A 60,948-nucleotide genomic window follows, 5' to 3' on the forward strand; every position below is an offset into this window, starting at 1 on the left:
GTGTGGTTATTTCATGCTTATACTGCTTATACAATACTTATATTGTGTATGCATACACAATATGTTGTGTTTGACAATATATATATATATATAAATAAATAAAAATAAACTGTCTGGTTTGGTTCTGTAACCCAGCAAGACAGACACAGACTTCAGAGGATAATTAGAACCGCAGAAAAAAACAATTGCTACTAACCTGCCTTCCACTGAAGACCTGTATACTGCACAAGTCAAAAAGAGTGAAAATATTTACAGACCCCTCGCATCCTGGACATAAACTGTTTCAACTCCTACCCTCAAAACGACACTATAGAGCACTGCACACCAAAATAACTATACGCAAGAACAGTTTTTTCCTGAAAGCTATCACTACTAAACAAATAATTCCCCCAACACTATCAAACTAGTTATTAAGTTTGGATTACTATTAATCTTCTCATCATTCCTATCACCCATCTCTTCCCTTATGACTATAACTATATGACTGCAACCTTGTTGCTGGTATCCTTAAGATTTATATTGACTGTTTCCCTATGACTATCATTAAGTGTTGTACCTTATGATTCTTGATGAATGTATATTTTCTTTTATGTACATCGAGAGCGTATGCACCAAGACAAATTCCTTGTGTGTCAAATCACACTTGGCAAATAAAGAATTCTATTCTATTCTATTCTATTCTATTCTATTCTATTCTATTCTATTCTATTCTATTTTATTCTATTCTCAGTTCAGTTCATAAGGCAACAAAAATAGGATGATGAAAACATTAAATACATTTAAAAAATCCAACCAAATCAAACACAACCAAATTTAGGCTCCTGATCCTGACCCTTTTTGTGAGTTTAAAGGCCAACTATTACCGAGAGAGGTTGCATCCATAACAAAAGCAGAAATGCTTAAGGAGATCTATTGATGCCATAATGCAGATAATACCGAGTTGCGAAGTATACTATGAAAGGTACACTCTGCTATTGGTAGGCAAAGAAGATTGGAATGTTTAATTGGACTTTTTTATATAAGGTGATACTTTCATATACTTTCACTTCTGCTACATTGTCCCATTAATATATTCTTTTAAATATTTTTAACATAACAAATACTGCATCATTTCACAATTGATATTAATGATTAAGTGTGATTTTTGACCAAATTATACATTTCAATATGATTTATCCATGGTAAAATGAGTCTTATCTTTCAAAGTCCACACATTAGGCCTAGATAAAGGTGGGAATGACTCAAATAATGAAAAACCTGCAGACAAGATACAGAATTGAGTTTGGAAAGCTCATTGCTGAGAAGACTTAGGGAGTTTCAAGGGCATGCAATTAATCATGCTTGCCTAGTAGATTCTATCAGTTATACATGTGTATCTTCAAATAAAAAGACTACATCTCCACTCCTTCCAGCTTCAAGCCTCTCTTCTCACGAATAAACAGTTGTTGTACCTGGAAGTTACTACCGGTCGAGAAGGTTTGAGTGGGCTCTCATACTGCTGACAAGCACACAGTTGAAGAGATTTCACATGGCATTACCACCCTCAGTGCTGCTCAGTACTTATGAAGTGAATGAAGAATCAACTCAGGAGTTGAATAGCAAGCTGAGTACATGCTTCCTCTTTGTGGCCCTTTTCTAATCATTCAAAGGAAAATCAGGAGGAAGGTTACTGACAAGGGTGAAAGGTGGTGTCAGGAACTAGATAGTCTGCAAGGTCTATTTGCAGAACTGCACAAGGACAAGAGGTTCAGTCATTTCATCCTGACTTTTGAACTTTACTTGCTTCTGTGCAAATTGTATATGCAATCTGACAGGCTGAAAATCCCAAGCTGGCTTATTGCTTCTTCATTTGAAAAGGCAGGCCATACAAGTGCATGAAAAATCTTTGAGTTGCCAGAATTGTCATTCCATACTTAAAGCATGAGTTAGAAAGTATTTCTATATAGATCTCAATAAACATAGAGTTTAATTGAATAAATAACTAGATGAAAGTTTATATGCACGGGAATAAATAACCTCCAATATTTTCTCCTCAAAGATGGCACTTTTATTTATTTTTTTCAATCTTCAAGGGACACAGAAGTAATGGCCAGTCATACAATGAAATCGAGACAGTAAACCTGCATTTTTAAAATCCCATTTTAATAATGGCTGGTAGTTCCTTTCTCTCCTCCATCTAAAACTATTAAAATTGCTAACCAATAGTAATTTATCACTGAATATTGGCAGCACATTCTGGAGGGTCTGGAGCTACAGAATTTGAGCTTCCAGGTTGCCTGTAAATTTCATATTAAGGAAGATTGAAAATGAGAGTTGAAACAAGCCATTCTAGATGTGATCAATGATGATTCAGTGTTCTGGATTATCCTTGTTAAGTAGCAATGAATGTATCTGTGTTATTTCTATACATTCATCATTATGTTGCATCCAACTATGAAACTCAGAACAATATTGAGTTGCTTCTTAGTCAAAATGTATCTTGTTCAACAGTTGCAGGAGAGATAGCCAGTGATAATATCTGGCTTTTTGCTCTAATCAACTGTAGTGTAGCACAATCTCTTTAACATCTGTTATGTATTGTTTTCTAGTTTGGAAATTAGTGTTCAGAGGTGTCATACTTATTTGTTTTGATCTGAAGGAATGAATATTGCGACCCTTAGTGGCATTTAATTAATGTAGTGCCTCATTCCCTGGGAAATCTGTATATGAAAGAGTGTTTGCATTATTATTATTATATTGTTATTATTTAAATTTAATTTAGCCAATTTGAATTTGAGATATTCATAGTTCTTGAATCACAGCCTCATTCATGCTTCCAAAGTGGGGAGATTACTCATCATCAATAACAATTGTTCATCTGTCTGTGAACTTAATAAAGCTAGTGTGGAATAATCTTATAAACTCATAAAGCTTTTTGTAATAGTTTCAAAAAAAAAAGAGGTTATGCTTGGACTTTAATGCATGCAAAAAACAAGGCTGAAACAAAAAAATAAAATTTAAATAATTACAGTTACCTTGAATTACTGTACATACCCAGTTCTTATAATTAATACACTTGTAATTTAGCCCTTATGTAAATCTTGAATTACAATTTAATAGTAATTGTTAAATTGTAGCAATATCTAAGCTTTTCAGGAATTTCATGCCATATGAGTGATTTATCAAACAAAAATACAGGTTGCATGTAAAAAACGGTGGCTTTGCTATTGTACTATGAAACATGGATATAATCCTGTATCTTGTATAACTTTTCCAGCTTTAATAATTGATTCTAGAATATTAACCAAACAACAAATATAAGAATAAATGTTAGCAATATTCAGACAGGAAATAGGATTTGGGAAATCCATTTGTATCTGCCAACCAAGAAGACGAATAGTGTTGGATAAAACACATTCCTGCTATTCCTTAACCTTCATTCTGACCCCTAAATCTATTCCTGTTGCAAAAGAAAGTTTTGCTTGCTTGCAACGAGCTTCTAGAACCAAGGTAGTTGTATTAAAGTGTGTGGGTATTGTTCACTGGTGCCCACAAAGACTTTTAGTAAGTTGAGCACATGATAAGAATTCAAAGAAATGGGAATTTGGCTTTTGTTGTCCCAATTTTTTTCCTGTATAAATCCATGTATGCTTTGCCACAATTAGTGAAGACAATTGAATGTCTTTATCATTCCATCAAGAATCATTAAGAAGGTGGATTTAACCACTCATTTTTTTAAAAAATTGCTTGCTATACCCAAGATGATATAAGTGGAACATTTTCCTTGATTAAGCAAAGCATTTATCTTTCCAAGAAGCTCAATTTCACGTAACTCTATATTCTATAAAAATGAGTTCAGGACTCAGAATCAGGAAAAGGGAGACAAGGAACAAGAGACCTGGATTATCTGTTTCCAAACATCTACTCTGTAATGGACTTTGAACATGGGTTAAAATTCAAGATTTTATTCAAGGGGATTATATGTTAGCTAGCTTAATTAGGCTGATTGGATTTATTTTATTTGGAATTCCATGTGTACGATTTTTTGTTTTCCTTTGTTATTTTGTTATTTTCCTTTTTCAAAGAAATGCTTGATATCTAGATACATTTTAACTTCTCATTAACGACTTCAAACCTTTCTTTTTAGATCAAGCACTAAATTCAACCCCCTGAATTGCCCAGAAATCTGATTTGAAGATTTGATTCAAATGAGAGATTTGTTCAGATCTCATTTCTTCTCATCATCTTTTGTTACCTTCTTATGTAGGCTTTTCATCTCACTAGAGGAAGCTAGAGTTGCAAGGTGCAAGCAATTCTACAGGGTGCATTCCTAACATAATTTAACAATGGAAACATATTTTTGGAAGCCTATTTCCACTACCACAGAAATTTTTATTCTCTTTTTAAATATGCAGTATACCAGTTTTCCCAATCTGAGGCCTTCTAGATGCATTAAACAAGTATGCCTGATCTAGGCCAACCTTCATTAGATACTTTACAAACACCGAAAACGGGATAAAGTTTTACAGGGTCACAAATGCACGTACACAAATATATCTGTTCATGTGTAACGGTAAGTATATATACATATTTGAATACGTAATGCATATATTATTCATTATTCATAGCAAACTGTTGCCCGTCTCACAAAAATGTGAGTCGTGTGCGTATACAGTTAAAAACTCTAAAGCAATCTAAAAGCAATGAAAAATATATAAAATAGACATAAAAAGTGAATAGATAAAGTAAACAGAAAACATCACAATTTCATACAGCTGGCAGGGTCTCCTTGGGATCCCTAAGGTTGGTAAGAAATCCATGTTTTAAGGATCTTCTGCAAGATTAATCTCACCTTGGGGTGGGTGGGGGAGAATGATAGTTACACCAGAAAAGATACCCTGCTGGGGTTTCACCAGATGGAGCTCCTTTGGAGACAGGACTTCTCTTGCCTACCTGGTGGGATGGGTAGCTGTAATAAAGGTGGTCAAATATATGTGTCTATGTATAATATATGTGTGTACACACACCAAATCCTATTGGATCATCTTTTAAGAGAAAATTATGACATGATCAGAATAACAGGTGTAATGAGTTCTGTTTTTTTTTAATGCATTCATTTAGTTGGAGGATTGAGGTATCTTGATTAAAAATTGTTGTAATATAGTGCACAGGGATTGGGAGTGGCTTTCGATTTCCTGTGGCTTCCCAATTGACTTTGCTATATTTTTTGCTTGTGGGAAGCTGGCAGGAAGCTTTGGAAATCATGATCACGTGACCGCAGGTATAGAGCAACAATCAAAACTTTGTGAATAAAACTGCTATGCACATTCTGGAAATTTCAATTCCACAGAAATAATGGGATGTGAAGTGCCCCCAAAATTTGGGAAAAATTTATTGTGGTATAATGCATGTTTGGACTAGCCAGAGGACAGATAAAAGGACTGATATATGAATGTGTGCATGTGTGTGTGCATATAAACTTTCCTATAGTATTCAAGCATGTATATTTTGGAGCTAGATTTTTACCTCATATGGACTACCTGAACAAGTTCCTGAAATTTTGGTGGCAAGATTTTTCAGAAGTGGTTTGCTTCTGCCTCCTTCCTAGATTGAAAATGACTAATCTAAAGTCAACCAGCTGGCTTCATTCCTAAACTGGGACTAGAACTCATGATTTCTAAGTTTCTAGTCTGATACCTGAATCAGACTGGCTGCATTGTATACTGGGGTCACAAAGCCCAACTTCTTAACTGGCAACAACCCTTTTGGGTAGAATTCTTGAGATTACAGGAACAAGTTATGTCACACAGACATCCTAAATAAGAAACATTTTATAAAAACAGATTGGAAATGGTCAAATACTTGCTGTGATGTTTTCCCATGCATAGAACTGCAAAGCCATACATACAGGTTGCCTGTTATTTTTTTCACTGCATCTCTCAGTGGCTAAAAAGCACCACCTTGTGGCAAGTTCAAAATCTTAATTTGCTTCTAATATGTATAAAATGTTATTTAATGATACTTTATTTAAAATTGCTTCATACTATACTTCATTTTTTTGTAGTCATTTCATATTTACTTTTGTTTCCAGATGTTTGTTTTGTATTTTACTAGTTTGAGGAACTGTTTGAAAATAAATTCTACTTGGTATTTGCTAGAATCATAAAGCTATTTTAAAATATATTGTATAAAATCTTAGCCTTCCTTCTTTTAAAAGAATAATTTTTTACATTTCCTCATATGATTATATATGTAGAACTGCCATTTAATAGAAGGTTGTAACTTGTTTTTCAGAAGTTATGTTTCTTCTCTACAATTAAAAATACCATCATCTTCACTATTTATTTTTTTTAAAATTGAAAATGGAATAATATTCCAATGTTTACAGCTGGTCATGATTGTAAAATTATTTTTTTATCCAATTTCTCCATTCATAGTACTGTTTTGTTTTTGTTTTGTTTTTTAGTAAAAAAGTTTTATTTCCATTTTCCAATAACCTATTCAATATACAGTCTCTTATTCAACATTAGTCATTAACTTTCATTTGTTACTTATTCGGACCTGCCCAGCTACCACTTCCTTCCTTAACAAACCTTTCCTCCTCCCTTCTCTACTTTCTTCTACTTTCTTCATCCTTCCTCTCCTTCACTTTTCTACATCCTCTCCTCCTTCCCTACTCTTCTCTTCCACCCTTTCTAACCCTCTCTCTTTCCCCTTTCTTATTCCTCTCCTTCCCCTTTTCTACCTCTCTCTTCCTACCTACTTTCTTCCTTCACTCTCCTCTCCCTTTCCATTCCTTCTGAAATGGCAGCTGAGCAGCCCGATTTCATTTCAAATTATTTCTATTTCTTAATTACATATCTTCAATCATTCCTTTACATTGATCCTTCATCTCCCCTCTCCCCTTCCCTCCCTCCCCTCCCACCCCCCGAGACTTCCCAGAACAAAGTACAGGGTATAAGATTAACAATCATAAATTAAAATACAATATAAGTCATAATCCATAGTCACTCCTCTCTCTAAGACCTTAACTCCCCTTCCAGAAACAAAAAAGTACATTCTTCTTCCAGTCCATTATATATCAGTCCATTCCACTCCTAAAATCTTCAGAATCTTCCAATTAAATTAGTATTTCCAGTTCATCAATAAAATACATAGTTTTAAATATCCAATCTTCATCAATTAACACCAAATATGTATCAATCCATTCCACTCCTGAAGTCTTCAGAATCTTTTAGTTTTTAATATCCAATCTTCATCGATCAAGACCAAGACGATATTCCATCTTCCAGTATTCATCAGAAATTCTTTTATAATATACCTTTCTTCCTTAAACAGTCTCCCAAATATAATTCATATTTCCAGCTTAAATTCTTAAATTTTTATCCAATCTCCAAAAATAAACAATATTCTATCTTCTCATATCTTTAATATCACTTACATAAATCAAATAACATTGCTAATATTAATATTTCTTCAATTTACCTTACATCTGTCAAATAACATTATTAAAATTATAACTTATATCCAAAATATATCAATTATAACAATTAAATTCTATTTAACCAAATACCAACATTACATCCATAAATTTTTCTATCTGTCCTCCAAAAGTTAAACAATATTCCATCTTCCCATTCCTTTATACCTCACATATATCAAATAGTAACACCTTATACCCAAAATAAGTCAGTTGTAAAAATTAAACCCTATATATATATATATTAAAAAAAAACCATCAAAATCACATCTTAAGCATTCTCCTTCCCCTTGTCTTCTATCTTACATTTTCCACCATCTGTTCACCAATCAGCTTAACATCTAACAATAAAGAATTTCCAATCTTTAATATATTGGTGTAAAAATCTCTTGTTTAAAAACTTATTAAGAAAAGATAAGCCTCCAAAAGTTCCTATAAAAAAATAATTCCATATTTGAAGTGAAGAAGTTTCCAAGATTTTAGTAGTTAGTTCTGTTTGCTTAAGAGCCATTCTTAAACTGTAAAATCTACCAAAAAGAGAAAAAAAAATTCAATAAACTTTTCTTCTTAAACTGATAAAAAAAAGGTAAAAAGAAAAAAAAATCATTAACAGTTCTTATTCATTCCATTTAAAAAGTAGCTTGTTATGTTCTTCTCTTCCTTTGTTCTTTTATAGTTTCACTTTCCTTTGTATATTGCAAACGCCATTTTAAATCCACTCAAGTTGAAAGTTAGTTCAAAGGAAAGCTATTTAAGAGCTGAAGTTAAGATTTATTACTTGCAAATTCTTGCTAGTCCTCCTACTTTGTTCTGTCTGTGTTGAGTTCTCTTTAAAAATAAATCTTGGCACAGAGATGGTCGCGGCTTCTCGTTCTGTATAAACAGAAGCACCCTGGGCATGCAGCTTCGTCAGGCTAAAGGGGAGCTCTTACCCTTCGATCCCCTGGTTAAATTCCAGGGGCTCCCGGGGAGCTCTACCCAAACCTGACCACTCTTCCCTCCCCCTTCTCCCGGGGGAGAGAATTCCAAATCGTTTGACAGCCCATTTACGCTGTCAGGGATGGTTTGACGAAACCCAGGGCAGACGATCCCAAAGGAACGTCCATGAAGCCTGCGTTGCCAGTGGAAGTCTCCATTCATAGTACTGTTGTAAAGCTTAGGTTTCCCACACCGTTTCTTTTCAGCAAAGGATGAAAATTTTAAAGACTAGGCTGAAACCACATGCAAGTTTCTGGGTTCTCATCCCAGCAGAGGTTAATAATGAGAAAAAGAAAAGTCATGCTGGGAGTGTCTATTCCAGCTTCTCTCAACTTCCTGCCTTTCAGGAGGCTACAATAGTTACTAGCTGTATGGCTTTTATGACTTCCAATCATAGCATAGGAGAAAAATAAAAACCAGCTGGCCTTCAGAACACAGGACACACAATCTTACTTAGGCAAAGTAACGAGAGACAAAAAACAAACAAAAAACAAAAACTGCTGCCCCCCCCCCAAATATCTCCAGATATTTTACAGGACTAGGAGCCCTTTTACTTTGTATTCCACTCTTTCATTTTACTTAAGGTAAAGGTTCCCCTTGAACATATGTGCTAGTCATTCCCGACTCTAGAGGGTGGTGCTCATCTCCGTTTCAAAGCTGAAGAGCCAGCGCTGTCTGAAGACATCTCCGTGGTCATGTGGCTGGCACGACTAGACGCCAAAAGCACATAGAACGCTGTTACCTTCCCACTAAAGGTGATCCCTATTTTTCTACTTGCATTTTTTAATGTGCTTTCGAACTGCTAGGTTGGCAGAAGCTGGGACAAGTAACGGGAGCTCACCCCATTATGCGGCACTAGGGATTCGAACCGCTGAATTGCTGACCTTTCGATTGACAAGCTCAGCATCTTAGCCACTGCGTCACTGTATATCATTTTACTTATGGCATAACAAATATGCATAGGAAAGTTCTGATGATACAAATATAGGTTTAATCTTTCATATAAATATAATGTCTCTGCAGTTGAATGGGTATACAAAGATAAATTAGAACAGTTTATGCAGCACTTTGAATAAATTTTGTATTAATATTATAATACAAACATTACCTCACCATGAAAACTGCTAAATCCATTCAGTAATTTATTTTGTGATAGGATGGAATCAGGAATCTACCAGATAGGCAAATGGCTTGTAATTTTTCACTCTGCCTTTCATTAGAAATATTCCAAAAATTAAATATCTCTGTACCTAATTTTATATTAGGAAAAAAGCAAACATAGTAGAAAGATAGATGATATCTATTTTCCTTTTCTCAGAAACATTTTCTGATGCTTTACAGTTTTAAGAATTTATAAATATTATTTATAAATATTCACTTATAGATAGAGCTCTGTGACTAAAAAATATTAAAATCTCTAGGGTAGAGGCATGATTTCATTTTTTCTCTCCTGCATCCCTCAAATAAATTGTCATATACATAAGACATTCATTATTTCATGTCATAGCATGAGAATTTTTGATTTACAGTACAGTATTTAAACAAACAAATATTTTACACTCATTTGCACAACTTCATGTATAGCCACTGAACATTTTCCAAACATTTCTAGGTGCACTTTGACCCCCCCCCCATTTTTTTCAGTTTTTTTTTTCAGTTCAACAATTTTGAGAAATCTAGTTATGCTTAAAATTTATAAGTCTTCAGGTATTCTTGGGAAATATTTTTTTGAGTAATTTTTGTAATATTGACCTCAGTAAGGAAAAACCATATTAAGGATGGGAGAAAATAGAATCAAGCAAAAGTTTTATTTCTCTGACTTTCAACTTAGACACACGTATAGGATGGCTTATTCACTATTACTCCTTTGGGAGTTCTATATGCTTTGTTTTAGGGAAACCCTTTTCTTATTGCAAATATCATTTGCAAAGTCTCAAGAAAAACATTGCATATTTCTTCAGACATGGTGCCATCAAGTGGCAATTGCCAGCAATTTTTCAGCTTCAAATATATTTTCTAGAGCTCCTCAAATTAAGTTTTAATTTACGGGCAAGCCTGACAAAATTGGAGGGTCCACATTTTAAGAATAGGGTCCAGAAAAATATCTGCACAAGTCAGAACCCCTGAAAAACGTAATGTTCAGATCAGCTTGACTTATTCAAGCCAGAGGACACCTCATTCCATAACTTTCCATGAATGGAGATTTGTCAAAATAGCAAAAAGTCCAAAGTCAGTAGAGGATCATTTGTTTGCTTGTTGAATAGTAAGATTAGCATCTTTTTGGGATGAGGGAGAAGGCAGGGAACAACCAATTACATTGCAACAATTGCCCAGGAATGATTATAATAAGACAAGATGACATAAACCTCCCAGTGTCTTCCCTGAGATAATAAGAGGCTTCTGCAGATATTCCAGCTCTTATCTTCATTCATTTCACATCAGAGAGAATTTATACATCATTGGAAACCAATGTAATTGTATGTCAATTCCTATTAGTAGTGGTTTAGGAGAACAATACTTAAGAAAGGTGGTTCATACTTCTTTTGCTTGAAAAAGCATACTGCATTTCTGTATGTTTATAAAACATATATAAAATTTAATTTTTAACATGCATATGGCTGTTCATCTTAAATGGATAATCCTGTATACCTCACAACAAACCCCAGAACATATTTTTTTAAAAAAAATCTATAAACAACCATAATACATCAATCAAGGTATCAAAAGAACTGCACCTACAGCATATTGGGTGCAACAAACATCTCAGCCGGTTTCTGGTGGAAGAGCTAGATCTTCAGAGCATTTAGAAGGCTAAGAAAGTTGGAACTTTCTGAATCAGGGCATAGTTGTTCCCAATGGAAGATTCTAGAACAGAGAAGGCACATCGTCTAGGGCCCAGGGTGATTTGGATTGCGCTCACCTTGTCAGATCTGGTGGGATGGGCAATTCTTGGAAATTTGTGATCCTACAAATAACCTTTCCCTGTACCATGCAAGACTTTAAAGATGAAAAAACCTGTAAAAATATGGCTAGGCAATGAAATTTGGGCACACCTTGGTACACTGAAAATACTATGTATTGCTGCATTCTGGGCATATTAAAGCTTGAGTGTTTTTTAAGGGCAGCCCTATGTAGAGTGCATGGCATTAATCCAACTGGGAAATAACTATGGAATAATATATCATATCCTACTTTTCCTCCTAATGCTAAAGATAGCAATCATATCTTTATTTATATTCACAACAACCATCTTGTGTGTTAGATTGGATTTAAGAGCCAGGGTGGCCTGAAGTCACTGTAAGCTCTCATGACTGAGAATGGACCTGAATCTGAATCTCTCCAGTCCTAGTCCAACTGGTTAACTATTATTCTTAGGTGGTTATCATTAAGTTCCAAATTTTAAGTTGTGATTCATGAATCAAGGTTCATGATATTGTCAACCCTTCATGATAGGAAAGTTTTGAAACAAGAGCAATATGGATTCCAAGAATGCTCAATATTGTTGTAGGGTAGAATAACAGAATCTTGAAAGGCACTCAGATTTTTTTCTCTCTGTCGCACCTTGTGCCAAAAAAAATTGAGGGAGGGGGATATTTTGAGTTTTCATTTTTTGAAAAGTTTTTTCTTCTCCTTTAAGGATTTATTATACTCTTCCCCCCCACCCTGTCCCAAGGTCAGATATATATTATTTCACAGATATACTTATTTATTTCTGAAATACTTTTAGCATTTTCAATGTGATTCTACATACATATAATAGAAAAAATACTTTGAGTATTTCAGGATTAAATAGAGCTGATGTAGTTCTCATCTTCAAAAAAGGAGAAAAATAGATCCAGGAAACTACAGACCTATCTGCCTCACCTCAATCTATCTAACAAAATGAAATTCAATGGTGAAAAAAGCAAGGTTCTACATTTAGGCAAGAAAAACAAAATGCACAGGTACCGTATATGTGGTAACTTGCTCAACAGTAGTAATTGTGAGAGGGATCTTGGAGTCCTAATGGACAATCATTTAAATATGAGCCAGCAGTGTGCAGCAGCTGCCAAAAAAGCCAACACAGTTCTAGGCTGCATAAACAAAGGGATAGAATCAAGATCACGTGAAGTGTTAATACCACTTTATAATGCCTTGGTAAGGCCGCACTTGGAATACTGCATCCAGTTTTGGTCATCATGATGTAAAAAAGATGTGGAGACTCTAGAAAGAGTGCAGAGAAGATCAGCAAATATGATTAGGGGACTCAAGAGTAAAACATATAAAGAATGGTTGCAGGAACTGGGTATGTCTGTTTAATGAAAAGAAAGACCAGGGGTGACATGATAGCAGTGTTCCAATATCTCAGGGGCTGAGATAGGGAGTCAAGCTATTCTCCAAAGCACCTGAGGCAGGACAAGAAGCAATGGGTAGAAACTAATCAAGGAGAGAAGCAACTTAGAACTAAGGATAAATTTCCTGACAGTTAGAACAATTAATCAGTGGAACAACTTGCCTCCTGAAGTTGTGAATGCTTCAACACTGGAAGTTCTTAAGAAGATATTGGATAACCATTTGTCTGAAGTGGTGTAGGGTTTCCTGCCTAAGCAGAGGGTTGGACTAGAAGATCTCCAAGGTCCCTTTCAACTCTGTTATTCTGTTCAAATAAGTAGTCTGCATTTCAGAATTACTGTACATTGAAGTGCAAACAAGCTAAAAATGAAACTGAAGGTTGACGGGATACAAAATGTTTGAAGCCTTTCCATTTGATTTACTTTTATGGCTATTCACAAACTTATCAAAAATAGAAGAAAGCTGCACCCATCACAGTATTAGAAAGGAAAATTGCGTAATTGCATAAACAATTCAGGATTTTTTCAGAAACATTTTTTCCAAAGTAGATTATGTATCACAGCACAATGTAGCAAAAGCCTTTTTTTCCATTATGTAGACCCCAAGAATTATACCTCTTTCCTTCTTGTAGTCACTTAAATTCACTTAGAGCATCAGTGAAAGGTATACTGTAAACTTCATTACAGCCCACAAATGAGGCTATGATGCCATGGCTGCTTTTTGAGTCAGCCTTACATTTATTGCTGCATTTATATACTGTGCTAAGATATGTTTTGTTTTAATAATATAATGCTAAATCATATCCTATGGTACATGAAGACTGGGTCACATACTACACTAAATCAGACCCAAGTGCACAACATTATAGCTTTGCATGATATAAGAATCAGGCTTGTGTCTTCTGGACAAAATTTAATTTATAATGTCATGTCAAGATTGACTTTCAACAAAAGAACAAATCAGTCTAGTAGCACTAGAAGAACTCATGTTACTTAAATGTTTGCTTTGAAACTATGTACAGAACCTTGAACATGATACTTTTGGTGTTTGGTGTCTTTGTTCTTTCTTTGTGATTATCAAATTGAATCTGATTTCTCTGTTATGGAATGTTCTTTTATCTCAACTGGGTTCTGTACTCATCTAACCATGGGAATCACCAGGCCCCAGGCTTTGTGCGGCTGGAAGTCCAGATACTGGTGCCCTGCAATCCAGTGGAGCTCCCAGTAACTTTTGCCCCTTGTGGCTTCTTTATCTTAGTTTCAGGTTCCAGGTGCTGGCTGATTTCCTCCAAGGAAGAAATCTCCAAATCACTGTCCTCCTCATAGGCAAACTACATCAGGAAGAAAAGAGAAGACAAAGAGAGAACAAGTGATGAAAACGTGTAAAGATTGGATGCATTAAGAAATGCATGAATGATTTGATACATGTGAATAAAAATATTTGATTTGCAATTACTCTTCAGATTTTATGTTTCACTGAATTTTATAAAACATAGATTTAGAAACAAATGCATTTAAACAGAACATTTTCTCTAAGTTGAGCGTTTGTAAAAACTTCTTAAAATATATTTTAATATTTATTTCTAAATACTATTTCTAAGGATTTTTTATGCTGTTAGACATTGCACATGAATGTCTAAATAAGAATGAATTATCAATGAATTAATACAACATTCACCAATTTGGGCAGGCTTTCATACAGGGGTGGACAACTTTTAGCTCCAAGTCCCTTTCTTGTAGCCCCTTGAAGCACTTCAAAATTTACCAAGCTTCCCATGATGCTGAGGTGGGAAATAAATGAAACTGCATTGTAAGCCTACAGGCCTAACACAATATAAAAAAAAAGTCCTTTCCCCAGTCCCTGGATGAAAACTACTGATCAACTTTAATGGCTGCTGTGGCCCTAGCATTTCCCTGCGTCATGTTGTTACTAGCCCTTCAGGTGAAAACTGTTGTCTCTAGCTATGAAAAGTTATCTACTTTTGATTAATCGATTACATGCCATTAACTCATTGCTAACTTTTAACAACCACATGGCTAGATCTTCTCCATGTCTACTTTGCTTTGCATATTCGCAAATTATTTACAGCAGTCTTTCTCTTTCTGATGCTCTCTATCTATGCCAGCAATCTAAGGAGTCTTAGCTCCTAGAAATCCATAAGCTGTATTTCCAGTGTTATGGAGGGCACTAGATGTTTGGTATTTAGTGTATGTGTGTTTATAAATAATAATGTCACAGAAAAAAAATACGGATTCTCGAAACATATTAAGTTCAGGTATACCAACCACATTAAGCTCAGTATTATACTCAAAGCTTTAATACCTAAGAGTTTATAAAGTAGGGCTACCAGATCCAGGCTGCAGAAGTCTAGACAATTACTACATGGTATCCAAATATCTTCTGTATTTCTTTCTTGCCATGTGTTGGCCATCTGATTTTTTGCTGCTGAGATGTGGTAGATCTCATAATCTTTAGGCAATTTAACTAAAATTATGGATTAACCCAATGAACAATCAAACAAGTCAAAACAAACATTGACAACTATTGACTACTTTTGAAGTATTCATTATCTTGATCTTTTTCCTTTTTGTAAATAATCTTAAACCCATTTACTACTATGGCCTACAGCAGGGGTCTCCAAACTTGGCAACTTTAAATCTTGTGGACTTCAGCTCCCAGAATTCCCCAAAACGAAGCTGGCTGGGAAATTCTGGGAGTTGAAGTCCACAAGTCTTAAAGTTGCCAAGGTTGGATCCCCTGGACTACAGAATACAATGTAACTATCTTAAAAATGTGCAGATCATGTTACTAGTGAATCAGTTATGAACAAGATCTGTACAAGATCTGAAGCAAAATGAAAAGACTATTACCTACTACCTTCTTGGATTTTTAAAATAGCACCAATACCTGAAGCTTTTTTGTGGGATGATTGGTTTTAGCATCTTCTTTGCTTTGGATGGCAAAGAGCTTCACACCACCTGGAGGCTTCTTTCCAGGTATGTTCAGTTTCTTCTCCAGATTTTTAGCCATTGACTGCACTAGTGTTTCTAAATGAAACAAGGAATCAGTTAGGCTCAGAATTAGTGGTGACATGATCATACTAGCCTTTCAGCATATTGCTAGCCCTCACAGGAGACAGTTATTTATTTGAAAAGTTATTTAGCCTAAACAACTATTAATTTTAAAAAAAACCTATTAATTCGTGTCTTCTTACTGAATTTTATAAAAATAACCATGTATGTTTTACAGCTTGTAGTATAGCCACACACCCTGGCAAATCCCCATAGTAGTATTTAATTCCCTTAGTATTCATTTACTAAACATTGGTATTAAAATAGCAACTACCAAAATTCAGTTGTCTTTCATTTAAGCCCATAAAAATGTATAACAAGATAACTGTTGTCCCAGTTCATAGTAATCATTTGATTACTGAAGTAGTTGATACATATCTTAGCATTTGGATGTACTATTTTTTTACTTCTTTGACACTGACATTTGTATACATTATGACAATAATAAACCCAATTAAATGATAGTCACCTGAATGAGTTCCTGCTGCAACTGAAGAACTCTTTCCTGAACTAAGTTTCTCTTTAGAAAAGTCTGTGTCAGATGAATCCCACTCACTCTCTTCCACCTGTGCTGCTCTGGGGACAGGATTGCTCTGCTTTGCTTCTGTCTTGAGGGATGTGTGTTTTGAAGAGCTCATGTTTGTTTCTTCCTCTGACTCTTCAGTCTCAGAGCTGAAAGGTGAAGTACTAAAGGAAAGGAACACAACAGAAAGAAAAATGGGAAAAGAATAAATATTATGAAGCATTTTAAATTGTATCTTATTGTATTTTATCTTGCTTCATTATGTTGTGAGCTGCCCAGAATCAATCTAGAGTCAGGAAGTGTCCAAATGAATAAAATCAATAAACAATTATTATAGAGACCTTGCTTTGTGAGATTCTAAGAAAGTTTACAACTTTTCTAATAGAATCTGAAGTACTTTCAGAGTAGCCAAGCTAGGGAATAACATATCAATTACCTATTTGTAAAAATATGTCCTACATTTCTTTCAAAGGTAAACTTAAACAGTTTACAAACGAGCAGCAAAATACCTCAAAAAAAATATATCAGTGTAGCAGACTGACTGAGCTTGTAGGGGAGAAGGCAGGTGGTCTCAATCCTACTGGGAAGAGGTAGCTTGGTAATTCTTGCTAAAACATTTATCTGTCAAAGAATGCCATGTCTGACATTCTTCTCATAAGTGTGTGAAAGAAAAGGCCATTACAATTTGTGCAGTTTCTGGTAATTACATGCCAAAAATGCAACTATGTGATTACTTAGCATTGAGGCATTTGATTAGATAATTCACCCTCTTCCCCTTCTTGGTAGATAGACCAATCCAACCATGGATAAAAAAAACTATTTTAAAAGAAAAGAGATATGCAAAGATATAATTACTGAATTTAAATATTTAAATGCAAAATAGTTGATGAAAAAGGATAAATTACAAAAGCTATACTGAAAAGGAAAGCACAGTGCTTCAGGCAGACCACAAGAATGCTACAAAACAGAAGAAAAATAGACCGTTTTGAGGAGATGCTGCAGGAGTTTTTTCTCTTACAGATGACAAAAACAACTAATACTGTGATACTCTACACGAAGAAGGGCTAAAGATTGGAATTACCCAGAATTCCCTAACTTGCACTGAGAAATACAGAATTTTAACTTGAGTAGGTAGCACACAGAAAAAAAAGAAACAAGTTAAGCAAATCTAAATTTTTCCCAAACTACTAATTTTTCATAGCAAAAATTCCTCTGCTTTGTTTTGTGAGACTTTCTCCAGGGCTTTGTAGATATTCTATTTTAACTAGAGGCTGTTAAAGAGCTATGTTAAATTATTCTCTTTTCCAGCCTCCATCTAGAAACTTACTTCATTTTTAAAAAGAAATTTTAAACTTTTGTTATTTCTACGAGAGAAGAGAAATGCAGCATCCTCAATCTGTACACAAGAAAGAGTCATATTGCATTCCTGAATGTGGAATTTATGTCTGCACTTGTCTGTCAAATGAGCTGAGTCCGTGACTATCAAAGTTTTTATAAGCTTTTTCATTGACTATTTTTCACATTCACAATTATTACAGTAGGTAAGCTTCCTAAGTCTCATGCAAATGAATGGGTGACTTTATAAATTCAATAAATAAATAATTCACATTAATTATAAGATCGAGCACAGGTTAAAACATCAAATCAGGGAAATACAATTATAATCCAGAACTTACCTGAGGAAGTGGACAGCAGATTGTTGAAGAGAAGGTGAACTGCTTCTAATTAGATTTGGAGATGGTATCTTTGGAATCTCTACTGAACTAGTCATGGAACTAACTTTGTTCCGAGGAGCTGGCTTGGGTGTCTCCAGGGCATAATATGGTACTTCCACTGGGTGTGTTCCAATCTTCAAAGGGGTAACCTGGAGTGGAGAATGCTGGTCTTTTTCTGAAGGAAAAGATTGAAAAAGTTCAATAAAAAACCCCAATCTGACTGGGATTTAATCTGGGTCTCAAAGATTCACTGTTAAAGAGTTCCACATCAAAACCATTACAACTGAACCACTGAGCATTTCACAGCATTTTTAAAATGCAAGGTTTGTATCTCCTTTGCTTTGTGAATAACCTCTAATAGCATTAATGCAAGTACAAAAGCAGGATTTGCAGTTCTAACATGACAAAAGTTTTATGTTTGCCCCAGAAACCAAATGAAGCAAGAAGCCTAAGTAAAAATCCTCTTAGTGACTTGGCTTCAATTATCCAGCTGACTCAAACATTACACAGAAATTGTTTTGATCTATTTGCCTCTTATTTAGTCATACCTGAGTCACTGATGGATCCTGAATACAGCAAGTAATCTCACAATAAGTATCTCCCCACTAATAAAAATAAATTATCTGTTCTGGCCTTTTCATACACTTGATCCACAGATTTAATACTAAAGCCAGAATCTCAGGTTCTGCAACTGCAGACACATGTATATATACACAAACCTTTTGTGACTGCATATGGCTCACTCCTGTTCTGGAAAAGTATCCTGGAAGAAGCCCACCATCAAGGAACTGAATGACTACAGACCGGTTGCTCTAACATCTGTAGTTATGAAAACCTTTGAAGGGCTAGTGCTGTCCCACTTGAAAACTATCATGGATCTGCTGTTAGACCCCTTGCAATTTGCATACTGAGCAAATAGATTGACAGATGATGCTGTTAATATGGCTCTGCACTACATCCTACAACATCTTGAAATTCCAAAAACCAACAAGGGCGCCCCTTGTAGACTTTAGTTCAGCAGTCAATACCATCATTCCAGACATTCTTCTAACTAAGCTAAACCAGCTAGCGGTACCTGAACACACTTGTAAGTGGATCATAACAACAGTGGGTTTCAATGTAATTTGCTACCGGTTCGCTTGTGCGCGCATGCTCGGGCGCATGCATGACGCTTCTGTGCATGAACAGAAGTGTCCGGATGGACGCTAGAGGGGGTGGTGGGAGCAACCCATCACTGGATCATAAACTTTCTAACAGACAGGAAGCAGCAAATGAAGCTAAGCAGAATCACATCAGATACCTGTACAATTAGTACAGGGGGCCCACAAGGCTGTGTGCTCTCTCCATTTCTCTCTATATACCAATGACTGCATCTCAAATAATCTATCTGTTAAACTATTGAAGTTCGCAGATGACACAATAGTGGATGGGAGGCTGAACAACTAGCCTCATGGTGCGACCAATCAAATGCAATCTGGAACTGAACACACTCAAAACCGTAGAAATGGTGGTGGACTTTAGGAGAAACCCTCCCATACTACCACCTCTTACAATACTAAACAACACAGTATCAACAGTAGAGACCTTCAAATTTCTAGGTTCTACCATATCTTGAGATCTAAAATGGACACCTAACATCAAAAACATCATCAAAAAAGCACAACAATGTTCTTTCTGTACCAACTGAGGAAGCTCAAACTGCCTAAGGAGCTGCTGATACAGTTCTACAGAGGAATTATTGAGTCTGTCATCTGCACCTTTATAACTGTCTGATTTGGTTCTGCAACCCAACAAGACAGACACAGACTTCAGAGGATAATTAGAACTGCAGAAAAAAACAATTACTACCAACCTGCCTTCCATCGTGGATCTGTATACTGCACGAGTCATGATTGCTTATTTGTACCCTATGACTATCATTAAGTGTTGTATCTTATGATTCTTGATGAATGTATCTTTTCTTTGATGTACACTGAGAGCATATGCATTAGACAAATTCCTTGTGTGTCCAATCACACTTGGCCAATAAAGAATTCTATTCTATTCTGTTCTGTTCTATTCTGTTCTGTTGTTCTATTCGTATTCTATTCGTATTCTATTCTCCAAATTTAAATGCTTATCTCCCAATCTTCATGAAAGACTGCAAGATTTTTAAGCAAGATTTTTATAACAGACATAAGAATATTTACTCTAGTAAAAAAATTGCACTCACTACTATGTTTACCAAATGCATAAATACATTGAAGTATGCCTTTTCCTGGATTATTAATATTTAGAAGGGTGGAAAACAGCATAGACCAAACAATTACCATAACAAGAACTTTGAAAAAGTCTTTAGTGAAGGATTTATTCTCATCTAGTTCTTTATAATAATTTGTACTTTTGTACAATTAGTATCTTTATAGTATTTTGTTTGTATTATATACATGTTTTGTATAGTTTTATCATTTTTAACATTTAAACTGCCCAGACTTATTCTGCGGTAAGACAGGTGCAAAAAAATTTAACAAAATTTTTAAAAATAGGTAATTTCTTATCCATTACTTTTATTAATACAAATAACCTTTTGTATAGAATACTAAATATACTTAAAATTTAGGATATCTCAATATTATAAATGTTCTTTTATATATATATATATATATCTCAATTATTACTCTGTGTAATTTTTTATTTTGTTTTTTTCCTTAATTATTAGGACAGAATAATAGGAGAAAAGGAGAAAAACATTTTTGGAGTGCGACAGTGTCTTACATAGCACCAATCTACAACTTGTGTTAGAAGTTGAATATTTCCTTTCCTCGTTCTGCTTTTAGGAATTTTATTCACACTATTTGGTTTATACTTATGGTTTTACATCTCAGCAAGTGGCAACATATGGCATCCGGCTTATGGAAACTAATCAGGGTCAGGTTAATCAGTACTTGGATAAGAGAATTTGAGGGAATGGCTAGCCTAAAAGCTAGATTCAAAAATCAAAAACATCATGGAAGAAGGCCATGGGAATCCACTTCCACATTCCTGTCAAGAAAATCAGGCAAAGTACATCTATGAAGTCACTGGAATTTATGTTGGAGATTGTACTGAAACCTTTAATACCTGTATACATGTATGTGCTATGTATACTACATATACATGTAGTAGCATGCATATGCTATGCTAATAAACTTTGCTGCTTTCATAATCTGAATGATTAAGGTCTATACAAAAAATACCTATGGGAACATATAGTCCATCTGTTTTAAAAATAGCCATGTATTTTTTTTATTATGAGCAGAGTCCATATATAAACTCAAATTTAAAAATTAGCTTTTAGATTAATTTCATCTTATCTTGAAAAAAATTGTAAAAACAAAAATATATAACGTTAGAGTCAGGGAGCACAGCATCATTTAAGCATTAAATTTGTTAGTCTTTTAAGTTATTTTGTTGTTTTTACAAAAAATGATAAAATATTAGTCAAATCAAATAAATGTTATGTTTCTAAATAATATAACTGAGCATCTTACCAAAGATTGAAGAAAATGGCAAGGACATAGTCTCTTCATCCTTCTGAACCACTTTCTTCTGAACTTCTTTTTCAAGTTTATCTCTCAAAGTTAGCAGACCTGGAAATGTTTTAGCCTTCTGCTGCTGCTGTTTCTTAATCAAAGCTCTCAAATGTTTGTAAGTTTGAGCTGGGATACCTTTTGTACCCTACAAAACAGAACAAATGTTTCTAATCAACATAAATACGTGTGTGAGCCCTGCTTTCATCATTCATGCAGCAAATAAGTTCCTGACATCTGAATGTTTTCAAATTAAACAGGGGATTCCTCATATTAGGCTGAATGTAAATAATGGGAGCCTCTATTCAGGTAGAAAACTTTTTTCAACTCCTTTGAAGAGTTGCTGCTGAATTAAAAAGGATGGAAAGAAGGTCGATTAAACTGCTGTACAACTCAGTGTTCCAATCTTAAATTCATTACAAAAGGAACATAATTATCATCTGGTCTCCCAGGAAGATGAGCTGTGTCTGGATTCGATAAACTAAGTGTGAGAAAATAGCTGGGAATGAAACAGAAAGAGGGACACTCATGGAGAGTGGAAAGAAAATTGAAATAGACTAAGTGGCTCATAGAAAAGGACTTGTAGATGTACTCATGGGGAGGAAAAGAAGAAAGCCAGCAAGTCAATGGATTCAGGCAGTTTTGGCTGCCAAAAATATGCCAGTTCCAGATGTACTGAGGACTACTGAAGAAGCACCCTGGTTAGGGGGAAGATTACTGAAGATTAACAAGGATTATGTTTCGAGAAATCAGATTCTAACCTGAACAGAATTTTGGAGAAAAAAGAGGATCTGGCTATGAGGATTTTACTAGCTATGAGAGGATGCCAGCTAAGTTACTGTAAAGCCATCTATTAATCCTAAAAGGAACTTGATATAGCTATGCAATTTAAGACCACTGATTTTTTAAAAAAAACATTATTTTGCAATAGGGAAATAATTAATTACTGACAGCAGACCACTAAAGTCATAAAATGTTTTATTACTTTTACTGCAGTCTAGCTTTTCTATGGCCATTAAGTCAAAGGAAAATTGAGGGATTTGAAGACACATTATTTGCTTTAGAAAGAAAAAATTTGAGGGAATCCATAAGTTTGTTTTAAATTTTGCAATATTATAGTTAAAGAGAAATAATAAATTAGTTCATGATATAGTTATTGTCTATTGTGAATATGACTGCTTGATCCTAAGTATTTCCACACTCCCCCTGCAACAGCTACGTTGCATAAACAAGAATGCATTTCTTCCAAATATACTTGTCTCATGGTTTCTTCTTTCCTTGTCTTTTATTGGTTTGTTGCAATATACCGAGACAAAGAAGTCAAGAATGAATCTTAAAAGAATGTTCTTTAATTAGCACTTCCTGATTTTTGGAGGCAAAAGAAAAAGCAGTTCCTTGGGCAAGCCATTTTCCTGAAAAAAGGTTCAGAAGAGGAGGAGGAAGAGAGGAAGAATTTTCTGTCAAGCATGTGAATGTGTTGAACAGGTGTTCAAAGATGAGTATAATTTTATGTCACTTTTCTGCCAAATTAATATATATATCACAATCCTCAAAATCGCATCCAGCTGAAATTCAAAGTAAGTCTAGTAAATAAAAAGATGAAAACTGTTCCTTTTTACTTTTTTCTTCTCATAGCACTTACTCGTTTCACTCCCATGGTCTCCAGTTTATCTTCAAGTGTCTCTTCCAGAATTGGACGGAATTGCTTCAACAAATTGGGATCCTTCCGCAATGTTTCCAGAACTCTCTTCTTCCTGTCCAAAGTATCATCTAGTTCTACAGAAACCAATGAGCAGGATGGTTATAAATCCCAATTCTGGAATGTTTAACTGCCACTTACGCATCTATTTCAGGCAAACAAACAAACAAACTTCTTCATTTGACTTCAATTTAATCTGCTATTGAAGGAGATAGCTTGTGTAAAATTCAAGAAAATAGTCCTAAATCCTTCATTCATTCCAGGACAGCAGAGACAACCCAATTAAAATAAAGTGATCTCATGTAGTGCTTGATTTAATATAGTCCTAATCAGGATTTAATATAGTCCCAATCTATGACTAGAATTCTAACTCCATTACTATCAATTTCTACATTGCCAACTTCTGGAATTAATTATGAAATTCTTCTAAAACCCAAAAAATGACTAGCCACTGTCTTTTCCTGAATTACAAGAATTTCTCAACATCTCAGAAAGTATCTCTGAGTGATCAGTCTCTCTCTCAGTAATAGTAATATTTAGCATATAAAAAATGGCAGGTGAAATTTACAAAATATACCTTCTTCGCTGGATTCTTCCAGCTTTTCTGTCTTGGGTACTTGTTGGATTTCTGGAAATTAAAAGCAATTTTTAAAAAAAGGCCTATATTCATATTCCAAAACACAATCACATCTTTGATATTGTCATGGCATTAACACGATGATTTAGCCATTATTTTAATGGGAACTAAGTTTAACTTAATTTGGCTCCAGCCAAGTTCTTTTAAATGGAAAGAGAAAGCAATCTGAAGCAAATAGCACCGTGAAACTATTCCATTAAGAAAACTGATAGGAAAACATGGGTCAAATGAAACATATTATGACTTGGATTCCCTGCAAAGCCCATGAAGCAGCACTTTATATTATGATAAATATCTCATCTGGATGTATAAAGTGAAGAGGGGGGGGGAGAGAAATAATAGCATGACAATGAACCTTAGGTTTTTGTACAGGTTTAAAAACATTACCATATTCCATTGCAAATTGTTCAGCAAATCTAAGCGTGGCAATGAAATATCTGTATATTGTTTTTTTGTTTCTCTCTTTGTCTTGCCTTCACTTGTCATCATGTGGAATATTTTACTAGACAACCTGCAATCCATTGGGTCAGTTCAGAAATATTTCCTTATCTAAACAGAGAAACAGAATGACTATGGGTGGGCAAAAAATCAACAGAAGCAGGAGTGATTTCTGCCTTCCTGCTGGCTTCTCCACTGACTTCTCTTATGGGATGCTGACAGGGAGCACTGGAATTATGATTATGTGATTGCAGTGCTGTAGCACCCACAACTTTGCCAAAATTCAATCCCATGGGAGTAATGGGACTAGATTTTGGATGCATTCTTTAAGTTAGCCTATTTCAAGTATGTTGATTCATAAATTATTGCCTCATGAAGCACCATTTCACCCAATTTAAGGTTACAAACAGGAGAATTTTACTAATATATAGATGTTCTTTCTGGATGTAGAAGCATGACTATTAAAGAATTTTACAGTTTTGTCAAAAGAGAAAAAAAATCTACTGTAACTATGGACAGTTATTCAATATAGGAATTGGTCATTACCTCTGGGTTTGCTGGAAGTCAGAAGTTTAATCTGAAAGGTAACATGTAAAATAAATCAGTTGTTATTTATAAGGTCTAATAAGTATTTAAGTGATATATGACAGGTACATAATAATGTAAATCAGTTCACAAAGTTACTAGTCACATTCCAAAACAAAATGTGTTTCATATGTCCCTCCTACTATATGCAGACAGGAGTGACACAGCAAGAGGAAATCCTTACCTGGTACTTTACATTGGCCAGAAAAGGAAAAGTTACAGAGAATTTTCTTTGATCTCTCCCAGGTATGAGTTACTGCTTTGATGAAGAATAAAGGAAAGCCACATTTTGGTCTCTTTCCCTCAATCCAGGGATCAAAAATCATGAAATATTATTCAGGCAGAAACACAATTAAGGGAGGATTAACATGACCCCAAATGGATATTAATATCACCTTAAAGTTCAACATTTTATTCTGCCATTGCCTAGTAATTTATTTTTTATCCTTATCTTTTAACCTATATGCCTGAGTGCAGAACCGGTCATTTATTTCTAATATATCAAGTCACTTTAGCGGTGTAAAGTAAGTAAAGCAAAACTACATTTTGGTGTAAACCATATATATTGTAGGGTCAACGTTTCTCACCAAAGCAATTAGATTATCTGGATTACAGGGCTGTGCAACAAATTGGATTCAAAAATAAATTGTGATTTGGAACATATGTAGTATACAGGTAGCATCTGCAGGTATTACCTTAAAATAGCTATATCTTTTTCAAGATTTATTTGGTTACCTCCACAACTAATGTATCATCCAGGGACAATGCACTTTAAGGTATTCTCAACTCCACACATCTTCCAAATCACATTTTGCCCTTTAATTTTGCATCATACTTAGCCCAACTGATTGTTTGGAATAAGGGGAACATTAAGACATGCAATTTCCATATAAAATATGAAATGGTGATATAGTCCCAGAAAAGCTGCCTTATGGGAGCCTACTAACAGTATAGTTTGATTCTTAGAACGCAGGAGCATCCTCATTTGAAAATAAACACAAGCTCTTCTCTAAATTGAAGAATATAAAGAACTTCTCAGAAGAACTGTATTCAGCTTACTGTATTCTCCTGAGATTGGATGACACCAGCTTGCTCTCTGAGTTGTGTGGTAAGGGAGGCAAGTTGTTTCTTGTTATATTCAGCCATTTTAGATTGGTCAGAAGACAAGGAAGCCCTCAGTTTTTCATTCTCATTCTTCAGCTGAGACAGAAAAATAACATTTGGGTGTAAAGACTACTCCACTTAATTAAGCACTTCATTAATAGAGACAAATGGTTAGAAATGCAATTATGTAGGCTGCAACTAAATGGGCTTAGCTGTCTATCGTCTAATGTCTTTAGAACCTGATTTCACAATAAAGACATACAGTCTAGATCGATCCACCCACCTATCTATGGCAAAATAAGAACAGTTTTTAAGTGTGAGCTGCATTATTCTGAATTTTATTGCTTAGTCATACCATAAAACAATAAAGCATTGCACTGAAATATAATTCAGATACAAGTGTGGAGGGAATGGGATTATATCTGTAGTTTTTGCTGTCCTTCATGAACATGCAATGTAATATATGTGCACCACCTATATTTAAAGTATCTACACACACTATAGCAAGCATAGATAGAGGAAAGTAGACCCTTCAGACTTGCTTTGGCTACTAGAATCCTCTTTATACCATGGTGGAGGGTGTACCATCAGTTAATCTCCTTGTCTATAATGGATGATAAATATATTTTATTTCCTCTCTATGAAGGTTACTCCTGCTCCCTCTGCCCTAAATGAATAGTCATGGCTGGCATTAATTATAGAATACAATGTCCTCATTTTTCTATTAGCAGAAATACTGCAAAAATATTGAGTGTACTTACTTTTTCTTTTTCTTTCTCATTCTCCTTCTGAAGTTTCCTAAGTTTCCACTCCCATTCGGTTTTCTGATAAATATTGGAAAAAGTACTCAGCCTTATTGACAGTTACCTTGCCAGTTATCTATCACAAGTTATTTGAGTGTTAGCAAAAATGTCAGTCTTCATATTTTCTGATGCACCTGATTCAGATTGCTAACGAATGGGGAATTGCATGCAGTTCTATAATGACTTATTTCACTGAGGAATCTGTAAACCCATTTTAGTACATACCAATATTTCTCAACCTGATGCTCTCTTGGTGAATATTCCCAGATACAGCCTTTGGGAATGTAGGATAAGGTTAGGAATGTTGGAAGTCATGGTCAAGATACCTAGAGAAAGGTCTGATATAGGATGATCCTATCATATTGTTAAAAAAATGAATTTTGCAGGATTCATCAATAGATACATTTTTCTTTGTAACTATCTATTTGTGCATGTGTGTGTTTGTGAATGTATGTATGTATGTGTGTATGTATGTATGTATCTCTCTCTGTGTATTGTTTTAAATTGCAGATTGTATAACTTTACTGATTAAAAATTGTCTTAAAAACATCAATATAAATAAGTTCAGAACAATCTGTTCACTGTGGTTCTGATAATGTTTTCAATGGTATAGAGGTAAAACTATTGAATCCAAAGAACTACAAACAAAAGATATTAGTTTTAAGTGGTAAGTGGATCTATTGTTATACAATATTTCAAAATTATAATTTCCAAAAGTATGAGTCAGTATGGTTATGGCTGAGTTGATTGGGAACTCTTGGAGCTGTGGTTTCAATATGACTGAAGGACAGTAGACTGGCTGCATTATTCCTTTAAGTTCCCCTACCTGTTGTTCAATCCTTGCCTTCATCCCTTGTAATTCTTTCTGAGTCTTAGTCCACTGTTGTTTCTCAAAAGAATCATCGTCTTGCAATGTTCCAAGATGTGAGGCTACCGCATTCTTGACTTGCAATTCCTGAAGTTTCTGCAGAAGGAATATGTGATCTATGACAAAGTGCCACAGTCTGCAGCTGCCAAAAAAATCAAAAATATTTCTCTAGGTCACATGTAATATCTTCCATTTGACACATATACTTGTATACAGCACTCTAATTGAGGCATGGCTATATGTCAGGAGGGTCAGAATTCCCAATTGCATCTTGCTTTAAATCTCTGATCAAGGTTTTACCTTGATTGGGAAGATACTGATCTAAATATTATTACAATCACTCATATGGTAACCAATTGTCTGCTATAGGAAGAACCCTGGAGAATAATAGAGAAAATAGGTTTGTAAGACTTCTTATTGTTGCTTTACTCTTTCTCATAGGTCATAAAGTCGCTAATCCTTCCTTGGATCTATCAATAACTCATCCACATATGATAGGAAGAACAGAGGAAAGAATGTTCTTCAATGGCAGTTAATAATGGAAGAAAATGAAACACAATCTTCGATATCATATTCTTATTGCCTAGAACAGAGATGTAAAACTCAAGGCCCGCGGGCCAGATCTGGCCCATGAGGTGCTCAGATATGGCCCACGGGGTTGCCTTAGAAACAGTGGACCAGCCTGCAGTGCCTCTGTCCATGAAAACAGAACTCAGGAGGGCCACATGCAGCCCTCCCAGGCCCTGTTTTCAGCTGGGAAGGCCTCCTGCAGCCCTCTGCCAATGAAAATGGAGCACAGGGAGGCCATCCTGGCCAAAAATGGGGTCCCAGGAGAGCATGCATCCCCCCTCGAGCTGCATTTTCGCTGGCAGAGGCCACACCCACCTCAGCCTGGCCATGCCCCCTGGCCCCTCCGAGGTCAAACACAGCCCTGATGCAGCCCTCAATGAAATTGAGTTTAACATACCTGGCCTAGAACATCTTTATCACATCAAGGAGCTGCTTCCTATTATTCTTGTAATATTGATAATGTTTTCATTAAGCTTCAAATATTTGGGGCAAGTTCCTCTCAGTCAGAACAACTGTTTTCCTAGTCCTAGCCAGGTTTGGACCTATCCATTTTGCTATTTGCAGCAAAGGACAAGAATGCACCTTCTTATCATTTTATGTTAAACAAAAAATGATGGGATTAGTAATTGGTGGATAGCATCCTGCATCCCTAGTCAGCAGCTTAGTTTAAGGCATCTGGAAGTAAATCATAAGATGTAAACTGCTGTTTTCAAACATTTTTCTAGGAATTAGATTTTATCCCTTTGATGCATAAATAAGGCAGTGATACTTATTATCAATATATCACATAGCTTCACTTCAAGAATAGAGATGTTTCCATGCTGAATTAATGATGGCAAACATGTTGAATATTCAAGAAAATAGGAAAATTGCAAGCCATATCTTTTCCTTACTCCTTCCAAGACAGAATTTTTGTTGGAAAAGTCCTTGATTTCTGTGATGAAAAGTTGCCTAAGCTCTTCCATTTCTGTGTGAAACTTTGCTCTCTCCTCTTCCTTCCATCTTTCAAATTTCCTTCTTTCATCATCTTCCCTTTGGCGAAGACGCTCTGTCTCCTATAAGAAAAGAATTATCCCCAAGTGGAAGATAAAGTAGTTATGGGGCTAAGACTAGATTCAGGGAATTGAAACATTTTTAGAAGTTTTAGCAGGCAATCAAACTAAAAAAATATTCTGAACGAAAAACTGAATGAGGATTCTGGTCCAGACCTTGAGATCCTGATTTGAGCTGAATGCAGTATTTTATTACTTTATAAAAATTACTTTTATTACTTCATTGGTTGCATTTTTTACATGATAGGTTCTTTATTTCTGCCTTAAGTACTATCCAACTTACTGTGCTTACTGGTATATTATGGGTGAATTAGCATGGTTAGAAAATAAGCCTCCGATTGTATTAGCTATGAAGGAAAATGTAGGGTCATGAATCAATATTGTTCAGGAAAAAACACTGAACTAAAAAGGCTAGGATGTTATAGCTAGAAAAGCCTCACATTTAGTCACTGTTTTCAAATAGCAACTGGAGAGGAAACAGAGACTCTGGTAATGATCATTCTGAAAGAATAAACTTATCCGAGTTATTTGATTTTGTTTTACCTGTGAAATCAACGGCCCCACCACTGTAGAGGACAGGACACCCTCTTCAAGCTGAACTCAATTCCTGGTAAATTCATGGATGCCTCTAGGTAGTTGATGGACAGTAACTCAGAAGCCTTTTGCTGCTATTTCTTTCAAATTTTCTTTAAATTATTAGTCAAGAATGGAGATGCATTTTACCAATTTAATCTACAGTCCTAATATTCCCAGAGGGCATCTATTAAAATACTAATTAAGAATCATCCTATTTAACTTCTGGGCTCAGAGAAGATTGGCCGGTTGCTGTATCATTGCTGACATTTTTGACAGAGCATGAATTATTCCCGTTTTGTCTACCTATAATTGGTTTTCACCTTGACAAAAGGCATTTGATTTTTGCTTTCCTTTTTATTCATATTCTTACCAATTCATACCTGAGCCCTTTGCTGACTCTCAGCCTCCAGCTGGACATGGGTCTCCTTCAACTTGACCTTCAGTTCTTCGATCTCATTTTCCATTTGCTGCACCTGTTTCTTCTTCGAATTTTCTTCAAGTCGATTAAAAAAGAGACAATGTTAGTGAGGGCCTCAACTAGAAATTGAAGCTGTATAAAGAAGCTGAAATAGGAATTCAACTTCTTACTAGATTTATAAGCTAAATTATTTCCCAAGAATGAAGATGCATTTTCTAAAAAAGGTTGCAAACTTTTAGCCAGATTGGTTAGTGATTAGGGCACCAGGATAAAAAACAGGACACCATGAATTCTAGTTCCATCTTAGCCATGAAAGCCAGCTGGGTGATCTTAGGCAAGTCATGTTCTCTCAGTCCAACCACCTCACAGGATTGCTGCTGTGGGGTAAATAGGAGGAGAAACATTTGTTGGGTATGTTTGCCACCATGAGTTATTTATAAAAATAATAAAGGCAGGATACAAACTGATTAGATAGATAGATAGATAGATAGATAGATAGATAGATAGATAGATAGGTGATAGATAGATTCAAAATGCAGGGAAAATCAAGATAAATTTTAATTTTGAACAATTTTCACTTTTTCAAAAATGAATTGGCATTTTCTATTTCAAGACAAAAGAAGTTAGGTATATAACCACTGAAATAAAAAAAGTAAAAAAATATTCATGGCATTTATTAACTGTAGGTCTCCAAAATTTGACAAGATGCTGCAAACAGGGCCGGAATAGCTCAGGCTGTTAGAGCCTGTTATTAGAACACAGTAGCCTGCAATTACTGCAGGTTCAAGCCCGGCCCAAGGTTGACTCAGCCTTCCATCCTTTATAAGGTAGGTAAAATGAGGACCCAGATTGTTGGGGGGGCAATAAGTTGACTTTGTAAAAATATACAAATAGAATGAGACTATTGCCTTATACACTGTAAGCCGCCCTGAGTCTTCGGAGAAGGGCGGGATATAAGTGTAAACCAAAAAAAAACAGTTAACAGTCTAAACCTTAACCCACTAAACGTTTATTTATATTTTAAATTACAACTAAAAATTGTGATGAGGATTTAGTGATTCAGAAAGTTTACAGATATTTTCAACTTCAGGTCCATTTAACTTTTATGTAAAAGATAGCTACACAGTGGTTTGGGCATTATGGCAGTATCAGATTCGTGGCAAATGCTTTGTTAAATTAAAATCTACCCGAATTCATACACAATGTATCTCCTCTCTTTACTCTGAAAGTTGGATATAAACAAGCCTCAGAATGCCAGAATTAATAAGTTAATAAGTGAACTTCCTCTCTCTCTCCCACCCCCCATCTAAACCTAAACCGAATTCCCTCCATAGAAGAAATATTCAGGCAAATTCAGTGCTTACCAAGTGCAGTGGCTTCAGCATGTCTACGCTCCATGTGGCCTTGTAGAAAGGAATAATTCATGAAGGTCTTGTCACAGAGCTGGCACTAAGAACCAAGCAGAAGGACAAAAAGTCATCTAAGGACAGATTAATCATGTAATCCGATGGTAGGAGAATTTCTCCAAGTAGTTCTCATTTTCTGCTCATTTATTACCTCTCCTAATGCTATAAGACACATGTGGGACAAGAATATAGGTAGTCCTTGATTTACAACCATTCATTTAGTGATTTTTCAAAGTTACAACAGCACTGAAAAAAGAGACTTATGACCATTTTTCACCCTTACGACTGTTGCCGCCTTCTAATGGTCATATTATCAAAATTTGGATGCTTGGCAAATGGTTCATATTTATATGATCATCTTTTGTGATGTCCATGGAGAAGCGAAATTCACTTAACAATGTTACTAACTTAACAACTGCATTCATTCACTTAACAACTTTAGGAAGGAAGGTTCTAAAATGGGGCAAAACTGACTTAACAAATGTCTTCCTTAGCAACATAAATTTAGGGGTCAATTGTGATCGTAGGTTGAGGACTACCTGTTTTTAGTTCAACTCCAACCTTAATATAGGATCATATTTTCTATAAACTTAAAATAGTTTATTTATAAATTTATTAGGGTTAATAGGGTAATTTGAAGCCTTTTATCTAAACTGATATTTCCAATCTTTGAAGCAGTGTAAGAAAAACAAAGATTTTTTTTAAAAAATTTCTTGGAATGTTGCATTTACATTTGTGTCAGATGTCATTGTTATTTAGGGCAGTTCCTATTTTTCAGATGTCAATCTCTAATAAATTATTATTAGGGATTTTAATCAATTTTATCTGTTATGGAATTTTAAATATATTTCTTTTATCAATAACTGCTCAAAATGTAATTCTGTCCTATGTATTCAAAGACTGCATGCTTCCAGCACTGTGTAATTCTGGTCAGAAACATGTGCAATACAATCTTTAATGTGAAAACAGGATGCTAAATGGGTTTAAATGTGACTTTATTTACTGTATGTATGTGAGCTTCTGAAAGTGCAAATAAATGCAATCGGATAGGCTGAAAAAATAATATTGAAATGAGAGCAGAAAAGTAAGAACTGATCCACATGAAGGATAAGGTTAGAAAGGTTATGCAAAGAAAATTGTATACACATTCGAAACATTTGGGTACTTCATAAAGCTGTTCTGTTCTGTGACATTCAGAAGGCAACCAGGGGTTCCCTTGTTTCTAGGGCAAAGTTGTTCCAAAAGAGGAAATTCCACAGAGAATGTTTGCTTCATGACTCTTTCATGACACAACGGAACCACACAACAGTGAGCAGACACTCTATTGGCTTTGATCAGACAGGCAGAATCTTTCTGAGAAAGGCAATCTCACAGATATTCAATCCCAAAACACAGAGGCCTTTCTAGGTAACAAAAGCTTTTCAATTTCAGTTGGAAATGCACTGTTAAGTAAGGGAGTTCCTGCAAGAATTGTAATAGGCCTCTCCCTAAGAATATGGGCATAGCATTTTCTACTAGTTGAAGTTACTGGGCAACCTGCAAGAGAAATTTCATATAAAGTGAACTACAGTAACCCGTGCACAAGATGATAAGTGTATGAATGACCTTCAGTGCTTCCTGTTGTAGATAATGTTACCCACTCTTTCAGAGGAGCCATAAGTTCATAAATATCCCTAAGTTGTTACCTTGCCCTCTGTGGGATAGCACTATTCCACTCAGAAGCAAAGTTGGTACTTTTCTAGAAATAAGAGGCTTTTGTATGAACAGCCACTCTCTTTTGTTTGGTTAAGCCTGAGCATCTTCAACATATTGATGACACTTCACTCTAAACTGGCAAATGACCTCTCCCAGCAGTTTCATGTAGAGATTAAATAGGATAGAGGAAAGAACCAACCTCTGTGGTTCTCCACAGTGAACTGCATTTTCAATGATGTGTGCATTTTTCTATGGCTTTTTTCCCTCCACTGGAAAAATTGACAACTTAAAATTGCCAAATTTCAATGCGTCTCTGAAAAATTAGGCACATTTTGTGTTAAAATGCAGACCAAATAAATTTATCATGCATTTCCTCTACCTCAATCTCACCTTGTGGTAGTTGTTGGCCCCAGCTTGCAAGAGTAGCTGTTGGGTGGCAATCATTTTTTTCCGTCTCCTGCTCTCTTCCTTCACCCCCTTTAATTCTTCTGCTTGTTTATCCAGGTCATACTTGATACGCTTGCAGTCTTCAAGGACCGCCTGGTGCTGCTCCTCCTGGAGTGCCAAGTTTATACTTAAGTACTCCTGAGAGTGCAACAAATATTCGATGGTCAGCTGGGCCATCTTCAGAACCTTAAGGAGAACAGGATCTACTGGCTGCTGACAATAGGGGCACTTCTCTGCATCAAGGTTACAAAAGGTGATGCTATTGATATTTTCCTGAAGAGTGCCAAGATCCAGCTCACGAGCTACGCGTTCCACATCAATGGCACTGAATCGCCTCCAGTCAATGGTTTCTCGCCGCAATTGGAATTTAAAGGCTGGAATTATGGAGGGGCTGGGTAGCATGTTGCCCGAAAAATCACTGGTGCGCTGGAAGTTCACAGGAAATGTGGAACCTGGCATATTTATCCAATAATGTCGAGAAGTAGGCAGCGGAAAGGGGTAATAAATATTCGATACAAAAGGCTAGGAAAAACAAGAAGATACAGCTGAATCAGAATGGAAAGAAAGTTAACAGTAACATATTTACTTGAAGATATACAAGTGGTTCTTGTTTAATGACCACTCATTCAGTGACTGAATTGTGTGCTGAACGAATGGTTGATATGACTGGTCCTCAAACTTCTGGCCAGTGCAGTACTCCCATGGTAACAAAATTACAATCTGGGCACTTGTCAACTGGCCCAGATTTCCACTCAGTATGTGACAAACACATGAACACATATTATGCTTTTCTTACCAGCTTCTCACAAGCAAAGTCAGAAAAATTGGCAGAAAGTTTAAAGTCATGGTCATTTGAAATCCTCACTTAATGACAATAACTGGGTAGTGCTAGAACCATCATTAATAATAAGCACAGTAACGTGACTGCCAGAATTGCCTTGCTATGAAGCAGTCAAGCTTTATGACTGCATCACTCAGCAATGGAAACTGTGATCCCGATTATCATTAAGGACTAGCTGTACTTGACATGTCTATATTGAACTGGACTTTACAAAATTGGCTTATTTTTACTTTTATTCCATACCAATACTCAAACACTGAGCGTATTAGCATTTGCATGTTAACTTACATGATCACACAATTTATATACTCAAAAGTCAACTGTAACTCAATTAATATAAAAGTAAGATAAGTAAGTTAATATACGTAATTCATTTTCTAATTAATTTACTAACCATTTAAGTTTAACTCCAGTTATCAATAGAAATGTTTCAGATTTCAGACTGAGAACATACCATATCTACAGTATATGCTGAAAGGCATAGATATCATTCAGAATTTATACACAGCTCTCAGACATTCAAAGGGCTACAAAAGTGACTTGTGACTACAGATAGAAAATAAAAGCGCTACCGAACTCTCTACAGTGAAAAATCAATCTAAGTACAGACATGTATTTGCAGACCCATAAGCTTGAGGATAAAAATTTCAGCAATATCCAGCTGTATTGACCACATAGGCACGTAAACACTTCAGAACTGAGAATGTGATTTAGAAAGGAATATTTCACAGACACTGCCTTAGTGGAAAACAGTACTACTTAATATTACATGAAAAGTTTACATTGAAAAGAGCATGTTCCCTTAATATATGTGAGAGTAATAGTTTGTTAGAACATAAACATAATTTAACCCTAGCAATATATTGAGTTCTCTGTTTACCATAGTATAAAATATGGAGGCTTTTTATTATTTTACAGATATTACAATATCAAAAATTATTTTATGTTTACAGTATATATTTTTCTGTATATATTTAGCCAAGGATCAAGCTAGATGTTTTGAGATCTGCTTATGAAAACCTACATAATTTCAAGTAATGGTTATTATTCAATAAAGTTTGAGATATTATTAGCATATTATTAAAAACACTCCATAAAATCTAAAAATATTTTAAACAAGGGCATGCAAAATTGTTTGTAAACATTAAACTATCTTTTGCAGCACAATTAAAAGTATTTCCGTCCATAAATTCAATGGAAGTAGTGTCCACATAAGTCTACACAGGACTCAATTCCTCTAGTGCTAACAGAAAAATGATTTTTGCTATACTGCATTCACGACACTTTCTCTAGGAATGGTTTGCAAAAATATACATACCATGATTTCAATACAGAGAAACTGCTCAAATCAACTTGGTTTTGATACTTATCTGCAACAGGACAGTGTGTTGAGCAACAGTGAGTTACCAGGTGTGTCTTGTGTAATGGTAACAAGATTCCAACATTCTGCCAATAGCAGTGCAAATAAACTGTGGTTCAATGGAATGTTCTCTCAATGGTAAAAGAACAATTCTTTACATTTTAAAATAACTTTTATTGTCATTTTTTACTGTGAGGACACTGGCACCCATTAAAAATGAAATTCTGTTGCCATACACATACATAACACACATATACACATGCTCAGGAGTGGTATTCACTTACTTTCCCTACTGTTTTGCAAATGTGAGCATGCACGTCCATGCATGTACCTGGCCTCAAAAACATGCCTAAATAGGATGGCATAGAGCCAAGATGGGTGGGTAGGCGAACCGGTCCAAACTGGCTGAATACCACCTCTGCACATGCTATCTATCTATCTATCTATCTATCTATCTATCTATCTATCTATCTATCTATCTATCTATCTATCTATCTATCTATCTATCTTTGTTTTCTGAGGTTTTCGCGGGTGCTTGTATGTAGGTCTTCGGTTATTCGGGTTTTCTCCTGCGTAAAATTGGAAGTGTCTTGGCGACGTTTCGACGAAATCCCATTCGTCATCATCAGGCTAGGTGCTTACAGCTTTGTAGAAATACAAAGAAATACGAAATACGGTGCTGTAAGCACCTAGCCTGATGATGACGAATGGGGTTTCATTGAAACGTCGACAAGGCACTTCCAATTTTACGCGGCAGAAAACCCGAATAACTGAAGACAGACAGACAGACAGACAAAAATACAGACACACACACACACACACACATATATTTTCTGAGGTCTTTGCAGGTGTTTGTATGTAGGTCTTTGGTTATTCGGGTTTTCTCCCGCGTAAAATTGGAAGTGTCTTGGCGACGTTTCGGCGAAATCCCATTCGTCATCATCAGGCTAGGTGCTTACAGCTTTGTAGAAATACAAAGAAATACGAAATACGGTGCTGTAAGCACCTAGCCTGATGATGATGAATGGGATTTCATTGGAACGTCGACAAGGCACTTCCAATTTCTGTGCAGAAACCCCAAATAACCGAAGACAGACAGACAGACAGACAAAAATACAGACACACACACACACACACATATATTTTCTGAGGTCTTCGCAGGTGTTTGTATGTAGGTCTTTGGTTATTCGGGTTTTCTCCCGCGTAAAATTGGAAGTGTCTTGGCGACGTTTCGACGAAGTCTCATTCGTCATCTTCAGGCTTCAGCTTTGTGCTTCTGGGAGCAATGTGTGATTGCAGCTGTTTCTTCCTTTTTAACTGCTAGTGGGGGTTTGAACTGATTGGGTGGGAGCTTGGCTGTGCTCTGATTGGATGGGGTTTTTTTGTGTTCTGATTGGCTGGGGGTGTGTCCTGTTTGGGTGGGGGCTTGGTTGTGCTCAGATTAGTCTGAGTTGAAGGGAGATTTGAGCTGGTGAGCTTCATTGCTGTTGTTTGGCTTCGTGGTCGTGGTCGTGCTACATCTTCATAGTGGGTGTCAGTCTGCTGCATGTATGGATTGGAGGAGTTTGAAATGGCTAATGTTGCAGCTGCGGTGTGGCTTCTGGTCCTTGGTCGTGCTTCATGATCAATATGGGTTTGGGTCTGCTTTCTGGGTGGATGTGTGGTGGTGACATCCTGTGTGGATCTCGTGAGTGTGGTTCTGGTGTCATTCCTCGTGTTAGGGACTCGTTTGTCAATAAGGGCGGGTTTCCAAATGGCTGGTAGGCGGGAGGTATCATCTCGTTTGTTCACGCTGTGTGGGCGTTTTTCTATCTCGATGGCTTCTCTGATTATTCTGTTGTTAAAGTGTTCAGTTTTGGCGATAGTTCTGGTCTTTTTAAAGTCAATATCGTGTCCTGTGGCTTTAAGGTGTTGGACCAGGGAAGAAGTTTCTCTTTTTTGAATGAGTTCTTGTGTTCTTCAATGCGTGCACTTATTCTTCTGTTGGTTTGTCCAATGTATGTAGTGTGGCAGGCGGTGCATGGGATTTCATATACTCCTTGATTTTCTAACTCAATTTTGTCTGACACCAGACCCACACTCACGAGGTCCACACAGGATGTCACCACCACACATCCACCCAGAAAGCAGACCCAAACCCATATTGATCATGAAGCACGACCAAGGACCAGAAGCCAGACCGCAGCTACAACATTAGCCATTTCAAACCCCTCCAATCCATACATGCAGCACTGACACCCACTATGAAGATGTAGCACAACCACGAACACGAAGCCAAACAACAGCAATGCAGCTCACCAGCTCAAATCCCCCTGCAACTCAGACTAATCTGACCACAACCAAGCCCTCACCCAAACAGGACACACCCCCAGCCAATCAGAGCACAAAAAAACCCCATCCAATCAGAGCACAGCCAAGCTCCCACCCAATCAGTTCAAACCCCCACTAGCAGTTAAAAAGGAAGAAACAGCTGCAATCACATATTGCTCCCAGAAGCACGAAGCTGAAGCCTGAAGATGACGAATGAGACTTCGACGAAATGTCACCAAGACACTTCCAATTTTACACGGGAGAAAACCCGAATAACCAAAGACCTACATACACACACACACACACACACACACACACACACACACACACAAATACATAATATATTAATCATTATCCATTTTGAATACATAGCAGAAAGAGGAAGCTTGAGAATTCACAAGGTTGATGCTACATGGGAAAAAAACCTGACTGAATCTGGATGTGCTGCTTCAGATACCACAAAGCCTCTTACCAAAAAGTAATAAGGAAAACAGGTTGTGAAAAACAAGGAAAAGAAAAACAAGGACTGTTTTTGAAGTGTTTTTGGTAAAAACATTTAATTCAAATACTGTTCAAGAATAGAACCACAAAGGAAAAGATGCTAAATTGTTTAACAATGGAAAAATGTTCAGTAGAAGGCCTGAAAGTAGCACTTTTCTGTTAGGAATCCACTAGTATGTCTATGTACTTGACTTATCCAAGTTATAGGATGTTTGTCTGTGAATTATAAAGTTCAATTCCATTTTTTAACGCAACAGCAACACCATGAACATTCAAAATCATTACCTGGAAATCCTAAAATAATCCATTTTTTTTATCCTTGCATAAAGTGAAATTGTTAAATCTGTTTTTTATTGCTTCAGGTAAAAAAAAAAAGCTAATTTGAGAAGTCAGGCCTACCATGACTTGAGTATGTATCACAAAGAAAAAAAATGTTTTTCCCCATTATCTTTAATATTGGAGAAATAGCACAAATAAGCAGAAAATTTTAGATCTATTTTCACATCTTTAACCTGGACAACTAAAAATCAAACCTTCTGTACCTAAACACATTACTTCCTCCTAGCTAGATGTCTGTGAATTAAATTCTTTCATAGGTTAAGCGTGTGAGCATGGATACTAATTTTAACTGAAAGAAAAATAATAACACAAACCACAATATATTAACAAAACAAACAAACAAACAAACAAAATGATGGACAAGTTGGGTAAATTTAGCATCTATGCATTGAAGGGTCTCCTGGTAGTGTGACATGTTCTGAGTTCCGCTACCTTGCACACCTTCACTAATAAGAACTGAGCTGTGTCAAACCGAAGTGAAGAGATCATATCCTTTTTATAGTGATAGGTATAGTGCTTTACTATAGCCACTTATTGGAAGTTATATTTTAGGCAGTTAGCCAGAAGACATTGTCATATAAAAAATTTAGCTGGTAATTCATGTCATTCAGATCAGGGGTCTCCAACCTTGGCAACTTTAAGACTTGTGGACTTCAATCCCAGAGTTCCTCAGCCAGCTTTGCTGGCTGTGAAATTCTGGGAGTTGAAGTCCAGAAGTCTTAAAGTTGCCAAGGTTGGAAACTCCTGATTCAGATCACCCAACGGTCATCCAAAATCCCACATTTGGGACAGGAAAGTTATTTTGGGGGTTGGGAAAAAAAATATTTGTACTTCTGGCAAAACCATGTGCAACCATCACAAAGCCTACATATGTTACTTATGTTTTATAAATAATTATTTTAAGCAAGAAGTTGCATTTTGGGTCATGCCCACTTTGTATGGTTAACTTATAAAATCTGGTTTCAATGTATGAGATACATCCACATCACAAATTTATTTATGTATTTATTTGCTGCCCATCTAGTAGCAAATGACTCCAGGTGGCTAAAATAATGTTGAATCCTCATTTGTTGATTGATGGATAAGACATGTCCAATACAATTGTTACTTCTCTCATTTTAAGAGGACTATATCCATATAGAGGGAAGTATGCAGTGGAATACCCCAAGGCTCTGTTTTAGGCCCAGTACTCTTCAACATCTTCATCAATGACTTGGACGAGGGGATAGATGGGGAACTCATCAAATTTGCAGATGACATCAAGCTGGCAGGAATAGCCAACACTCCAGAAGATAGGCTCAAGTTACAGAAAGATCTTGACAGACTTGAACATTGGGCACTATGTAACAAAATGAAATTCAACAGTGAAAAAATTACATTTCTACATTTAGGCAAAAAAATCAAAATGCACAGGTACCGTATATGTGGTACCTTGCTCAATAGTTGTACCTGTGAGAGGGATCTTGGAGTCCTAGTGGATAACCATTTAGATATGAGCCAGCAGTGTGCAGCAGCTGCTAAAACAGCCAACACAGTTCTGGGCTGCATAAACAGAGGGATAGAATCAAGATCACGTGAAGTGTTAGTGCCACTTTATAATGCCTTGGTAAGGCCACACTTGGAATACTGCATTCAGTTTTGGTCACCGCAATGTAAAAAAGATGCTGAGACTCTAGAAAGAGTGCAGAGAAGAGCAAAAAAGATGATTGGGGACTGGAGGCTAAAACATATGAAGAACAGTTGTAGGAACTGGGTATGTCTAGTTTAATAAAAAGAAGGACTAGGGGAGACATGATAGCAGTGTTCCAATATCTCAGGGGTTGCCACAAAGAAGAGGGAGTCAGGCTGTTCTCCAAAGCACCTGAGGGTAGAACAAGAAGCAATGGGTGGAAACTGATCAAGGAAAGAAGCAACTTAGAACTAAGGAGAAATTTCCTGACAGTTAAAACAATTAATAAGTGGAACAACTTGCCTGCAGAAGTTGTGACACTGGAAATTTTTAAGAAAATGTTGGATAACCATCTGACTGAGATGGTGTAGGGTTTCCTGCTTGGGCAGGGGGTTGGACTAGAAGGTCTCCAAGGTCCCTTCCAACTCTGTTGTTATATATTATATTATACCAGCATTTCTAGGTTCTAGGTTCTATCATATCGCAAGATCTAAAATGGACAGCTAACATCAAAAACATCATTAAAAAAGGACAGGAAAGAATGTTCTTTCTACGCCAACTCAGTAAGCTCAAACTGCCCAAGGAACTGCTGATCCAATTCTACAGAGGAATTATTGAGTCTGTCATTTGCACCTCTATAACTGTCTGGTTCGGTTCTGCAACCCAACAAGAAAAACACAGACTTCAGAGGATAATTAGAACTGCAGAAAAAATAATTGCTACCAACCTGCCTTCCATTGAGGACCTGTATACTGCACGAATCAAGAAGAGGACCGTGAAAATATTTACAGACCCCTCGCATCCTGAACATAAACTGTTTCAACTCCTACCCTCAAAAAGACGCTATAGAGCACTGCACAACAGAACAACTAGACACAAGAACAGTTTTTTTCCGAAGGCCATCACTCTGCTAAACAAATAATTCCATCAACACTGTCAAACTATTTACTGAATCTGCACTACTATTAATCTTGTAATAGTTCCCATCACCAATCTCTTTCCATTTATGACTGTATGACTATAACTTGTTGCTGGCAATCCTTATGATTTATATTGATATATTGACCATCAATTGTGTTGTAAATGTTGTACCTTGATGAACGTATCTTTTCTTTTATGTACACTGAGAGCATATGCACCAAGACAAATTCCTTGTGTGTCCAATCACACTTGGCCAATAAAAAAAAATTCTATTCTATTCTATTCTCAATCTTAGCAACTTTAAAATGAGAAAATGTGTGAACTTCAACTCTCAGAATTCCATTCTGGAGAGGGAATTTGGGAAACTCTTAAAGTTTCCCAAATTCCCTCTTGGCAACTTTAAGAAACATCTTAAAGTTGCCAAGGTTGAAAAACACTGAACCAAGTTGAGGGATTCTCTCCTTTGGTTAACCCAAACTTTCTAATCCCTGGTCTTTGTTAAATATACATCCAATAGAAAGAGAGGTATTCAGGGCATATTATATGCAATTAACATTTTTCATTCATTAAGTGCTATACTGTTTACAAGGATCCCTTTCTGATACAATTCAGAGGTGCAAAAGAATATTCAGTAGAGCTATGCACCTCAACGAGCAAAACTGAAAAGGGAGGAGGGGTTGTTGGAAATGTAGCAACACTTTAGATCAGGACAGACTCTTTATAGGATTCCACAATGGTTGTGTAGCCAAAAAGAAAGCATCACTTTTGAAATGATGCAGGCAGGCAGACAGACAGACAGACATTAAGATTCACTCCTGTGTATTCCAAAACTGGTCTATGGAAATTGAACCTAAAGTCCTACATAGCTCAACTATTAACACAAACAAATAAGATATAGATGCGAGGGCTAGGCATGCTTTGACAATGATTCAGAGTTGCTTAGGACATCATATGAGGAGGACATCTCTCTACTGCAGCTAGTCCTCGAATTACGATGGCAATTGAGCCCAAAATCTATGTTGCTAAGTAAAACATGTTCAGTGAGTTTGCCCATTTTATGGCTTTTCTTGTCACAAGTGAATCATTGCATTTGTTAAGCTAGCAACATAGTTGTTAAGTGTATCTGGATTCCCCACTGACTTTGCTTTTCAAAAGTTGGCAAAAACTGATCACATGACCCCAGGACACTGCAGCCATCATAAATATGAGTCGGTTACCAAGCATCTCAATCTTTATCATGTAGCCGTAGGAATGCTGCAATGGCCATAAGGGTGAAAAATGGTCTTAAGTCACTTTTTTCAGTGTTGTTGTAACTTTGGACGGATACTAAATGAACTGTTGTAAGTCAGGACTATCTGTACTCATTAAAGGGTCCTCTCTTTATTCAGGCTTCCTCATTAAAGTTAATGCCATTTTTAAAGTATCCATGCTCTTGCAGGTCTGAAACACTTCTGAATCAAACTTACTGAAAACTCTACTTTTCCCAGGCTTTCAGCTGGCATTTTCATTAAACAACCCTGCAATTCTAACATTCAGTGGTGAAATCCAATTTTTTTTACTACCGGTTCTGTGGGTGTGGTTTGGTGGGCGTGCTATGGTTTGGTGGACGTGGCTTGGTGGGCATGGCAGGGGAAAGATACTGCAATATCCCCATTCCCTCCCCACTCCTGGGGCCAGCCAGAGGTGGTATTTGCCGGTTCTCTGAACTGCTCAAAATTTCTGCTACAGTTTCTCCAGAACCTGTCAGAATCTGCTGGATTTCACCCCTGCTAGCACTCCATTTGATCAGACTGGCTTATACCAATTCTACCTGGTTTGAAAAGGATTGATTTTTTCAAGTTTAAATTGACAGGACTTCCAGCACAATGAAAACAGATCACTGATGAGATATGATAGCTACTGTTTTGACCTACTTGGGTTAATCTGAAATACAGATTTTTTATTTATTTTATTTATTTTATTTATTTTGTCACAACAACATATAAAAGATTATATAGTATATAAACACATATATGAGTAAAAAAATTAGGAGGTATAAGCATATATATATATAGGAAGAAGAAAAGAAAAAAACAATAGGACAGGAACGGTAGTCCTAGACTTACAACAGTTCATTTAGTGTCCATTCAAATTTACACCACCACTGAAAAAGTGACTTATGACCATTTTTTAGTTACAACCTTTGTAGCATCCCCATGATCACGTCATCCAAATTCAGATGCTTGGCAACTGGTTCATACTTAGGACCACTGCTGTGTCCCAAGGTCATATGATCCCTTTTTGCAACCTTCTGACAAGCAAAGTCAATGGGGAAGCCACGTTTACTTAAAAGCCGGGTTTCTAACTTATCAACTGCAGTAATTCACTTAACGACCATGGCAAGAAAGGCCATAAAATGGGACAAAACTCACGTAACAAATGTCTCACTTAACAACAGAAATGTTAGAGAAATTTCAATTGTCATCATAAGAGGACTACCTATACCAGTAGTATATACAACCCATGAGGATTAAGTATTTAGTTCACAAGATGCTTGGATGTGTGCATCTCCACCTCTGGATGGAGGCCACAATCTGTCCAACTCTCCGGGAATCTCTTGTCCTCATAAAAAAAGAACCAGCTGATGATCAACCTTTCCTTTCCAAAAAAGGGAACGCGAACCCCTATTTTCGAGACTTTCAGAAATGCTAAAGCCTCAACGAAGAGGGCTACAGACAGGCAATGGGCCCCGATTGACTGTCCAATCATCTTCCAAGTCACGGAACTTCTCGAGGCCAGCAGCCTCCCACACGCGGCTTCAGACTGAGTAAGAAGCGCCATTCGAGAATCCGGAAAGCCGCTTTGTTACTAAACCGTATCCGATACACTGCCTCGGTTTCCCTTCAAGTTCCCCCCCCCACCCGGTTATAAGCCACGTATTCTCCAGGGACTCGCATTCTCCGGGCCTAAGGAAACGGTTGCAAAGGAAACGGCTTTCGAAGAAAAGTTGGGCTGGTGAAAACTGATCGCAGAGGGAGATCATTTCGTTCCCTGTTCAGTAGCCAATATTATTATTCAGATATGCTAGAGGTTTAGCAATGAACAAACTTGCAATGGTTAACCGAGCAAGAGATGCAAATCTGTAAGGAGAAGGAACTGGCTGGAACAAGGCGTAGTCCCACCTCCTCTTCTCCCTCCCCTTCTCCAGCTTTTTTGGTATTAAAGCACGGGAACTACATTTCCAACAAAGCAAATCCTTACCTGCCCGCAGGAAGCATATTTTGTGAAGCAGGGTGGTTATGCGTGTGTGTGATTGTGTGCCTGCACTCGCGCTTCAAAAGGCCCCGGTACAAACAGCGCGGGGTTGGAGACAAAACTCGGCGCTGAAATCCTCCGTCTCTCCCCTCCCACCCAGGAAATTCAACACCATCCAGGCAAAGATCCCAGCGCCGGTTCCCCACAGCAACGAAGCGCTTTCTCGGCCCGAAACTTGCAACGTCAGAGGTGAAGCCTGAAAGCAATTCCGAGGCTCCTTGCTGCGCCTCCGGAGCTTCTCCCAGGAGGGCTGGAAACAGCTGGTAAACCGTCCCCCAAGCCAAGCTGTTGCTGTAGTAATTTATGAAAACACGGCATCTGATTGCTTTCTCTTGCTTGTTTAAGCTTCATTCCGGCTGTAATCTATCCACAATGTACAACGAGGGAGGATCGGGCAATCACGGTCTGTTAAAATATTGGTCCTCAGAGGTCTATTAAGGCTTCGCTTGTTGAATAACAAAGCTGCCTCGCCGTTTCTGGTTTGGTGTCTCATCACTACCAGCAGAGAGGACGCAAATCCAGCAGAGAGGACGTTCTATTGAGAGCTTCATTGGTATCCCTGTGTGCCGCGTTGAACGAACAAAATGTCCCTGAATGGGAGAAAGAGACCCTTTAATTTGCAGCTGGGACCTCCAAGGAAAGCCGAAGTAGCAGCCCAGATATTCTACATTTCAAAAGGAGGCATCACTTAATAAACCTCAGAGAAGAAGTGAAGCCTTTCAAAATTATCAGGCACTGATGAGAGAAAGTGGGAAAGTTCCTTTCTGTTTGCATTTTTTAAAGTTTGCTTAACTAAATGGTGAAAGAGGCAAGGGAGGAAGGTCCCTTTCTGGGTGTAGAACATACCAAACAATTTTTGTCAGGTTCCAAAAAAGAAAAATACAGAACCTTTTATGACACATAGGTCTTAAAATACAAACACAAAGTACAGAATACAAAAAACAGCTTGCTACAGTGTGAGGACTAACCTTATATTAAGTGGGAGTTGTTTCATCATCAGGCCCAGCCACACAATAAACCTTCGCACAGCTCCGGTGTCCTTACTGTACATTATTGAGGGCCCATAGATTAGCCTGAGAGTCTTTCCTATTGAAGTGTGCTAACATACTGTAATTAAATTATAACCAATTCTAATTAACACCTATCCATAAATTAGCATATATCTCTTCCCTGAATTTCATTCTTTTATTTCTCTTAAAATAAACTTGTAATTGGTTTTTCTAAACCTAAAGGAGAAATGTAACAGTCTACTTCCATCCTTGCTGTCAGAAGAGGCCGGTACTAAATTGTACTAGATCAGTGTTTCTCAGTCTTGGCAACTTTAAGGTGTGTGGATTTCAACTCCCAGAAATGCTGGCTGGGAAATTCTTGGCGTTGAAATCTACACAGAGAAAAGTTTCCAAGGTTGAGAAACACTGCAGTAGATTCTTTTAATCTTTCTTAGCTTTATCATTAAGCAATCTTAATACATGTCAAAAACTAACATTTTTACATACATTTAATAGAGTGGTACCTTGGTACTCAATTGCTTTGAAAGTCATCAAATTTGGTACTCAATGCATTTTGACTCAAAATTTTTGTCTGGTTCTCATTGTTTGGCACTTAACAGAGAAGAACTTTTTAGTGTTGAAAGCCTTGTGGCTCACTACATCATTCTTTATGGGAAAAATTCGTTTGGTACTCATAGTTTTTGGTAGTCATTGCACCTCCCAGAACCAATTAACAATGAGTACAGAGATACCACTGTAGTTTGTTTCTGTATGTATCTATTTGGAGTAATACACTGGGGAGTATTCCATGGTTAGTAAGAATAAAATCACAGCTTTACACAAATACGTTACATCTTTGAGGCATTTAACTGGTCACTGAAAAATGAATAAGAAATGTATACACAACAATGAGAAAGCCATGTATACTTTAGTGATGTGTACTTCAATAATTGTAAATGACATCCTTATACAGCAAATGATTTTTTTAAAAAAGCTAGCTTCATTTCACATTATCATTACATTTATTGTTCATCTATTCATTTCATTATTTATGCAGTTGTTCTGATATTACAGATGATATTGCTACCAAAATGTTACATTCCAAAACTACCAGTTTCTGGTAGTTTTGGAATGTAACATTTCAAAATTCTCAACTTCTTAAAGACCCCCCCCCCCCCGCCACTTTCTGATCATTATCACAACTGCAATATGGCTGGTTATAAAGTTTCCAGCAGACATAGATGAAAAAAGTCAGAGAGTATCTGCTGACAATTTTTCCATTTCTTCTCCCTTCTTTCCTTTCTCTATTGCTAACTCTGCATCGGAAGAGGCTGTTGTATGACCACTTTGCTAATTCTTGGGTTTGGCTTTGCCCTGAGAGAGAATTACATGGTGCCTGAGAATTTAAGCTTATTTTGCCAAACATTAGAAATAGTTTCCAGCATAATTTATTATAAAAAACACATCTTAAATTTCAGAAGATACAAGAATAATCTGAAGGAGTAGTGAGGAGCTGGCAGAGAAAACCCACCAGCTAAGCCGGAGAGCTCGGTTCCAAGAGATGTGTGCATGTGTATATTGCACAGTCTTACTTGAAATTGGAAACTGGCTGAACAAATGTTGCAAAATAGATTGTATGGGATATTCTTCCTAGTAAGTATGATCCTGTTCATGGAGAGACTTAGAGCAGCAGGTTGGCTATTAGGAATGTAGTGCTCTATTAAGTGGCAACTAGAATAGTTCCAAGAGAAAGAGCATGTCTCAACAATGTTTAACTGCCCTGCTGGAGAAAATATTGAGGTTACAGATAAGAAATAAACCTGCTTTGGATAATATATATCCCATTCCTAGTCTTTTTCTAAACATATGTTAGACATATATTCATTTGATGTGAAGCTATCTCAAGTTACTGGCGTCTATGTTTCTTCATTGTTACACTAAAAACAATATGAAATATGAAATTATTCTTTCCATAGCCAGAGATAATATCGCAATATGAAATATGGTTGTAAAAGTGCAATGGGCATCTCCTGAAGATACAATTCTTATCAGTAATGATAATTTTATAAACTTACATCAAAGAGAATTGATAAAAGAAACATTCCATAGGTTGGTGTTAAAAGGAATAGAAATAAATTACATGTAAGTTCATAGTTGGTGCTCCAAGCACAAATCTGTTTTTAAGGAGTCCCCATATTTTGTCCTCATTGCTACCTAAAAATCATGAGTGGTTTTACAGAGGTACTAGAAACTACAATAAAAAGTTATGTTATCTCTGATTTGCAACTTATTCTCCCTGTTCAAAGACAAGTTCCCATAAAAATATTTGTTAACAATAAAACAACAATAACATACAAGTAAAATTATTGGTTTTATTTTGTTTTAAAAATAACAAACCTCAGTTCTTAGCAATTGCATGTGACTGCTTCCCATATAACATTGAGGTCTGCTATCACTACCACATAGGCTTTAGTTTTCTAGTGTGAAATGAAAATGGTGAAAAGATTTACATTTGGAAAATCCTAAAAAGAAGCTGTATTTTTCCTGGCTCAAATAGAGGTTCTAAGTATATTGCTCATTCATTTCCTGTATTCTGAAAGTGTTAAATATTATCTTTGAAGATTGCTAAATTAATATTTGAAGGATTACTGAGTTTCAAATCACAGTTGCGATATGCTGGAATTATAGAAAAAACTCAAGTCAAGATTAGAACTCTCCTGTTCCATATAGGAAAGAAAAGTTTCCCTCTTATTTCATATGTTTCTGAGCAGTCCAGTGGCTGTCAAAACTCCCACAGAATGGTAGTAGCATGATGGATGGAGCGGGTGGAGGGGAAAAGGGAACCTTAACTTGCTTTTATTTCTTCTGTCTCCTCCCACCAGAATTTACTATGTTCTATTATGGGTTTTGGAGGCCTTGATTTCCTGGCCTTTCAGATATCCAGCATCAGAGGCTGACATGCCCATAAAAAGAAAGGAAGGGATTCCCAAGTTTTTGGAGTACTCACAAAAACAAGAAGTTTGCAACCTTAACTAGTTTTATTTTGAGGCAACTGTTTCTTGTGCAGCTCAAATCTATATGTACTAGGACAATGGGTTCTGACCAGGTTTTCCACAAGTGTGTTGCTTCCAATGGTCATATTTTTTCTGTCTTTCTGGTTCATGAAGTTCCATAAGTGCAAAGCATAGGAATGATTGAACTCTGGCTTTGTGAACCATACTTCATAATACTTTGTCCATGTTTTATAAGGAATGGGATAGAAACGTTGAGGGTGCAAAAAGGAAATGTTGTAGCATATGTGGTCTTCCACATTCTCAAAGTTTGTAAGATTGCATTGCTTTTTTAGTATTCTTGTAAATAAGTAAGGTCCTTGGTTTCCCCAGATGTCTCCATTGTATTTATGAACAAAATCATTCATGCAATCCCAGATGAACCAATGATGATGCTGAAAACCAAAGACCCCATTGCTGGAGAATTGGGAAGACTGAGCTGCCAAAAAATTAACCACTGGGATAGGTTTGATGGAAATAACATCTGTGTCCATATAAATGCCACCATATTTCCACACTACTGCAAGTCTGATTGCATCAGAAATAATATAGGCCCAATATTTCTCCTTTGTTGTATTGACCTGAAAAAAAATCAAAGTCGATACATAAGCAAGGAATAACAACTATCTAAGATAAAGCAATATTTCTGGTACTTGCAGTGAAAAAATCATATCCATATAGTACAACTTGCCTAAGATGTTACAGATTTCAAGTTCTGGATGTGATACATTAAACTGTATATATAAGCTTTATCCCTGAGATTCTGATTTAAGCAAGATGTTGCACAATATGTGAGTGTGTGTGTATTTGTGCTAACCAAAGTATGTTTTTTTAAAAAAATATAATGAATCCACTAATATAAATTATACTGATTGTTTCTGTATTTTCTTAATATTCTCTGAAAGCTTTAAGCAACAAAACATTGTGATCAGTAGATAAATGGGCCTCTGTGGCTCAGACTGCTAATGCAGTCTGTTATTAACAGCAGCTGCCTGCAATTACTGCAGGTTCTAGTCCCACCAGGCCCAAGGTTGACTCAGCCTTCCATCCTTTATAAGGTAGGTAAAATGACGACCCAGATTGTTGGGGGCAATAAGTTGACTTTGTATATAAATATGCAAATAGAATGAAGACTATTGCTAACATAGTGTAAGCTGCCCTGAGTCTTCGGAGAAGGGTGGGATATAAATGCAAATAAAAAAAAAATACTGCTGTAACTTGTTCAGAATAGAAGTCTTACTAACTTAAAGGCAATATTCTACATAGGGTGAAAACCATGCCCAAATACAGATATATTAATCAAAAGTTTAAAGGCTTCAGAAAAAAATGCTCATATTGTTCTTTTAATGTCCATAGTAAGATATACTGTAGTATAATGTTTTATTACGTCATCCTTAGTGTGGATAGCTTTTTCCAATCACATGTAAAATATCTTAAATCCAATTGTTATCTCCTTATAAATGAGTCAGAAATTAGATCATGCTTAAGCCTCTTTCCTAAAAACCTGCAGAGCTGCTGCTGTTTAGATTAATAGCCTGACCTGGTGATGGGCTTTGTTCTTTAGAAAATAATTTTTCAAAGGATGGACAGCCAATGTGGTTATTTCCTGATGTGTTTTATTAATTTTGCAGAGTTATTTCTTTACTTTTAAATAGAGCAGTGAAGATCAAGTAAAATCCTTTCCATATAACTTTTATGTTTGGGAAAGTATTCTGAATCAAGATTGACTTTTTTTTTAAAGAGAGTAGTCTCACGGTCATTCCTGGAAGTGCTGTGGATAAACTACAGTCTTAAAGAATAATCCTGCCACACTGTACAAGGTACACTTAATGTTAAAGAAAATAAAACAGAAAATTTCTTGTAGCACATCATATAGTATATTGTGAGTAATATTTCTTTTACACTAGGGGAGAAACTTCCATATGGATTTTGTATTTGATTTATATATTTTGTATTTTCTCTTCTGGTGAGTACTTAAGATTGCTAACAAAATGTATAATATAGAATACAAAGAATTAAAGGCTTGGAATAAAATTAATACCCCATAAGTAGTAAAATCATATGACAGTTAAAAACTAAGGAAGAGGTTTCACAGATCTCTAAGTACTGAGTGAATGGGGATAGAGTCAAACAAAAGTCCCAAAAGAGAGTGTTTCTTCCGATAAATGCAAGGGCCATAATGGAGTCAACAGAACAGGTCAGTAGGAATTAATGTTGCTCTTTTCTCTGACTATCCAGAAAAACATTCCCACTTCCCATCTTACCTGAAGATACCATGATAATAGAGGTGTGTCCTTGAATAAAATGTCCTCCTGAAGTGGAAAAAGGAAAACATTTTTCATAGTTGATAAGAAGAAAAGTGAGGGGTAAGAAGACTTTATATCCGGCAATGTGTGGTTGTCCAGTCCTTTCATAAAGAAAATGATGGGCCTGTCTGGATAAATCCTGGCAGCAGATTCTACAGAACACAAAACAAGTGGAGAAGATTGCAGATGATCCGTTGTCTCCAGAAAGATGATACTTCTTCCCTGGGACATGACATCTTTGGGCCTCAGGAAAGGTTTGGAAATTGGATTGCAGAAAAAGAAGCAATCTGGTTCTTGGGACAGTTCATAAACTATTCCAAATGCAAATAGAAAGGTGACACACAAGCACATCTGGATTTCTTTCATCTTGTTGACTGCTTCTTAGGCTTTTGATATGAGTGAAAACAACATGTATTAGTCATACATTTTCTACTACCATGATAACTATACTACAAAAATCTACTTTCCTGTTGCTACTAAAATTCTTCAGCTACTCTTCTCCTAGGCTGAAAGGTATAACTCTTTATAGGTGTTACACAGTGATATAAGAATCTCTGTTAAGAACACTTTTGAGTAGAACTGACCTGATTTCTTCTCAAAAACATTTCCCTGGGGAAAACTCTGATCATTCCTTTATTGGCTTTCTACAAATGGAAGATAAATATATATTCTCCACCTCAAAATGCATTAAGAATTATGTAATGTAAGCTATTAACCAGCCCATCAACCAGCCCGCTACTATCCTTTCGGAAACAATGCTATAATACAAGCATACCAACCTCTTAATAGTAGAAGATCCAATACCTATTTATATTTACTTAGGAAAAAAAATCTACTTTTTTTTTGATCTGGGTTTATTTCCAGATAAATATGTATTGCACAGCAGCCTGAATCTTGAGAATGCTTATTTTTTCTCAGTGACATCACCATTGAATACCTCCACCCATGCCAAAGTGTGTGAAAAATCCATAAAATCCAGAAATAATTCTGTTAATTTGAGAAAGAGTGTAACAGATATGTTCCAGAATGCAGTAGCTTTATATACAACATGCAGAAATAAAAATAAAATCCCACGCTTTGCCAGAAAAATATGGAGATTTCTTTCCCTCAGCCACCTTGTGGCTATTTGTCTTATAATTGCTGTAGATGCACTATTGCTGATGAAGATACAGTTTTTCTGTTAAATATCAACAGATATTTTAAATTCAGTTCTCTAAACAGATCTCCTCTGTCAACAAACCTCATGTCAGATTACAACTCTGTTAGAGCTGTGTTGCTTCTGAGCTTCTCTATTGGAATATCGACGGAGATTTGAAGGGATGGGAATGACTGAGCTACTCTAGTGGAGCAACACTAGAGGTGGATGAAAGATCCATGACGTTTCTTCATAAAGACCCCAAGACTGAATATATTTAAACTTTTTTACTTAGGAAATCCTGTGGGTTTTTTTTGGGGGGGGGGAGATGAACATCTCAATTTTCCAAACAATAAGATAATGTTTGTCAGATTACCTGATTTTGTGGCTATATTCTGATGAAATCAGTAGATGCCTGAAAAGTTTTAATTCAGATGTCTCAACAGTAGGTTCCGGGAAGATGCAGTAGCTGGATATCTTCTCAGTATTCATGTTGTTGCTTAATATTAGTTTCCATGTGACTGATAGAAATTAAAAATTGGAATCCTCTGACTTCTGGTACCTTGGATCTTCAACTGGTTTTGAACAGGTAATTCTGTCTTTCCCACAGCTTTCATATTTTACATTAGGAAGATTATCATGATAGAGCTGGTAGTTTTCTTCCAAATTTCTTTAGGAATACATTTTTTTAAAAAAAACCTTCCTCCTGCAGACTTTCCTGAGTGAAATATTGGTTCCAGTGATGGCTGCTTAATAAGTACTATCTGTCTGTCTTTCCGTTTTCCTTTTGAAATGAGAACCTGGACTTGCAATGCTTTACTGAAAAGCATTGGAGTCATCTCAATGCTGCACTTTTGCAAAAAGGCTGCAAACACTTAAGTGAAATGAATAATTAAATATTTTAGCAAGCGTGTTCTTTTTTTCCACCATGGCTTAGCTCTGGAAAAGGTGAAGAATGTATTATAAACATCCCTGAGGACTAACTTCACAGATTAATCACCTGTCTGTTTTATCCACAACTGAAGGAACTGAAAAGAAATTTTGATTGTCCATTGTATAAATAGAGGGGTTTGCTTATTTATTTAAACAATGTTGGGGTTTATAAATATAATATCTAAATTTCCTAATTCTTTGGAAAGGCAAAGAACATAAATTTGTATCTGAAGGCAAAGGAAGACAAACAAGTTACTGTTGGATGGGATCTCACTGAGAAACAAAAAGATACTGGCAGTTAAATTAAAGAAGGAAGATATTAAAATACTTATTAAACACAAGATGGCTAGGAGAAAGGGGATGTAATTAATTTCCAAGAAGATATGTTAATGAAAAGGGCCAAAGAAGTAAAGACATCAAGCATTATTGAGGGTGCTAGATTTCTTGTTCAGTAGCAATGACAAAAGGTGCCATCTAGATTTATTTAAATATACGGTTAAGTAAAAAATGAGGGCAATAAATTTGTGATGATGTGGTTGAATCATTGAACTGACTTTCTGAATTTAATGAAAAAGTCAAAGTAAAACATTGAATTTAATGCTTCTCATTCTTTTCTGATCATTTTGATGCTTCTGTATAAAATTTAAATTTGCCCCCAAAAACTAGTAGGAAACACACTTAACAATTTATTTTGAACTGGACTGGATTAACTTTCAGATTTGATTCAATTTTTCTGAATTAAATTAATGATTCAAATAAATTTTGCGTGATAGCTCAGGCATGTTACTTAATACACTTGTTTTTATTTTGTTCAACTTCAGAAAGTTCAAGTGAAAAACAAAGCCACATGCATTATTAGATTATATTTATATACCTATATTCATATCAACTAAACTGTAATCTGATGGATTTTTTTCTTGGGAGATAGTCCAACTGGAGAGTCATTGTCATTTATAGTATGTGTGTGTGTGTGTGTGTGTGTGTGTGTAAACACACAAAGCAAGCAAGCAAGACTTGCCTTCAGAAGTTGTGAATGCTCCAACACTGGAAATTTTTAAGAAAATGTTGGATAACCATCTGACTGAGATGGTGTAGGGTTTCCTGCCTGGGCAGGGGGTTGGACTAGAAGGCCTCCAAGGTCCCTTCCAACTCTGATGTTATGTTATATATATATATCTTGCTTGCTTTGCACTTTTATTCTCTGCTGAACATTTAAACATTGTTTCCTGTTTCATGTATAAAAACATGCAGTTTCAAACTGTGAGTTTGAAGGTGCTATGCTAATTGTCCCAATGCACTAAATTAATGCACAGAAAACTCTAGAGGTTTTTAGAAATATTTTTAATTTATGGAATGGATGCCTCGTGATTTATTGGTTTAAACATCTATTGGAATGAACGCAACTGATCTAACATCTACCTTGCTATGCTTAAAAGAATATACATTCCCATATAAAGACTTACCTGTTTTGAAGAGTACAGCAGAGAGTGCTAGCCTGACAGTAAAACAGCCCCATACACTGAAAATTCTTTATAAAGCTTACGTTAGATTTCAGTGAACGTAAGATTGAGCGTCAATTTACTGGACCTTTTATATCTTCGATATCACTCCAACTCCTAACTTTTAGAAGTGATGTTTGAACAGTACTTGCCATGAGATAAAAAGAGAAAACAAAAGACTTCTTAAAATTACTAGTTGAGAGGCAATACAACAGCTAATACATCTGTACCAGGTAATAAGAATTTGCTAGTAAAAAAGAATAGGTAAAACTTCAGAGTGTGAATGAGACAGTACTAGAAGAAAAGGTGTGTGTCCAAAATAGAAAAGATATAATATAATGCAATCCCCCCCCCCTCATAGTTTAAAATGATTGCTTAAAACCACCAAGAAGAGACCAATTTCTTGTACCCAATCCTCTTTTGGATTATTTTTCTTGAGCAGATATTCTTTAATGTTCTAAAGAACAATATTGGGCTCAGAAAAAGATGCAGGAGATGATCCAATCCTGGTGCCTACCAGATTTGTTAAGACTGCAACTTCAGTCATAGTTTTGGGAGGAAAAAAAAACCCAAAGGGAGACTAATAAAATGGTGTCCTGAATTTGAATGATGTATTTAGGCTTGCATGCCTAACTCCTAACTTTCCTAGGTTAAGGAAAACAATTTCAAGACCGGTCACAATTACTTTCCCTCTGTATTTCTGTAGAATAGGCATTCTAAAATTTTATTAGCCAAGTGTAATTGCCCATGTGGATTTTGAGAGATAGAAGCCATTCTCAAGTGCTACTATAGTGTAATTTTAATATATAGGGATATTCATAATAATTACATGTTATCAATATGCAATACCCAAAAAGAATGAATAATTATTATATGAACCTCCTGCACTCAAATATGAGTTTATCTGTAACCTGAATACTTAACAAAATATTGTGTTGTGATAGTGAAAATGAGGCAACAGTCTAAGTCTAAGCAAGGTAGTTTTACTTTTTTAAAATTATGCTTTAATGCAAATTTCTGATCATTGATCAAAATTAATTGAAACCAGATAAGGATGTTATGCAAACATTACCAGAGAACTGGAACAGAGAGTCCAAGCCTTCCCCCTTGTGAGAATCAAATAGGGAGAGGTAGAAAATGTATCCTGTCTCAGAATTCCTACAACTGTAAAATGTGTGATTGCATCAAGTAATTTCAACTTGGTTAGTCAAAAGCAGCTTTGTAAAAAGAAGATTGAGATATCAACTGACACAGTCAGCTAAAGCATTGGTTCTACAGTAATTGATAAAATTGCTTCAGTTCACAGTGTACCAAAGCTCTTTATATTTTATCATTGCTTTGATGCCAATAAAATAATCAAGTACCTATATTTATAGAACTTTATTATCTTCAACCATTATTTTTAACAAACAGAACAATATAAATAGGAAGTTATTATTATCAAATAGTTCCTGTAAGAAAATGTTGTAGTCCTGGGGAGGAAAGCTGTGGCAAATCTAGACAGCGTACTAAAAAGCAGAGACATCACCATGCCAACAAAAGTGCATATAGTCAAGGCGATGGTTTTCCCAGTTGCAATGTATGGCTGTGAAAGTTGGACCATAAGAAAGACTGAGCACCAAAGAATTGAGGCCTTTAAACTCTGGTGCTGGAGAAAACTCCTGCAAGTCCCTTGGAGTACAAAGCGATCAAACTGGTCAGCCTTAGAGGAGATCAACCCTGACTGTTCTTTAGAAGACCAGATCCTGAAGAGGAAACTCAAATACTTTGGCCACCTAATGAGAAGGAAGGACTCACTGGAGAAGAGCTTAATGCTGGGAACGATTGAGAACAAAAGAAGAGGAGGACGGCAGAGAACGAGGTGGCTGGATGGAGTCACTGAAGCAGTAGGCATGAGCTTAAATGAACTCCAGAGGATGGTAGAGGACTGGAAGGCCTGGAGGAATGTTGTCCATGGGGTCGTGATGAGTCAAACACAACTAACACAAAGAATGTTTCTATTCAGGAACCTGAGCAGCCAGATGTGTCCTCTTCCCAATCATATTATGTTAACATTATTTTTCTTAACAAAACTCCAGATACTACGACCATTAAATATGTCCAGCTTTTGTTCGTTTTTTCAGCCCATAGATCCATCCATTACAGATTTTAATAGTTTTAATGTACAAAAATGTAGATTTTCATCAGCCTGTTAATGTCCTCTATTTTAGCTACGTAAGGACATTATGTTGGCATTTGAAAAAGGGCTTCCTTTTAATGCCCAGAATAAGTCACCCCAAACATGAATTATTTAATATAAATATATGAAAGGGTTTTAAATGGATATTTTGTAGAGAAAAGTTTCAGGTAACCCATTCATTCATGAGTTCCATGTTTAGCAGCAGATATATGCTGGTATGTAAATAAGTCTATTAAAAATAATATAGTTGATTAAGATTCAAAAACAGAAGGTAGTTGCCCTTGTCCTTTTATTAAGGAAAGGCCGGCATCTCTGAATTTTGTTTTCAGGTAGAGCAGAGAAGAAAAAAAGGAAATAAGGAAGAGAGGTAAGGCCCATTTCCCAATCTGTGCCTAACCACTTGCATGGTTTGCCTATGCCTGTCCCTTGTCTTCCTCTCATCTCCAGCCCATAGGAAGGTAGACTTTATTGTAATGTTTTCCACTTATTGTCTCAGGGCAGTCTCAAGTTATCTAAAATATGTCAAGCTTTTTTTGTGCCTTCCAATCAATGACAGGTCATTGATGTTTCCTTTGCAAGATTTCAGAGAAAATGGCAACTGGTTTGCCATTGACTTCTTTCTCGTGCTGAGAGATAATGACTGGTTTAGGTCACTGAGCTGGCTTTGTGCATAAGATGGCTCTAGAACTCATTTTTTTCTGGTTTCTAAGCTGGTGCCTTAACAGGAAATAAGACTTTTCTCAACCTTGTCAGTTGTTACCTTAAATAGAAGTGTGAGTGCAGTAACTGAAAACAGAGAAAACAGAGATAGGCTAAGGACCAACAAAAGGGGACCCACATCATGCTAGAATATTTTTCTGCTAAATCAGGCAGTGAAGAAAGGAAAAAAAGAGAACAATAAAATCAGTTTTTTTTCTTTTATTTATACTCGTAACACTACTAGTGGTTAGCAACATGAAAAGTGCAAATAATAGACTACTTCAACATATTTAATATAAAGGAAAACAGCTAATAAAGAACAATATTTTTTTTTTTTACATTTATACCCCGCCCTTCTCCGAAGACTCAGGGCGGCTTACAATGTATAAGGCAATAGTCTCATTCTATTTGTATATTTTATACAAAGTCAACTTATTGCCCCCCCAACAATCTGGGTCCTCATTTTACCTACCTTATAAAGGGTGGAAGGCTGAGTCAACCTTGGGCCGGGCTCGAACCTGCAGTAATTGCAGGCTTTGTGTTCTAATAACAGGCTTCTCTATTGCCTGAGCTATCCTGGCAATATTCCCGTCTGAAATATTCTTTCAGACATCCAAGTGCTAAATGACATTTGTCAGTGGTTCATATCACAAAAAGGCAGAGAATCAGGAGTGAACTCCAACAGGTTCTGACAAGTTCTGGAGAACCGGTAGTGGAAATTTTGAGTACTTCGGAGAACCGGCAAATACCACCTCTGGCTGGCCCCAGAGTGGGATGGGAATGGAGATTTTGCAATATCCTTCCCCTGGTGTGGGGTGGGAATGGAGATTTTGCACTATCCTTCCCCTGCCATGCCCACCAAGCCACACCCACAGAACCAGTAGTAAAGAATTTGACGGCCGTCTCAGGAGAGCGTTTACCAGGTTCGCCTGGTGCGCCAGTTGCGCCTTTCTGGACGGGATGCCCTGTGCACAGTCACCCACGCACTCGTGACGTCTCGCCTGGATTACTGCAATGCTCTCTACATGGGGCTCCCTTGAAGGGCATCCGGAGGCTGCAGTTAGTCAGAATGCGGCTGCGCGGGTGATAGAGGAGCCCTCGTGGCTCCGTATAACACCATCCTGCGCAGACTGCACTGGCTGCCTGTGGCCTTCGGGTGCGCTTCAAGGTTTTGGTGACCACCTTTAAAGCGCTCCATGGCATAGGGCCGGGTTATCTGGGACCGCCTGCTGCTACCGAATACCTCTCACCGACCGTGCGCTCTCACAGAGGGACTCCTCAGGGTGCCGTCAGCGAGGCAATGTCGTCTGGCGGCGCCCAGGAAGGGCCTTCTCTGTGGGGCTCCCACCCTCTGGAATGAACTGCCCCAGGACTTCGTCAGCTTCGGACCTTGGACCTTCCGTGAGCTTAAAACATACCTATTTAATTGCGCAGGACTGAGTTAGTTTTTAGTTTATGGGTTTTATCTTGGGTTTTAATTTTTATATTTTTAATTAAGGCTTTTGAATAAGTTTTTTAATTGTTTTTAGAATTGTATTTATTGTATTTCTTGTTTTTAAATGCCTGTAAACCTCCCTGAGTCCTTTGGGAGATAGGGCGGTATATAAATATAAACAATAAATAAAATAAAATAAATAAATAATATAAATATATGAAAGGGTTTTAAATGGATATTTTGTAGAGAAAAGTTTCAGGTAACCCATTCATTCATGAGTTCCATGTTTAGCAGCAGATATATGCTGGTATGTAAATAAGTCTATTAAAAATAATATAGTTGATTAAGATTCAAAAACAGAATGTAGTTGCCCTTGTCCTTTTATTAAGGAAAGGCCGGCATCTCTGAATTTTGTTTTCAGGTAGAGCAGAGAAGAAAAAAAGGAAATAAGGAAGAGAGGTAAGGCCCATTTCCCAATCTGTGCCTAACCATTTGCATGGTTTGCCTATGCCTGTCCCTTGTCTTCCTCTCATCTCCAGCCCATAGGAAGGTAGACTTTATTGTAATGTTTTCCACTTATTGTCTCAGGGCAGTCTCAAGTTATCTAAAATATGTCAAGCTTTTTTTGTGCCTTCCAATCAATGACAGGTCCTTGATGTTTCCTTTGCAAGATTTCAGAGAAAATGGCAACTGGTTTGCCATTGACTTCTTTCTCGTGCTGAGAGATAATGACTGGTTTAGGTCACTGAACTGGCTTTGTGCATAAGATGGCTCTAGAACTCATTTTTTTCTGGTTTCTAAGCTGGTGCCTTAACAGGAAATAAGACTTTTCTCAACCTTGTTACTTGTTACCTTAAATAGAAGTGTGAGTGCAGTAAGTGAAAACAGAGAATTATTATGTTAGACCATTGATCAATTTAGCCCAATGCTGTTAGCCCTGAATAGCAGTGGCCCTCCAAAGGCTTCACCTGGAGATTTTCAAGCTCTATGTTGAGATGCCAGGACTGAACTGAACCTGGAACTTTTTCTGTGGAAAAAAATTGTCCTGTTATTCAACTTTCCTCTAAGTAGTCGTGTTTTGATATTGGCTTTCAAAAGCTATGTTTGATTTACTAGAACTCCATGTAACTTTTATAAAATCTGTTGAGTCATATGTCAAGCCTGCTGAGAATGGAGGTATGCTGGCTTTTCAGAACTATAACACTAGTTATCTGACAGAGTCTCCATGTTTGCTTTCAGCTGTGAACAGATCCTGTTTTAGAAAATAAATGAAGGATGTAGGACTTTGTAATAGATTTGGGGAAAGCAAAGCAAACACATAGTGTGATAACTTATTGATAATTTTCACTCAATTATTCTCAATGTCATTGGGTTAACAAAGGTAGCAGAGTTTAAATTAATAATATATGATAAATAAGTTCTATTAAAGAGTCTCAGAATTTTACACACAATGTACTTTTTCCTATAACAAAGGCTTAAATGTGGACAAAATAATGTATCTTTAGTGCTTCTCGATGTATTCGTACCAGAAATGTATCCCCAGTTGTGACTGAAACAGACAAAA

At 36.5% G+C, this 60,948-nt stretch overlaps 2 protein-coding genes across 3 annotated transcripts; both read right to left on the reverse strand.

Annotated features, from left to right (window-relative positions):
• Positions 1-9,411: 9,411 nt before the first annotated feature.
• On the reverse strand, positions 9,412-46,971 carry DZIP1L (DAZ interacting zinc finger protein 1 like). Of its 2 annotated transcripts, none has more exons than XM_058188534.1 (16): positions 45,106-46,971; positions 33,868-34,446; positions 31,741-31,825; positions 30,339-30,451; positions 29,224-29,385; positions 27,719-27,856; positions 26,851-26,913; positions 26,045-26,185; positions 24,947-24,977; positions 23,903-23,953; positions 23,269-23,411; positions 21,588-21,774; positions 18,040-18,253; positions 16,310-16,527; positions 15,677-15,816; positions 9,412-14,099 (listed from the first exon to the last, which is right to left on the reverse strand). In XM_058188534.1, exons 2-16 carry the CDS (start codon positions 34,381-34,383, stop codon positions 13,923-13,925), a joined length of 2,379 nt encoding a protein of 792 aa, XP_058044517.1. In that variant the 5' UTR covers positions 34,384-34,446; positions 45,106-46,971; the 3' UTR covers positions 9,412-13,922. The 2 variants fall into 2 exon arrangements, with proteins under 2 accessions (XP_058044517.1, XP_058044518.1); XM_058188535.1 differs by having other exon boundaries at positions 23,269-23,402; positions 45,106-46,970.
• Positions 46,972-49,176: 2,205 nt separating this feature from the next.
• A4GNT (alpha-1,4-N-acetylglucosaminyltransferase) lies at positions 49,177-51,870 on the reverse strand. The gene is made up of 2 exons (XM_058189130.1): positions 51,463-51,870; positions 49,177-49,779 (listed from the first exon to the last, which is right to left on the reverse strand). The coding sequence occupies exons 1-2, from the start codon at positions 51,868-51,870 to the stop codon at positions 49,177-49,179; spliced, it is 1,011 nt and encodes a 336-aa protein (XP_058045113.1).
• Between the last annotated feature and the right edge of the window lie 9,078 nt (positions 51,871-60,948).

This window comes from Ahaetulla prasina, chromosome 6 (genome assembly GCF_028640845.1).
Source record: "Ahaetulla prasina isolate Xishuangbanna chromosome 6, ASM2864084v1, whole genome shotgun sequence".
Lineage (NCBI taxonomy): Eukaryota > Metazoa > Chordata > Lepidosauria > Squamata > Colubridae > Ahaetulla > Ahaetulla prasina.

What these genes read in the sequence shown, in the direction of transcription:
- DZIP1L (XM_058188534.1), bottom strand. Translation starts at nt 34,383, where the DNA reads ATGCCAGGTTCCACATTTCCTGTGAACTTCCAGCGCACCAGTGATTTT. An exon ending in TGCTGAAGCCACTGCACTTG is followed by an intron (nt 30,452 to 31,740) that starts GTAAGCACTGAA and finishes ATCGACTTGAAG; the next exon opens with AAAATTCGAAGAAGAAACAG. An exon ending in TGCAGCAGGAACTCATTCAG is followed by an intron (nt 15,817 to 16,309) that starts GTGACTATCATT and finishes TGTTTCATTTAG; the next exon opens with AAACACTAGTGCAGTCAATG.
- A4GNT (XM_058189130.1), bottom strand. Translation starts at nt 51,870, where the DNA reads ATGAAAGAAATCCAGATGTGCTTGTGTGTCACCTTTCTATTTGCATTT. An exon ending in TATTATCATGGTATCTTCAG is followed by an intron (nt 49,780 to 51,462) that starts GTAAGATGGGAA and finishes ATTTTTTTTCAG; the next exon opens with GTCAATACAACAAAGGAGAA.